This window comes from Petromyzon marinus, unplaced genomic scaffold, assembly GCF_048934315.1.
Source record: "Petromyzon marinus isolate PM22_M1 ecotype Great Lakes invasive population unplaced genomic scaffold, UKy_Petmar_22M1.pri1.0 PM_Scaffold_26, whole genome shotgun sequence".
Lineage (NCBI taxonomy): Eukaryota > Metazoa > Chordata > Hyperoartia > Petromyzontiformes > Petromyzontidae > Petromyzon > Petromyzon marinus.
Window position 1 is genome coordinate 344,082 of NW_027423235.1, and position 72,089 is coordinate 416,170.

The 72,089-nt window shown below is 45.2% G+C and overlaps 2 protein-coding genes across 2 annotated transcripts; both read left to right on the forward strand.

Annotated features, from left to right (window-relative positions):
* Positions 1-22,371: 22,371 nt before the first annotated feature.
* Positions 22,372-23,116, forward strand: LOC142923062 (exosome complex exonuclease RRP44-like). Its single transcript, XM_076064001.1, has 2 exons — positions 22,372-22,477; positions 22,829-23,116. Exons 1-2 carry the CDS (start codon positions 22,388-22,390, stop codon positions 23,114-23,116), a joined length of 378 nt encoding a protein of 125 aa, XP_075920116.1. The 5' UTR covers positions 22,372-22,387.
* Positions 23,117-34,657: 11,541 nt separating this feature from the next.
* Positions 34,658-41,227, forward strand: LOC142923063 (exosome complex exonuclease RRP44-like; the record flags this gene model as incomplete). Its single annotated transcript, XM_076064002.1, has 3 exons — positions 34,658-34,870; positions 36,730-36,852; positions 38,841-41,227. Coding segments are annotated over 3 exons (414 nt in total), but the record flags the coding sequence as incomplete, so codon positions are not given.
* Positions 41,228-72,089: the final 30,862 nt, after the last annotated feature.

Here is a 72,089-nt window from a genome sequence, read left to right on the forward strand (position 1 = left end):
CAGTGGCAATTATCTGAACCATTCCTGGACCTACCCTCGGCCTCAAATGAGTACTTGGTGCATTGTGAAAACATCAGCACTGGCAGAGACAAACCCCATATGCTGTGCTGGCCTGCATAAGTGCTCATAACGGCACTTACCCAACAGTCTGTTACATGGGGGGATCTTAGTCTTGGCGTGTATGTGAGAGTTTGTGGACTTTGCATGTTCTTCCCCTGTTGTAATCTCAGCTCGTTACCTGTATCAAAGACATCTGGGAGCCAGAAATCTTTCTGATTGAGAGGGGGTCAAATACTTATTTCCCTCATTAAAATGCAAATCAATTTAATAACATTTTTGACATGCGTTTTTCTGGATTTTTTTGTTGTTATTCTGTCTCTCACTGTTCAAATAAACCTACCATTAAAATTATAGACTGATCATTTCTTTGTCAGTGGGCAAACGTACAAAATCAGCAGGGGATCGAATTCTTTTTTCCCTCATTGTATGTGAGGAGTCTGTGGGTCGCAACAGCACGTACGGCTGGAAGTAGGACATTCCAGACTAAGAGGGTTCATAATGGCCTTGTCAACGAGACTGAACCAGCCAGCACAACTCACTGCCAATAACACATCACGTAATTCACCCTTAAGCAATTGTTCAATCAATTAATTGAATCACTACAATTAAAATCAAAGAATATCCCAGAACAAACACTTCGCACTCTCCTCCGTCAGCCACCTGCATCCACAATAGAAACGCATCAGTCCAGCAGTGGATAAAACCTGGTGTGGGAGGTATGGGGGGGGGCGGCTTACACTTGCGGTGGACAGCAGGGGGGTGGCTGCATGCAGTAGCCATCGCAGATCAAGCGGTAGAACTTGTCATCGACTGCCATGCGCCAGGGTAAGGGGCCTCTCCTACACCCACACACATCACACACCGAGCGGCACACACGTCACACCAAGGAGCACGCACATCACACACCGAGCAGGTTGCACAGGGCTCCTTTATCAAGACAAACGTGGAGCAGATTACAACTACAACTCTACGCCTGTCACAATGCCCCCCTCTACCCCCCCCCCCCCCAGTTTATGGGCCTCACTCCCCCCTTCGCGTCAGCCCCTACTAATAAATGGTCCGGTTGCATTGTGAATGCACCACTCGAATGACGTGCAGTCCCGTGGCGCACTGTAACGGGCTCGTGATTTACTCACTAAAATTCAACGTAAAAAAATAAAAACGATCCCAAGACATTTAAAATAAAGTATGGCCATCGTGTGTCAGCATCACAGGCGAAAATTGGCATGTAAAAATAAACTTCACTGCGACTCACTCAATTGGGATTGCTCGCAGCAAACAGCACTTGACCTGCTTACAGGTTAGGTGCTGAATAACCGTGTGTCACACAGAGAACAGTTGCCACTGAGGGTGCCCTTTTCAAATGCTTGAGATGTGATTATCGCGTGTAAATGTGCACACTAAAATAACGAAAAAATTCTAAGCGAACTATTATCGTTTCAGGTGGCAGGGTGGTGCAGCGGTGATCTTTGACCCTGGAAACAAGAAGGGCCTTGGTTAATTATCCGACTGGCACTTTGCGGAGTTTTCTATGTTCTCCCCTTTGTTCTCTATGGGTTATCCAGTTTGCTCACATAGCTAGAAAACACACAATCACAATGTAACTGGGTATTGGCCAAGCATCCCAATGCTAAAGTTACCTGGAAATTACTTCATTGGGATGACACTCGGCAGCAGAGCCGGATGATGGCATTGCTGGGGCCCTATGCCATTGTTAAGCTTAAGAGGCCCCTTCTATGAATGCCTGTATATTTTTGTCAGCAGAATGAAAATAACTGCTTTGGAGAGTCTTTTTTTCTCACCGATCTTAATTTTTTTAAACAATTATGTTAAAACTCGAAACATCGTGTCCATTTCTTGTTTCGTATTTAGAGACCCCCCCCTCTCTTAATGCGAGGCCCTAAGCTGTAAGTGTAGCCGGTGTGAGCTCGCCTGTGATGAATCACACGTATAATTGTGCACTCTTATTTTCTATGGGTGGCCAGGAGAATTTATTATTATTTAAGTGAATGCAATGGTGATCAGGGGATTGGATCCAGAGCCCCACGTACACAGTAGAGTACAAGGGAACGCCCACAATACAGATTTGAGCTGACATCCGGATTGAGAAATTGACTGGCGGTGTTGTGACGTACAAGGTGTTTCTGATCGCTATTGCGACCGTCCTGTCCCGACGGGAGGAGAGAGGACAGGGTGGACCGGCTGCATGAGCTTACTCTCCGGCACTGCACAGCACAACATCGCCTCCCTACTGCAAAAATACTCGGCAGGACCCTCCTGAAAATAAAAGTCTTCGGAATCAGTGAGGCCTGTCCTTGGGAGGACAGGCGTAGTCTTGGTCGTCACAAGCGAACATTTGTTTCTCCACATTAATTTGTATCCCCGGGTTACCATCAGGGCTGGGCGCTGCAAGCTTAGCTTCTGAGATCTGATGAGACTGGTAGCCGTTTTGTAAAAGGTAATTTCGGCATCTGGAGCCCAAGCATGCAACAACTCTATGCAACTTCTTGGTTCTTTTGGTAAAGTCACGTAGAATGGAAATAAAATAATAAAAATAAAACATAATAAAAAATTAAATTCTCACGACGTTTCGGCCACAACACAAGTAGCCTTCTTCAGGTGAAGGAACAGAACTCTAGGATGACAGCGCTTCAATAACTGCTGCTAAGATTCGCAGCGTCTTTTAAGCTAGGTGGGAGAGGTAAAGCGCCTTGACAAAGGAGTTTACATATCAAACAGGATAATTTAGCATTGAAATAGCTGTGTTAAAGTGTTGGATCAGCAGGGTGTTAAAGTCAGAAATTAGCATGTAACTGGGAGATTAGCATGATGTTAATGTGAGCGATTAGCATGCGACTGGTCACGGAAATAGCTATGTTAAGTCAAAGTTTCCATCTCAACAGAGGCATTTAGTATATGGACGCTAAAGGACTGCAACTACCCAACTATTATACAATTAACCGATGTGAAAAAAACTAAGTATAAACAACATCAATATAATAAATGTACTCAATATGTTCTTCAATACGTTGAGCTATAAACATAAAGTAACTGAGTATACACTACACTATATAATGAATACCATATAGTAAACGAATTAATAAAACTAAAATATAAACTACATCAATGTTATCAATAAACTCTATATACTCTCCAATCAGCTGAGCTACTAACAATAAGTCATTATACATTACAATGCCCTATGGCGAAAAAATGGGTGGCGGTTTTTTCCTTTCCAACGTTAGCACCACGGAGAGCGACGAGCCTCGTTCAGACGGACGAGTCCATCCATGCTCGGAACGGAGGAGGGGGGAGAAACAGCCACGATGTGCTGCTCTGTCCTGTGTTGCGTTACAACCATGCCATAAACTAGACTACTATACATTGTACCGTTATACCTTCCAATATAAACTACATTGTATAATATCGTATACGCAGCCCAATGTAAGCTCTAACATTATGCATTATATTGATATGTCTTCAACTAAACTTTTTCCTACATTACATTACTATACACCGTAATATACACTACCATAGACAAACCCACCCTTGAATTACACAATGCGTTACTTTACACTACCCTATACTTTAGACTGTAAAATGTTAGACTTGTAATATTACACTATGTATTATTCTACCAACCCTACTGTATACCACACTGCTGTATATTCACAATACAATTACGATACTATATATTGCCTTATGAATTATGTTAAACATTACAATGTTATACTATTTATTATATAACATGCTATAAACCATACCATTGACCGTCGTGTGAAGAGGCAGTGTCAGCGAATGGACTGCAGTCTGAATGTCACCATAAAATACAATCAATTAAAAACTGAAATTGTTTATAACGTCTTTCCAATGAAATTTTGATTTAAAGCTTTCGTGACTGCAGTAATTCATATGCTTAGTTCTTTCGGTAAAGTCACGTTGAAGGGAAACAACAAAATAATAAAATATATGAAACAATAAAAATTCTCACGACGTTTCGACCATAACACAAACCAATTCCTCGACCACATCAATTCCATACACCCAGCCATCAGATTCACCATTGAGGTCGAAAAAGATGGCAAGCTACCCTTTTTGGATGTCCTAATTAAAAGGAGACCTGATGGTTCAATGAGCCACTCTGTTGACAGGAAAGCTACGCATACGAATGCTTACTTAAAACCGGATTCCCACCACCATTCATGCCAGAAGAACTCCCTCATCAAGACTCTATACCATAGAGCCCAATGCATTTCCGACCAGGAAAACATTGCCAGTGAACTTAAGCACGTACACCAAGCTCTCAAGGCTAATGGTTACTCCGACTACACAATCCGCAAAGGCATCACTCCAGCCATGAAGAAGGATCCTCTTGAGGAGCCATTCAAAACCATCACCTTACCCTACATTGCGGGGGTCACAAAAAAGATCTCCAAAATCCTGAATAAACACAAGATCCAGGTCCGATTCAACACAGTACATAAAATCCGTGATCTGGTTCCGTCTGTAAAAGATGTGGTTCCAGACATACAGTACCCGGGCGTCTACAAACTAAGTTGCCTCTGTGGTAGCAGTTACATTGGAGAAACCAAACGACATATCTGGGACCGCATCCGTGAACATAAAGCAGACTTGAAACACGGTAGGACGAGCACCTCAGCCGTGGCAGATCACTTATAATTCAGTGGGCTCACATGACATTGACTTCTCCAAGACGGACGTTCTCTGCAAGCCATCCGGCTACCATGAGAGATTCATTCATGAGGCCATCCACATATACAAACACAGAAACAATTTCAACCGAGAAGATGGATTCTGGCTTAGTAACCATTGGAAAGACGTTATAAACCATTTTGGTACTTAATTGATTGTATTTTATGGTGACTTTCAGATCGCAGTCCATTCGCTGCCACTGCCTCTTAATACCTTTCACACGACTGTCAATGGTATGGTTTATAGCAGGGGTGTCCAAACTTTTTTTCCCGAGGGCCACATACAGAAAAATATACGAAGGATTGGGCCACTCACTAGACGTGAGGTATAATGCCTCACTTCTCATGCACTAATATTGTCAAAATCAATCAAATGCAGGTAAATTACGTTTGATTATTGAACATGTTTGAAGAAAAAAAGCCTCCATCATAGCTCTTCATTAGTAGATATTAATTTTATTTTTTACAAAAAGGTTGGCAGGTAATTCTCTCAGTGACAGCCTCAGATTGGTTCTTAGGGTGCTGATCCCCCTTCATTGTCCATATGAAGGGAGAGACAAGAAGACAAATAGGGGATGTGGATATTTCAGCCTTATTACACAAATAAATTATTGGGCTTGTTAACACATCAACTAACGTTTGTTAAAACAATTGTCATCAACTTTAATTGACTGAATTTATGAAGTAATTGGGCTTATTAACAAATGAAAACGGTGTGTATATTTTTAACTCACCTGTAATGGGAATAATGTTACGCTCAGTGGGAGCAGTGATGCTGCACTTTGGTCTGAAAGATAGCTGGCAGGTCAGGAGTAAGTTTGGTGGTTGAGATGCGAAGGACGTCACGGAGATGGCTGTCGGTCGTTCTGGTTCTCAGCCTGCTTTTGTTCAGCGTTAACAGAGAGAATGTCTGCTCACATATGTATGTTGAGCCGAACAGACTCATCATTCGTTTTGCATGGCGTCTCGTCGGAGGAAACTTGGCCTTTTCCAAACTCCGGTAGAAGTCAGGTAGGGAGAGAAGCTGATGCTGATTCTTCAGAGAATCATCACACTGAATTTCGATCAGTTCTAATTGCAGACTCTCCTCCACTTCTTTTGCATCCATTGAAAACGGAGCCGCAAACAGTGTGATTTCCTTCTCAATGACAGAAAAATCTTGGAAGCGCTGACTGAATTCTGTCATGAGAGATGTGATCACAGACACATATTCTCCCATTTTTGCAGAGAGCTTGGCATTTGGAAATGCGCATTGATTTCGGTCAGCGTGGGGAAGTGCGCTACATTGAAGTTGCGCAGTTGTGACTCGAAGAGACGGAGCTTCGCACGGAATGCTTTCATGTGCACATACAGCTGTGGTACCAGCTGCTCTTTGCCTTGTAGTCTCGTGAGATCAACTAAAAAAGCCAGGCCTGCCAACCATAAAGGGTCACTGATCTCATGGAGAGGTCTGCCCTTTTCTTTCAAAAACTTGTCGATATTTGATCTCAGGGAATAAAACCACTGCAGCACGGAGCCGCGACTGAGCCAGCGCACTTGGGAATGGTAGAGTAGGTCCCCGTATTCAGCATCGACATCAGAGAGGAACGCTTGCAATTCTCTGTGGTAAAGCCCTCGGGCCATAATTTTTTGACATTTTTCACAACTGTGTTCATCACATCGCCAAGCTGGATTATCTTGGCACAGAGGGCTTCTTGGTAGATGATACAGTGCATTTTAACAGTCTCACCTCCGCTCTCCTGCACCTTGGCACTCATCATAGAAGCCATTCCTTTGCGCTCGCCTGTCATTGCTGGAGCCCCATCCATTGTAATTCCACACAGCTTGTCCCATTTAAGTCCAGCCTGGTTAATTGAATCTGACACAGCTTCAAAACATATCCTTCCCAGTTGTTGTCCCCTTTAGACTCCGAAGATCAAGCAGTTCCTCCGTAATGCAAAAATTCTCATCAACTCCCCGCAAAAAAATTAACAGCCGTGCAGTGTCCGTGGCATCTGTGCTCTCATAACATGCAATCGAGTAAAAATCGAAAGCACAAGCTTTATCTGACACTTGCTGTTTTAAGTTAGCCGACAAGTCTTCAATTCGCCGCACAACCTTATTTATGGACATACTAACATCGTTAAAATCCTGTATTTTCTCCAGGCACATTCCCATGACTTTAGTGAGGCACTGTTTGATGAAGTCACCGTCTGAGAAAGGTTTCCCGTGTAGGGCAATGAGTTGAGCTACTTCATTGCTGGCTATTGTTGCATTTTCTTGAGCTTTGTTAGCACGGAAAAAAAACCCTGCTGCTGCGTTAGCAGGCTAGCTTGCCATTTGCTTTACCTTCTCTCTCCGCTCGGCGCCAGTGTAGGACGTGAAGGTCTGATGTTTCGTTTCATAATGCCGTCGTACATTGTACTCTTTCATCACGGCCACACTCTCATTACAAATCAAACAAACACACTTCCCCTTGGTTTCTATGAAAAAACATTCATTTTTCCACCGAGTCTGAAATTTTCTGCACTCGCTTGCAATCTTGCGTCTCTTCGGTTCCGGCATTTCTGGTTACCCTGAGCAAATGTTTTCTTCGATTGCTTGCTTTGTGGAGACGCTGCCTTGTTCAAGACAATAGCGCCATCTAGTGTTTAAATTAAGAAATGCAATACAGTGGGCCATAGTCCATTATATTTTTAAACTTTGATACGGGCCCATTAAAAATGGATGGCGGGCCGCAGTTGGCCCGCGGGCCGTAGTTTGGACATCCCTGGATTATAGCATGTTATATAATAATAAATAGTATAACATTGTAATGTTTAACATAATTCATAAGGCAATATATAGTATTGTAATTTTATAGTGAATATACAGCTGTGTGGTATACAGTAGGGTTGGTAGAATAATACATAGTGTAATATTACAAGTCTAATATTTTACAGTCTAAAGTATAGGGTAGTCTAAAGTAACGCATTGTGTAATTCAAGGGTGGGTTTGTCTATGGTAGTGTATATTACGGTGTATAGTTGTGTAATGTAGGAAAAAGTTTATTTGGAGACATATCAATATAATGCATAATGTTAGAGCTTACATTGGGCTGTGTATACGGTATTATACAATGTAGTTTAGATTGGAAGGTATAACATTACAATGTATAGTAGTCTAGTTTATGGCATGGTTGTAATGCAACACAGGACAGAGCAGCACATCGTGGCTGTTTCTCCCCCCTCCTCCGTTCCGAGCATGGATGGACTCGTCCGTCTGAACGAGGCTCGTCGCTCTCCGTGGTGCTAACGTTGGAAAGAAGGAAAAAACCGCCACCCATTTTTTTCGCCATATGGCATTGTAATGTATAACGACTTATTGTTAATAGCTCAGCTGATGGAGAGTATATAGAGTTTATTGATAACATTGATGTAGTTTGTATTTTAGTTTTTAGTAGTTTACTATATGGTATTCATTAGATAGTGTAGTGTATTCCCAGTTACTTTATGTTTATAGCTCAATTTATTGAAGAATATATTGAGTACATTTATTATATTGATGAAGTTTCTACTTAGTTTTTTTTTCACATCGGTTTATTGTATGATAGTTGGGTAGTTGCAGTCCTTTAGCGTCCATATACTAAATGCCTCTGTTGAGATGGAAACTTTGACTTTAACATAGCTATTTCCGTGACCAGTCACATGCTAATCCCTCACATTAACATCATGCTAATCTCCCAGTTACATGCTAATTTCTGACTTTAACACCCTGCTGATCCAACACTTTAACGCAGCTATTTAAATGCTAAATTATCCTGTTTGATATGTAAACTCCTTTGTCAAGGCACTTTACCTCTCCCACCTAGTTTAAACGACACTGCGAATCTTAGCAGCAGTCATTGAAGTGCTGTCGTCCCGACAGTTCTGTTCCTTCACCTGAAGAAGGCTACTTATGTTGTGGCCGAAACGTCGTGAAAATTTTATTTTTTATTACGTTTTTTTTTTCCATTCTACGTTACTTTACCGAAAGAACCAAGAAGATGAATCCCTGCAGTCACGAAAGCTTTAAATCTGAACTTTACGCAATTAAAAATCATAGTGTAAGATAAGACTACAATCGTTGTCTGCTGTGAGGATCTTCTGTACTCAGGGCCCCGAATGTTTGTGGCAAGTGAAAGTTTGTCTCAGCAAAATATAAGATTTCTCACAGTAGCATACCGTATGACCACACGTCGCTCTGCACCTTGTAGAGCCCATGGAACATGCTTTCTGAAGACATCCACTTTACAGGCAGAGGCACCTAATGGACATGACCGCATGGCCACAAGCACAACAACAATACGTTCAGTAAATTCAGTTCAGGCCGATGCATCGCGATTCGTCATACGTTTTTTGCGTCAGGCCATATTCATCTGGCCAAATTAGCGTCATCTAGCCCTCCACTACCCTGAAGGGTTAAATGTGTAGTGACATCACGGGATGGCACTGTGTAGTGCCGGGCCTAGAGAGGCACGGCATGCGGTGTATTGACATCGCGGATACCACTCTGGTGTGGGTGTAGTACCGGCCCTAGAGGGGCTCGGTCAGCGCTGATTGATCCCGCTGGATGGCATCACGCTTGGCGTGCAGTGCCAGCCAGACAGGATAGGGTGTGGGAGTGCCGGCCGTAGGAAACGGGTTACTAAATGCCATGGCACTCTGGTTGACCCGAGAGGACACGTGACCGGTTAAGTCTACAAAGGGGCCCCAAGTGGGGGCTAGGGGTGGTCACGTGGTCAGGGTCCAGATCCTGCTGCTCGATGATTCTAGAAGGTGGTCGTGGCCAAGGGCGGAGCCAGCCACGCCACAGAGAATATAAGCCGGGTCCCCCACAGGGACCGGCGTTGTTGTTCATCCTGAAGAACCTTTGTCTACGTCTACGTTCTACCGAGTCTCCAACACATGGACTGGGACCCGAGCTGTGGTCCCGTTCTGTCGTAGCTAGTCATGTTGTAATTAGTGTAGTTAGCCTGGTGGTCACCACCACAGGTTGTTATTCTGGGCCAGTTACCCCTTTGTACCACATGGGGGGGGGGAGGAGGAAGGGGATTTGTGAAATTGCCCCATATTTTGAACTGTCGGCAGAGCAGGGAGATTGAATCCAATTGCCGACCTCTGGATTGCAAGTCCAGGGTGGGAGAGCCATTGCACCACCGTGTGTGGCAGCACCCCCCACTCGCTTTTTCTTAGGGGCTGTGCAAAATAAAATAAAAACATTGAGTACAATTAAAGTGATGGGCCTTCCATTCCGATGATGGTGATGACATTGGCGATACTGATAATGATGCTGATGATGCTAAGTAAGGTGAAGGACTCACTTTGCCCTTCACCATGTAGTTGGGGTCAGTCTGGACGTTCCGTGCCAGCCCAAAGTCGCAAATCTTGGCGATGTGTCCATGCGTTACCAGCAAATTCCTCGCAGCCAGGTCGCGGTGGATGCACTAAAAAAAGAAAAAAAATCCCTGTGTGGCCTTCAACAAACTTGGGGCAACTTCTGTGAAGGTCGGCCACGGTACACGACGGGGTGGGTGCCCAGCACCACGCCCGGCCGCCTTTGTCTCCCCAGTGTAGATGTTTACACACCGCACCAGGTACTCATTTGAGACTGAGTCCATCTGGGGAGGCCCAAGACCGGTTCAGATAATTGTCACTGGTGTTGGCCGTGAGCGTGAATCGAACTCTGGCCATTGGGTTCGTAGTGCAGTGAACTAACCACTGAGCGACCACTCGCCACCCAGACAGACATATTAAGGGCAACAAAGACGTGCACCACAGACACAGTCACATACAAAGACACAGTTAAACACGCACAGTCACAGAGATACAGTTAAACATACTCTTTGGTTCTTTCGGTAAAGTAACATAGGTATAAAATAAAACAAATCACGACGTTTCGGGCGCAACACATGTGTCCCTCATCAGGTGGGAAAGCATGATCTGCTGCTGACGCAGACTGTTTTAAAAGGTTTGAAATAGGTGTAGCCCAAGGGTCATAAAGAAGTGGGCGGGGCTAGTGATGTTAATGTGAGAAATTAGCATGTAAATGTAAGATCGGAGAGCAGCCTCCTCGACGAGGGCTTCAAATCAAGACAGTTAAACACGCGCAGTCACACAGATGGTCATGGCCCTGTAGGGATAGAGACAGACAGGCACGGAGATACATACAGAGAGACACAGAGACAGGTTAAAATCATCACGTATTTTCATCATTATGTTCCACCACTCTTTTAACCGAGGAGAGAGGCTCACTGCTGATTCACTCCTCTCGCGACTCACGTTCTTGTGAGCGAGGAAGGCCATACCGCTCGCGACCTGCTCCGAGAAGCTCGGGAGGTTGTCCACCCCGGATGGAGTAGAGTCGCTCACGATCGCTTCTCTCTCCGACGACGACGCGTCCCAGCCTGCGGCGCACAAGGAAGCCCGGACGATTCAGAAATGCCCTAACTATAGAGTATCTATAGTAGATCATCGATTATTCGGCGGCTACGGGGGGGAAGGGGACGCCAATTTTTTTAACAACGCCGGATATTCACTACATAATAATTTTAAAAAGCTAATTTTTTGCACATTCTTGCATAGCATTGTTTTTAAATGTTGTGAATGTTTTGTTGTCTTTTAAATTAGTTTACTATATGAAATTGGTGTGAATAAACATACAAATACACAGAAATAAATATCCTACTGTAAAATGTAACCTATTTACTGTACCGTACTTACCAATCCAATCTCGAAGACTCTGAATGGAGTGATGTATATACGTGCAGTATTGTCATTTTTTAAAGTTGTATTTAGTGTATAATGTACCGTCCGTAATATTTAACACTGAAATGAAGTCGGTGGCCGCTCTGGTTAATACCGCGGTCTACTTCGCAGTAGACACAGTTAGAGCGAACACGTACATGATTAGAAAAAGAGAGTCGGCCAAGTGTTGTGTGGTGTAATTACCCAAATTTGAGAAATTTACTCGCAAATTATACCATCGGGGAAGCTGCCTAATAACATCACAAACCCACTTGGCAGGGTAAAGCCCGCTTGCAAGGCTGTGGCTGCACAGGGGCAGCTGCCCCCAGTCCATGGAAACTGGTACTGATGTAGTTTACGAATCGCCATGGGCGGCATGGTGGCACATTGGTAAGTAACCCTTGCGCCTTGCAGCAAGAAAGCTGGGTTTGATTCCCGACTCGGGCGCGTTTTGGCGTGGAGTTGTCATCTTCTTTCCCCCTGTTCGTCAGAGTGTGTAAGTGCAATGAAGTGTTTGAGTGAGTGTGTGAGCGAGTGAGTTAGCGTGAATGTGTGAGTGTGTGAAGATTGTATGTTCTCCCCCTCTTCTGGGTCTCCTCCGTGTTCTCGAGTTTCCTCCCATAGTAAAAAAAATACCCAATACAACGAGTCTGGCATTGGGCAAAACATCCCAATACTGAAAAATCACCTGCAAATTACTCAATTGGGACTACACAGTGACAGCAAAAACTTCGCAGGACCCTCATGAAGAAGTCTTGAGTTTTTGCACAGTAAACAAATGTAATAATAAATCTTGACTTAAAGCTTTTGTAACTGCAGGAAGACATTCTTTGGGTCTTTCGGCAACGTCACGTAAATAGGTTCAAATGAAATAACCAAAAATAACAAAAAACTACGACGTTTCGATCACAACACAAGCTTTTGTCATCAGGAAGAAAATAAGAGAGGGGGACAGCTGCTGAGGCAGACAGTCTGCCTTATCTCAACCGGTGTTGTCCCTATCCTAGGTAAACTCTGTCTTAAATGAGTACCTGGTGCAGTGTGTAAACATGAGCACTGGGGAGACAGAGGTGGCTGCATGCGCGTAGTGCTGGCCACCCACCTCCTCGTGGGCCACGCCGCCTAACAGCAGCACAGTCTGTTAAGGCTTATTTGGGTGATCTTCATCTTTGTTGTACGCTTGTGCCATCTTGTGTGTCCGCTGTCACAGATTCCAGGCTACAACCCTCCGGAGTCCACCCCATGGGGCTCCCCTTCTCCCCGGCCCAAAAAACCCAGACAGTACTCGTGCATCATGCATGCGGTGTCAGCAAGAGGTAAGAGGTGCATGAGTGGGCACACACTCTGGGTTTTACATCTGCAGAGTTAGTTAAGTGTACAGTGTGCTCGCAAGCAGAGGTGAACAATAAAAAAATCAGTGGCGGTTATGAGAAACGCTACCCTGAAGTAACGGGCGGTTTGCACTCTGAACTTGCAATCCAGAAGTTACTGGTTCGTTTTCCCATCGCAGCGTTTGAAACAGTGGCGCAATTTTCTTAAATTTACAATTTTTACCTTGCCAACCAGTACAAACAGCCAGGTGAGGTGTATAAGCGTCACTATATATGAATAGTTTAGGACATCTTATGCTCACAAACTCACCCGTTCACGCACTCAACCACCAACTCAATCTCACTCAAATCACCAACTCACTCTCACTCAAACCACCAACTCACTCAACCATCAACTCACTCAACCCACCATCTCACTCAAACCACCAACTCACTCAACCATCAACTCACTCAACCCACCATCTCACTCAAACCACCAACTCACTCAAACCACCACCATCTCACTCAAACCACCAACTCACTCAAACCACTATCTCAAACCACCATCTCAAACCACCAACTCACTCAAACCACCATCTCACTCAAACCACCATCTCACTCAAACCACCATCTCACTGAAACCACCAACTCACTCAAACCACCAACTCACTCAAACCACCACCATCTCACTCAAACCACCATCTCACTCAAACCACCACCATCTCACACAAACCACCAACTCACTCAAACCACCATCTCACTCAAACCACCATCTCACTCAAACCACCATCTCACTCTAAAAGGTTGAAGGTTAAGGTGCAGGCAGCCCTGAAAATATATTGGCTCGTGCCACTGCAAGCTCCCTTCTGGAGGATATGTTGTTGAGCCAGACGTTTGGAAGAGGTGGGAGTAACCCACATTTTACCCCACCACACACGACCTGCCGATGGACTACCCATTGACAGTGCTGAGTGGACAACGGCAGGGCCAGTGAGGGGGGATTTAAGAAACGGTTCAATCACCTGCCGCGCTTGGAGGATGAACCGGCGGCATTTGGGTTGCCAAGCCCAGTGTGATAACCGTCACATTATGGCAGCATCATAATCTGAATATTTTTCCTGGATCAATCCGATGAGCTATAAAGCTCTTTTTCACAGGTGTCCAGCACCACTTCATCATATGGATGAGGGGTTCCTGAATCAGGTGAGAGACAGATTTGTCCTCCTCTACCAGGTGAGGTCAGGCAATTTTACTTCTCACTTCACCTTCCTCACCTCAACTGGTAAGGTAGGAAAATCATTGCTCCTGAACTAGGTGAGAGCCCAATCAGGTGTGACCCGTGGTGCATAAGGGGACCACACCAATGATAAAAAAAAATACTAAACTATTTTTTATTTTCTTGGTTCTTTCGGTAAAGTCTCGTAGAAGATAAATAATAAAAATATAAAACAATACAATTCTCACGACGTTTCGACTGCAACACAAGCAATCATCATTCCTTCTACGTGACTTTACCGAAAGAACCAAGAATATGAATGCCTGCAGTCACGAAAGCTTTAAATCAAAATGTATTTTTTATTTATTTACCAAGGTCACATCTATAACAGCAGCCACTATACCTGACCAGTGTTACTCATTTCTACTGTTACCTATTATTATGATTAGTGTGTGGACCCACCACAAAATTTCATACTTAACTTGCAGTTCATCAATCTTTGTAATAGCGTAATCAACCAGACTATGCGTTGTGTTTTGACCGACCGTCTGTGTTGCTTTATATGGTTTCCAAATTTTGCTAAATACTGTTTGTTTGGTATGCTTCTCTCTCTCTGTCCCCTGTTGTATCTGTGTTAGTTTCCCCCTACTTGTGTGTCTGTATATACATATGGGGTTATGTGTTTCCTCTCTCTCGTAAATTTAGCTCTTCTGTACCTGATGATGGCTGCTTGTGTTGCAACCGAAACGTCGTACGCTATTATGTTATTTTATTATTTCTTATTTATACGTGACTTTACCGAAAAAAAACAAAGAGTAATTCCTGCAGTCACGAAAGCTTTGAATCAAGTCTGTAGTGCCTCTTGTTAAACAGTGCTTCAGTTAAACAGGAAAATTAATAAATCCAGCAGGCATGACTTGAAAAGTAACACATTTACATTTTGGGTGGCACTCTAAATCGTCCGGTAAATCGTGTCGCCAATTATAATTTCTGCGTTTATCTGCGCGTGTCTGTGTACCCCCAGTGGAGGAATACGTGCGCAGCTTGCTGGACAACCCTGAGTTGATTGACCGTCTGGCACTGGCCTCGGAGCAGGTGAGACTCCGTATGCGTGCATCAGCTCTGCCCCCCCCCTCATATTTATGGTGCGGGCCTGTACCCTTGTCCGACCCCTCACTTCCGCGCTGCATCCAGCTGCCTCACTGAAGAAAGGGACACTTGCCTTGCGCTGAGTACGACGTTTCGCTGGTTGTAATCGCCAGGGAAACGATATACTCGATTTGTAAGTGTTGTGGGTTTACTCTCCAATACACTGGGGTGCTGCAGTAGTAACTAATTGACACGTTTTGTTTTACGTAACAAACCTTACTAATTGTCTGTGCCGGGTTAACTACGCACATTTACGCGCTCTTACCCAAAAAACCTTTATTATGGATAATATTGGTCGCAAAAGAACACGTGTTAAACAGCTCCCGTTTAGAACGTCTCATCCTCACCATCAATGGTCAATCAATCAAATAAATCCTAGATTTATAACGTGGCATATTTACCAAAAAGCAGAGACGGAAGGGTGAAACTCTAGAGGTAGCTCTATGATATCCGCTTTTGTGGAACGTTCTCTAACACGGATGGCCGTACTGCTCTGAGATAAATCAGACTGGATCCTTCGTCTCGTTACGTGATGGCGGTTGCAAAATTGTTGTTGACGCGTGCATGTGCCGTGCGTGTGCTGTGTACGTGTGCAGGATGTGGTGGAGTCCTGGGTAATCTTCCCCGAACATCTCCCGCTGTCCCAGCTGCAGCAAGGTGTGCGCTCCGGCTGGTTTGTCCAGGGAACCTTCCTTGCGAGTCGTGAGAATTACCTGGAGGGGACTCTGAGGGTGCGAGGGGACGGTGACAGTGATAAAGAGGTACACGTTTCACAAGCCTGCGTCTGGAAGGAACAATGCTGTTCGATCGTATCTGTGTGAGTTTTAAAAACAAATTTATAATGAAGCAGTGGCATAGCCTTCTTGGCATGAGCAGTAGCTCTTAACCTTTACTGCAAGGCTGCAGTAAAGGTTAAGAGCTACTGGGCTAAAATATTTGTATTTTGAACGTCTTTTGCACCCTACGTAGGTGTCGTAGCCTGGCTCCTGCCCCCCCGGCCTGTGGGTCCTGGTGCAGTTGCACTGCCTGCACACTCGATAGCTACGCCACCACAACCACAGTATATACGTTAATTGTGACTACTTTAATAATAGGGTTTTTCCCTTTTTTTCTGGCAACAAAACTGAAACCTTTTACAAGGAATCATGTGTGCATTAACCACAATACTTGTGGTCAAAATGCAAACAAAAAACACTCTATGATAATATATACATTGTCCTTGAGACTGATTGGTCCACACCAGGGACGGCTTTCTTTTGAGCCTCGACCCAATTGGTGCGAGACCAGAGGACGCCAAAAGGCGTACGCATATATTGCAAATATCAGTGTGTTTTTGTTTGCATTTTCACCACAAGTATTGTGGTTAATGCACACATGATTCCTCGTAAAAGGTTTCAGTTTTGTTGCCAGAAAAAAGGGGAAAATCCTATTATATTTTGGTACTGGCAAAGGAGGTCTAATGATGGTTGTGACTACTTTGTTAACAAAATGAATGGTTCTAGATTTAAAGCTTTCGTGACTGCTAGGATCCATACTCTTTGGTTCTATTGGGTAAAGTCACGTAGGTGAAAATAAAATAACAAAAAATCACGACCTTTCGGCCACAACACAAGCGGCCTTCATCACGTGAAGGGACGAGCCTGTCTGGAGAACAGCGCTGGAGTGGAAGAAGCCACGCTTAGATCACGACATTTAAGCTGTGTGAGAAGAAGAAAAAGACCACGCGCTTTGACAAAGGAATTAGCATATAATTTAGCATTGAAATGGCTCATTGAAATAGCTAAGTTAAAGTATACACATCCGCAGAGGTGCCCGTTGACAAAGGAATTAGCATCGAATTTAGCATTGAAATAGCTGAGTGATTAGCTAGTAACTGGTCACAGAAATAGCTATGTTAAAGTTAGAGTATATACATTCACCGAGGCACCTAGTACTCATCAAACAGGAGAATTTAGCGAAACACAACCACGCTCAGACATCGGACCTGTGTGCGAGCCTACAAGGTGTTCTGACAAAGAGATTAGCATAAAAATTAGCATTTGATTGGCGGATTTTAGGAAAGAGGTGGTGTACGTGCCGGTGGACTTGCAGTTTGGCGCGGGGGGGGGAAGGGGGGAGGGGGATGTTCTGTTTGAGAGGAGACCTGATGGCTCATTGGGGCATTCTGTCTACAGGAAACCCACCCACACAGATTCCTACTTGAAACCTGATTCCCACCACCACCCAGCCCAAAAGAATTCTCTCATCAAAACTTTATTCCATAGGGCTCATTGCATTTCGGACCAACACCACCTGACCAATGCATTAAAACATGTACACCTGGCCCTCAAAAGGAATGGTTACTCTGACCGTACCATCCGCCAAGCTGTCTCTCCCTCCATACAGAAACAACCACTTGATACTCCGGTCAAACCATCACACTTCCATATATCGCAGGCGTTACTAAAAAGATTTCCAAAATTCTAAACAAACACAAGATCCAGGTCCGGTTCAATACAGTACACAAAATTCGTGATCTTAATTAATTGTATTTTTATGATGACTTTTTTCGATTTAAAGCTTTCGTGACTGCAATGATTCATCTTCTTTGGTTCTTTCGGTAAAGTCACGTAGAATGATAATAAAATAATAAATTGATAAAATAAAATAACACAATAATATTCTCGAGACTGTCCTGTCTGGTAGGACAGTATCGCCCCCTTCACCTGATGAAGGCCGCTTGTGTTGTGGCCGAAACGTCGTGAGAATATTATTGTGTTATTTTATTTTATCAATTTATTATTTTATTATCATTCTACGTGACTTTACCGAAAGAACCAAAGAAGATTTTACGATGACCTTCAGACCGCAGCTCTTTCGCCAGCATTGCCTCTTAATACCTCTCACACCACGGTTAATGGTATGGTTTTACAACATGGAGTATACTAGGGCCTCGCAGCTGTCTCTCTCCCCCTCCTCTGTTCCGACCATGGACGAACTCGTCCGTCTGAACGGGGCCCGTAGCTATCCGTGGTGCTAAAGTTGAGGGTAAGAATCCACCCATTTTTTCGCCATATAGCATTGTGATATATAACGACTTATTGTTGGTAGCTTAGCTGATTGGAGAATATAGAGTTTATTGATAACATTAAGGTAATTTATATTTTAGTTTTTATTGGTTCACTATATAGTACTGTGAATAGCTCAGATGTGTAGGCCTTGACTTCAACATAGTCATTTCTGTGACCAGTCACTAGCCAATCACTCAGTTATTTCAATGCTAAATTCGCCTAGTTATTTCAATGCTAAATTCTCCTGTTGGATTTGTACTAAGTGCCTCGGTGAATGTGTATGGTCTGACTTTAACGTAGCTATTTCTGTGAGCAGTTACAAGCTAATCACTCAGCTATTTCAATGCTAAATTCTATGCTAATTCCATTGTCAAGGGGTGCCTCTGCGGATGTGTATGCTTTAACTTAGCTATTGCAATGCTAAATTCTATGCTAATTCCATTATCAAGGGGTGCCTCTGCGGATGTGTATGCTTTAACTTTTAACATAACTATTTCTGTGACCAGTCACAAGCTAATCATTCAGCCATTTCAATGCTAAACTATATGCTAATTCCTTTGTCAAGGCGCTTTGTTCCTCTCACACAGCTTAAAGGCCGTGATCTGAACGTGGCTCTTTCACTCCAGCGCTGTCCTACCAGACAGTCTCGTCCCTTCACCTGATGAAGGCCGCTTGTGTTGTGGCCGAAACGTCGTGAGAATATTATTGTGTTATTTTATTTTATCAATTTATTATTTTATTCTCATTCTACGTGACTTTACCGAAAGAACCAAAGAAGCTGATCCCATCCGTGAAGGATGTCATTCCTGATTTACAGTACCCCGGGGTTTACAAATTGAGTTGTACCTGCGGTGATTGCTACATCGGTGAGACAAAGCGACATGTTTCTGACCGAATTCGCGAGCACAAAGCAGATTTGAAACACGGCAAAACGAATTCTTCTGCCGTGGCTGATCACTGTTACAACGCTGTGGGGGATCACGATATATTTTTTTCCGATACCAAGGTTCTTTGCAAACCCACGGGCTTTTATCAGAGATTTGTTCATGAAGCAATTCAGATCTACAAACACAGACACAATTTCAACCGAGAGGATGGTTTCAAAATTAAGCAACCATTGGAAAGATGTTCTAAATCGAACTAAACATTAAACTAATTTCAATGGTACAGTATATTTTTCGAGTAGTGGTACCCCAAACTTTCGCAGCTCTTATAAATTCCCATTTTCACACCATCAATAGGTAAAATCCCCCTCCCCCCTTTCCCCCCCCCCCCCCCCCGCGCCAAACTGCAAGTCCACCGGCACGTACACCACCTCTTTCCTAAAATCCGCCAATCAAATGCTAATTTTTATGCTAATCTCTTTGTCAGAACACCTTGTAGGCTCGCACACAGGTCCGATGTCTGAGCGTGGTTGTGTTTCGCTAAATTCTCCTGTTTGATGAGTACTAGGTGCCTCGGTGAATGTATATACTCTAACTTTAACATAGCTATTTCTGTGACCAGTTACTAGCTAATCACTCAGCTATTTCAATGCTAAATTCGATGCTAATTCCTTTGTCAACGGGCACCTCTGCGGATGTGTATACTTTAACTTAGCTATTTGAATGAGCCATTTCAATGCTAAATTATATGCTAATTCCTTTGTCAAAGCGCGTGGTCTTTTTCTTCTTCTCACACAGCTTAAATGTCGTGATCTAAGCGTGGCTTCTTCCACTCCAGCGCTGTTCTACAGACAGGCTCGTCCCTTCACCTGATGAAGGCCGCTTGTGTTGTGGCCGAAACGTCGTGATTTTTTGTTATTTTATTTTCACCTACGTGACTTTACCGAATAGAACCAAAGAGTATAAAATGAATGGTCTATTTCCACCTCCAAAATGTAACGTTAAATAACAATTAGGTACATTGGCCCTTTGTTGGAAAAAAAACCCAGTCCAAAAATTGCCCTGCTTGAACATATGTTACTGAAAAACATTGGTTTCAGAAGATTCATGGGCTAATAGTCCTACATTTTAAATTGTTTATTCGTGGTATTAAAACTCTCGTACAGTAAAACCTTGGATTGCGAGCATAATTCGTTCTGGAAACGTGTTTGTAATCCAAAGCACTCGTATATCAAAGCACTCGTATATCAGTTGTGATCACGTGACGCTCGGCAGTACAAAGCTGCTCGTATTGCAAGACCCTCGCTCGTTTATCAAATTAATATTTATTATAAATTTTGCTCGTCTTGTAAAACACTCGCAGACCAAGTTATTCGCAATCCAAGGTTTTACTGTATATGCTGCTCTCTAACAGCACTTGGCCCAGCGGTCTGTTAAGGCTATACGGGGGATCTTTTTTGTCTCCGTGCAGGTGTTGATCCAGGGGCTGCAGCATTTAAACCGCGCGATGCACGACGACATCGTGTGCGTGGAGATGTTCCCCGAGGAGCGCTGGGTTGCCCCCTCCTCGCTGGTCCTGCACGATGAGGGCGTCGCAGGGGACGTTGCAGAAGAGAATGAGGAGGATGTGGTGAGTGGAGCGTCAACACTGCCGAACCAAAATCAAACCCTGACACCTGCAGTGTGCGTGTCTCTCTCCCCGTGGTCGCATGGATTTTTCTCCAGGTCCTCCGACTTTTCCCTGCACAGTTACAATCTGACATGCACTTAGAGTATTTGGCTGCTATCAATTTCAAATGTGATAAGATACTTCATTGAACGATCGTTTGTGGCCAGGTCACTTAAAAAGAGCTATATAGCTCTCAGGGTCCTTACCTGGTAAAGTTATTTAGTTTATAGTTTTTAAATAGTTTTAATATAGTTTAAACAAAGAATAACAACAAAGACTCAACCACTTCAAGAGAGACCTTAAACATAATGAACACCGTGTGACCAGACAACAATCCACATTAGAGATGCTGTTAGCTTGATTTTGCGTTTATTAAATGACTTTACATTACATTACTTCAAAATCAAGTCAGGAGTGCTAATCATTTCGTACTATTTTTGTATGTACGTAGGGGTTATTTGACCATACTTCGGTGCGGGTTGGTGAAGGGGGGGGGGCATAGATCAGGAGCATAGAAGGACAGGACAACAGTTCATTTTGCTGTACTGCGCTCTGCTGCCAGCCATTTTGGCGCAGAGCCTATACCACCTGTTATGCATATCCAGGCTCAACACGGCGTCGCTTCCACGGTCTGAGCTGGGTCACAGGGTGGCCTCTATATTGAAAACTAATTTCTTTAGTACTGCTTTTTGTATTTAGATTGTAGTCCTTGCTACGCACCTCTTTTTAGCATGGTTGGCTGTGTACGGTGCGAAATAAGTTTTACATGCATACATACCACAGTGACAAAATGCAAAACATAATAAAGTACAGCAAGAAGTTAATTGAAATTGGCACAAAAACAACCGTGGTTTATGAAAAGTCGACAATATTTCACAAACATAAATAAGTGTTAGATATTAAATCGCATGTAGTGCAAGTTGGCTTGGGCAGATTATTTATAGACTGATCATTGCACGGTTATACTTAGAAAAAACGTTACGTAAACATTAAACACATATAGGGTGACTGATGTGCTAAGCAGGTAAGAGAAAATGTCAATCACAATTGCAAGTGAAATCATAAAGAATCGAGAGATTAAGCATCAAATTGTGAATTAGATGGGAGGGTAACCTTTGTTGTAGATAATATTGGTCGCAAAAGCCTACGCGGTTTTTTTTTAAACATGTGGTGTCTGATGGGCATGTTCCGGTTGATTCTATCAATCGCCAGAACTGTTTTAACTTATCAATATTTACGGAGGACTCCTCACTGTGATCTTTTGTCATTTTAACAAAGCGTCAGTCTCATTATTGCCATTGATGAGACACAGCATGAAACCACATCCGCAGGTTAAGCGCTATTGTTTTGGATTGCTCCTTCCCCTTCAAGCCAAATTGTATTGTGTTATGCAGTGAGCTGGTAAAAAAATAGTTATTTCATTATTTCAGTGTGTGAGAGAGACGCTACTGTGGTGAGTGCTCATTTGAGTTTGCGTTGTCATCTCCCGGTGCTATTCCAGCTGCTGCTGCTGCTGTCGTCGCTCTTGCTTAGATTACGCAACACGATGTTTGTCCTTTGTTTTGGTCTCCAGCTGAAAGCCGAAAGTGGGAAGATGCGTCGGCCCACTGGCAAAGTGGTCGGCATCATCAAGCGGAACTCGAGGCCGCTGTGCGGCATGCTCATGCCCAGCCCAATCAAGGAGGTGGGCTGATCTGCATGTGTGTGTGTACGTGTGGGGAGCGGTGATGTAGCGGTTAGCGCGCTGCGCTACGAATCCTGGGACCCGAGTTGGATTATATTTATCGCTCATAACCAATAAACAGCGGCAAATGTCTGAACCTGTCTTGGGCCCTTCCCTAGGTTGACTCGTCCATAAATGAGTATCTGATGTGGCATGTAAACATCAGCGCTGTGGAGACAAAGGCGGTCGGGCATGGTGCTGGCCATACCCACCCCGTCGTTTGCCGTACCAGCTTGAATAGGTGTGTGCTGACGGCACTCGCCCAAACAGTTTGTTGAATGCCTTACTGGGGGCTCTTTGTGCGTGTTGCAGGCCACCCGCCACCTGTTCACACCCGCGGACCGCCGCATGCCACGAGTGCGGGTGGAGACAAGACAAGCAGCGTCCCTGCAGGCCCACCGCATCGTGGTGGCCATCGATGGCTGGCTGCGACACTCCCGCTACCCGAACGTACGACTGCACCGTGACGCCCCGCACGCCGTGACACCTCACCCGTCCGTCCCGTGGTCGGCATCGTCGGGCTCATCCTTCTGTCACTTGACGCGCGGCCACGCGGCTCTGTATGCAATACAGCCGTCGAACCCAAAACACGAACGGTGACACGGTGAATTGGAAGTCAGGGTGGATGAGCTGGCACCACTGTGATTTTTTTGTTTGAAAGCATGGCAAACTCACCTGTGATTCAACCTAGGTTATTAAGGTGTTGTAAGTTGATAGTCTCAGCCCAGTCACCAATAACTGCACCAAAAACGATATTAAATTTGGTCGTGCAGTTCGATTGTTTAATTTCCATCTCTGAGAAAACTACTGCGTTTGACTGCCATGTGATGAACATTACTTTGATTGGCAGAGTGGTTGGAAAAGCACTGCCCCCCTACAATTTGGACTGCATTTCACTTCAATGGATCTTAGAAGTAGCTCTGTTATGTCTGCTCCTGTGGGTCGTCCTTGACCACGGAGGGTTTGTATAGATTGCTTGTCTTGTGTGATACCATTAACACAATGAGAAACAAAATTGGTGAAAAGTTAAATATATTGTTCAGATGTATTCTTTGGGTTGTATCTTTGTTTAAACAGATGCCGGTTAATATTCTACATAATGTACGTTAGGTACAAGGTTGGCATTGTGGTTGTGCTTTTCATACCTATTTGCCACTGTACAACCGAGCGGCACCATGGCTGGCACGGTTTAGTAGGCTGCAGGTTGTTTATCCACTGCAAAAGCAGATCCATGCCATGGACGGTCAATGCTTTGAACAAGTCTAGGCACATGCAGATGACGCTGTGGTGCCACGTCCCCGTGGTGTACCGACTGCCGTCACACAATTAACGTGTCGCTAGCCCCGCGCCCTGGCCCTGCTCGGCCCTCGGATAGATTTGGATGCCTTGTGGGGCCAGCATATCACGGTTTGGTTCTGGTTCGACACGGCAAAAAGCCAGTGGGTGACCACAGACACCTCAAGAGCTCTGCGCTGTTTGGGTTCCAATGTACCAGTGGAAAAGGGATACCGGTGACGATTGGCCACGTATGTGCATATGCATGTTGAACTTCTTCCGTACCATACGTAGACAACCGTGCTAATTGTCGGTGTGCTTGTGCAGGGCCATTTTGTGCGCTCTCTGGGCGAATGTGGGGATAAGGAGACGGAGACAGAGGTGCTGCTGCTGGAGCACGACGTGCCACACCAGCCCTTCAGCCAGGCCGTACTTGCATGCCTGCCCCCTCCCACATTCAGCATCACAGCAGAGGTACGCATGAGACGTGTGACGATATGTCAATTCATCGATTGAGTTCAATTCTTACGCCTGCGGTGTGTTGGTGTGCTTGGTCGTGCATGTGAGAATCCTTTACTTCAATGTTCTTTATTACAAGGCCCACGGGCCACTGGTGGCCCCTGGGTGGCCTTTGGTGTGGCCCATAACGTGTGGCCCCCGACGTATAGGCCCCCGACAATAGACAAATGCGAAAACAGCCCCCATCATCATCATCGTGCTGTCAAACCTCAATAGTTTCAAGATGTTTGGCCTGCGTAGAATACCTTCTAGAGGACCTCTCTGGAGCTCTCCCTCCAGTCGAGGTCCTTCCGCTGCACTGGCATGAACGAGAAGCCACGGGGCTCTACACCTTTACCGCAGACCGTATATAGAAAAGCCGTCGACCTGAAAGAAAGTCGATGGCTCGGACACATCATCGTAAGAAGAGAGGAAATTCACATCGGAGGAAGGAAGGCGACGGACTTATGGAAGCACCAGGGCGGAGACCCGAGAGGCAGGCCTTGAGAGATGCGGATCAAAGTGGTGAGCCAGGATGTGGAGGACTCTGCAGTAGCCGTGGAGATGGTCCAGTACAGAAATGAATGGAGCAAGGGGACTACAGACTTTTTTCCTATAATGCTGTACTTGCGTTCCTGAAGAACACCGAATTGTGGAAAAATCGCATAATAAATAAGATAGGGTAAAGCACAGTCCGCGATAACACGTGAGATGCGTACGCAGGCTTAACAAAGACTTCGGGTACGTGAGTAGCATCTAGAAGCATCCAGAAGCATCCCACCTTGTGTGATGCTACACCGAGGCAACCGTACAACCGCTTATTCTGCCTCGCACAACGCAGTTCTGTTCACTCGATTGCCTTTTATCCAATTCGCATCCATGTTATGAAAAAAATGTGTTCCCTAATGCATTCATCGCATTATATCTAATTCACGATATGAAAACACGCGGAGTTATAGGAGAATGGACTGTACTTTCAAAATATTCAGTCGCCTATTGAGAAGCTAGAACGCCATTAGAATGAAGTTGGTTTACCCATGTATGGCTCACCCTGTGTTTTGTTTGTTGTAAGGCAGCGTTTTGTTGAACCTGGTGCTGTGTGTGTCCCGTACAAGGACCAGGCTGGCAGGGAGGACCTCCGTGTGTTGTCCATCTGCAGTGTGGATCCTCCAGGCTGCACAGACATCGACGATGCCCAACACTGCAAACCGCTCGACAATGGGAACGCCGAGGTATTCATTTGGTGGTGGTAATCGTGGTCACGGTCGGGGTAATTCGTGCCTATTCCTTTCATGGTTTTGTCAATGCTAGCGGAGGTGACAAGGGGAGTTTAATGACACAATGATAAGTGCACTGCACATTCATCCTGTCAAGCTGGTTTAGTTCCAGTCATGGCTAACACCGGTACAGAGTGATATCTAAAAAAACTGCCCAAGTTCTCCCCTTCACCACCTGCATTGACCATCGTAATAAAGCAAGGTCAAATGACAATCGCGACCCATTACGGCATGGAGAAGCCCTCATCCTGCAGTGGATTGACAAAGGGGTGGACAATATTCCTGTTTTTAAGTTTCCAAACATTGTTGCCTTAGTGCCCGTATTCTTGGTCTCTGCTCGGCTCAGGACTGACTTCAACATGGCTCGGTTCTGGCTTGATCTGCTCCGTTGCCTCCAAAGAAGCATGAGTGGCTCAGCTGTGCCTTGGCTCACGCTCAGCTCACAGAAATTCTGAGCGTGGCTGGGAGCATGCAGGGATATACGAGGAGGCACAAGGGACACAGAGGCTCAGGGCTGGAACCATGCTTAGAGGCAGCTCGGGTTTTAAGCATTGCTTTGATGTGGCTTATTGAGAATTAGAATCAGAATATTTATACTGGAGGAATCCGATGAGCTATAAAGCTATTTTTCACATGTCCAGTAGAGGCGGGTAAGAACGTTACAACAACAAACAGTACAAAAACATAATAGTAGTGCAAAGTACAAGAAAGACAAACAAATAACCCAAACACAAACAAATACAACGAAACCATCCCCATCCTACCAGGCAAAGCCCACTGAGGTATTGATTTATTTTTGATTAGTGACCTGGCCACAAATGAATAGCTGAACAAAGTGGCCCATCATTTGGACATTTATAGCAGCCAAAATAATAGAAATAATATCAATGCATGTTGCGCGAGAGCCAAGCCTGAGCCAAGCCATGGCTAAGACCCCACTGGCCTAAGTGTCCACGTCACTGACCGAATGCCTGGTTCACAATGAATGCACCAGGTGGTAATGGGTGTGCATTTCATTTCACATTATTGTGCTTTGGTTGGAGTGGCTATGGTGGAGGTTATGCATGCATGTGGAGTGAGCAACTTCCGACAGACGTCTAGTAGAAGGCGTCTTATTTATTAAAAGCACACAGGGCGATACACTTCGTAACGCGGCTACACCTAGGCTGTACAAACACGCAGCCCATCTCCGTCCTGCGTAGCTACGCTGGTTGGTTGATGAGCGTAGCGGCGGAGACAGAGCTGCTCTTGCAGAAGAACCAGCCACGTGGTCGAAGACGAAGAGATGACGACGGTAGCGACGCAACCAGGACCCAGACCCCACGCTAACAGCCCCGAAGTTCTGATTCGGTGCTCTTTATATCTGCCTGGAGTGGCCAAGCTCCACCTCTGGCCACGCCCCCATTCTAGAACCTTCTAGGCCCTTCGGGATGGTTCCCGGAGCTTCTCGACTGACTCCGCCGTTGACCTTTACCCCAGATACGCCCCTTCATAATAAGGCATTATGTAATGCAGCTATAACCTTAATTACCCTTACAGGCCGGCAGGTATCACCCTGTCATTACACATCCATGCATGTGAGGGTGGTGACGGTGTATTAATGTGTGTTCTAGGTTGGGGTACACATCGCCGATGTGAGCTACTTTATCCGGCCGGGGAATGCCTTGGATGAGGAGGCATCTCTGCGTGGTACCACAGTTTACCTGTGTGAGAAGGTGAGATGTGGATTTCTTCTTGCCACAATATCAAGTGTTTTACAACCCGCCGATTTCATCCTTTCATTCTTAACTTTACGACATGATGTAAAATATTATGATGTAATGATCATCGCGGTACCAGTTTCCCCACAACTGTAATTGTAGTTGACATTTTCACCACATTTTTTTGTGTGCTTTTCAGTACTTCCCGTATGAATAACAACAATGCTAAATATCTCTCATGATGTTTTAAACGAGGTGATTTTTGTGGATTTCTTATCATATGATGTACCGTCACATCATGAGCGACAGGCTATCGGCGCAGTGTAACACTCGTGCCTTGCAGCAAGGAGACGCTGGGTTTGATTACTCAACTCTTGTGCCTTTTTGCTTGCTGTTTTGTTTGTTCTCCCCCCTGTTAGTGAATGGGTTTCCTCTGGATTAATCAGATTTCCTCTAAATAAAACCCATACAATCTTAACTGGCATTCGCGAAAACATCCCCTTGCTGAACAGTTACATGCAGGTGATTTAATCATGTGTGGGTTTGCTTGCAAAACACTCCTTGAGTTGGTGCATATGTATTTGCCAGATTGTGTTTATTGATAGAGAAGTGGTTGCGTTTATGTGTTTGTGCACCTGCAGAGGATTGATATGGTGCCAGAGTTATTGAGCTCAAACCTGTGTTCCTTGAGATCCAACGTCGACCGGTGAGATGCACCAACAACTGTGAACTCGCGAGTGCGCACATTGCAACCCATACTCAGCAGCTAACGTGCGTTGTTGCCAGGTGCACATGTAATCCCATGATGCGTGGTACTGCAAAGCTTTTGCAGTCGAACAATGGTTGCTACGTATATATTCCAGTTGAGTAATTTGTAACAACCCAAACCGGTATTTGGCCAAACATCCCGCTGCTGAAAGAATGACTCGACTACCAAAAACTTGGCAAGACCCTCCTGAAAAAGAGTCTCGAGACTTTGCGAGGCTTTCCTGAGTGAACACCCTGCACCACTCCAATGTCGACGACTCCGCCACTCGACGGTGAATGGCGACGGTGCATGTGCTGTGCGCGTGCAGGCTGGCGTTCTCGTGCATATGGGAGATGACTCCAAAGGCTGAGATCGTGAGCACACGTTTTACCAAGAGCATCATCAATTCCAAGGTGATTCCCTCCCCCCCCCCCCACAGACGTTCAGTTTTTGTAAAACTCTCGTTTGCTTTCACGTTTATTGTATCAGTGCCTTGCTATGTTAGTGCAGTTGAGGTTTCCGGATGGCTGAGAGGTCAGAGCGTTGAGCTTGCACCTCTGGGTTCACAAGTGGAGCGAGATGAACCGGGTTCACAAGTGGTAGTATGTATGTTGAACTTCTTTTGCACCGTACGTAGCCAACTGTGCTAATCGGAGGTGCGAGGTAGGACATGAAAGTAGTGAGTTGATGGTCTCTGTCCAGTCAACAATCACTGCACAAAACACAGAACATGCCAATTCGTCACGAGTACAGCACACCGGTGTGTTGTACCAGTGACGAATTGGCCACGTTCTGTTTATGTGACAACCCTTACTAGTCGGCTGTGTCGGGTGGTGGCGGGTTTAACGACACATTTATGTATTTACACAATCTAACCCAAAAAACCTGTATTATGGATGATATTGGTCACGAAAGCCTACGTGTTAAACTCACTGCACAAAAGACCACCAAATTACATTGCACTAAATTTGGTTAAATTCCAGCTTTGAGAATTCAAAAAATATAAATTTTACTGTCTTTGGGTGAGCGTAACCCTCAGTGGTCATCGGGCGCCACGTAGACATCTGTTGAGTTCTGGCTTGGGCTTGGATCAGGCGTGGGCATTGTGTAATTGCGAGGACCCCATGGTTCACCCGTGGTGTGTTCATCGTATCCCCGCAGGCGTCTCTGACGTACACAGAGGCTCAGCTAATGATGGACGACGCCGGGCGGAAGGACCCGGTCACCAGCAGCTTGCGTGGCCTCAACTCCCTGGCCAAGATCCTCAAGCAGAGGCGCATTCAAAACGGGTAACTCATTGTCAAGATCCTCATCCCCTCCACCGCCTCTGGAGCGCTGAGCAGTATTAATGGGTGCACCACATTTAGTCGATCGGCAGGTCGCCTGTGGCGCAGTAAAGTGTGGTTACTCCCGTGTCTTCTAAGACATCCGGCCAGCGTGGAAGAGTAGGCTAAAATACATTGAGAGGGACTGTAAAAGGGTGTATCTCTAGAGGGGCCCCCTCTTATGGGAGCCCCCTTCCAGCAGTGGCTTGAGCAAGCAATTGCAAAGCTGCACCTGTAGGTTTTTTTGACCCCATGATACATGAGGCTTGGGTGAATACCATGCACAAACAAGTGTTACAGGATTCATACTCTTTGTTTTTTTTCAGTAAAGTCACGTAGGTAAAACTATAAAATAAAATAACAACTAAATTAAATCACGACATTTCGGGCGCAACACAAGCGTCCTTCTTCAGGTGGGACAACCACAGCCAGAAACAATTGCTGAAGTGGGCAAAAAAGGGCTGTTGTAACAGGCTATATAGGTAAGAGAGTGGGGGGGAGCAAGGGGGGAGAGATAGAGAGGGGGGTGTGGGATAGGGGAAGTGGGGGTGCTGCTAGAGGGATTAAAGGGGCGAGCACGGCAAAATGCCGGGGGGGGGGGGGGGGGAAGTGAGCGGGGCTGGGAGTGGGAGGCTGAAGAAGCTGGAGATGCGGAAATGAAGGCAACAATAAAGAATATTCTTAGTTTTTTCGGTAAAGTCACGTGGAAAAAAAAAAAAACTAAGAATATGAATTACTGCAGTCATGAAAGCTTTAAATCAAAACAATAAAGAAGTTAAGGTTTTACCTGGTTAATAACATCCTTCTAGATTGGAGTGTTACAGGCTGCTGCGGGGCTACATTGTGGGCAATGGAGGACAATGCAGTGACATAAATTGTTTTACTCTACTTAATGCTCCCATGTCTGTGCTCCCCCACCTTTGCCAGCGCGTACTGACCACCACGGTTTAGTACGGTAAAACCACCCCACGACTCGCATGACATGGGGGTGGCCCTCATCCAGCAGTGGATTGACTTAACGAGCTCTGCATGTTCAACTCAAATATCTGAGTTTGTGAAGTGTCTTATATTAAGATTCTGTGTTGTTTTGGCTGGACATGATAATCGCTCATGTCCCTTCTCCACCCGTAGGGCATTGACTCTGGCATCCCCTGAGGTCCGATTCCACATGGACAGCGAAACCCATGACCCGATCGACCTGCAGACCAAGGAACTCAAGTGAGTCTCGTCAAGAAGACACCTCCCATGACTGCAATCCGACTGTTGTGCAGACCTCTCTATCAGAATCAAAATATATATTTCTACTGGAAGAATCCGATGAGCTATAAAGCTCTTTTTTCACAGATGTCCAGTTGGGGCAGGTCACAACGTTACAACAACAAACAATATAAGCACACGTTAGGATTGCAAAGTATTGGAAAGGTAAACAAATAACTTAAACAAATATACAAATAAAACTAAACTATTTTTATCTTTTTAAAAAATCTTACCTGACCACAAATGATAGCTGAACAAAGTGGCTTATCACGTGGGAAATTTATTATCAGCAAAATAATCTAAGATAAAGATTCTTGACCCTTGTGATTGATGTGTTGTGGTGGCAGAAACTGGTGCGTGTACACAGGGAGACCAACTCGATGGTGGAGGAGTTCATGTTGCTCGCCAACATCTCCGTGGCAGAGCGCATCGTAGACGAATTCCCCGAGTGTGCGCTGCTTCGACGCCACCCGGCGCCTCCGCCTTCCAACTACGACATCTTGGTGAAGGCGGCGAAATCAAAGGTAGAGTTAGAACCCCTTTTAACGACCACCCTTGTTAACTAATCGCTTAACAACGGACCTCCATAGAGCTCAATGTATAGGCTTAACCGACCATTTCCCTGTTAACGACGGGCTGTTGTAGGTACAGTAAATATGAATTAATGCCACGTAGAAGGGAAACAATAAAATAATAAGAATATAAAAAATTAAATTCTCACGACGTTTCGACTGCAACACAAGCAATCATCATCAGGTGTGAAAACCACAACAAGAAAATTTGAAAAAAGTGGCAGTTATTTTTAATGTTAGCACCACGGAGAGAGATTTGACAGTTTGTTCAGATGGACGAGTCCATCTATGTTCGGAAAAGAGGAGGGGGGAGACGAAAAATAATGGATGCGGTCTGAAAGCCACCTTGAGCGTGATCAATCAATTAAGACCCGAAATGGTTTATCAAATCTCTCTCCGTGGTGCTAACGTTAAAATAACCGCCACTTTTTTCAAATTTTCTTGTTGTGGTTTTCACACGTGATGATGATTGCTTGTGTTGCAGTCGAAACGTCGTGAGAATTTTATTGTTTTATATTTTTATTATTTTATTGTTTCCCTTCTACGTGAATTTACCGAAAGAACCAAGAATATGAATTCCTGCAGTCACGAAAGCTTTAAATCAAAATGAATTCATGCATTTATTAACAGTGTTTATTTTAATATGATGTGTTTATAATGTTAGTATCTTTATGTATTCATATCCATTGTTTAAATATTATAAAATACGTGTTTTGGGTGAACAAGGGAAACTTTCGATGCTCGTGTTCGTGGAACCAATTACCGTCTTTAAGAGGGGTTCTATCGTCTCTAGATTGCTGTTAACCTTCCTTCAATATCATCCTCCTCGCAAGGAATTCAGAGGTCGCCGGGTGGCTCAAATTTTTGTTTGAGGTCTTTTGGTTTAACCGGGTGAGAACTCAAGAGACCATAATAGTCTCATTTGCAAGGGTCACCTGGGTCACCCTATGACCCAGAGATTACAGCTGGGACCCTGGCTTCAAAATCCAGCAGCCGCATTGAACACACTGTGTTATCAAGTGTAGGGAGTTGAAGGACTCGGCTCGTTTCCCAGCTACTCCACAGAAATAAGCAACAAAAAACCATCACGATAAATGTAGTACTGTATTTAATTTTAGATAAATTCCAGCACTGAAATGTTGAAATATCAGGTCGACTTATTGTGATGAAGATTGTGCTCAAAATGGGTGGGAATGTGCTACCCCCTACTGTGAAGCAGAGGTGCCTTGAAACGATGTCAGTATTGGCCTGAGCGAGCAATTGCAGGGCTGCACCTTTTACCTTTATCTTGAGATGTAGCCGTATAGGTTCCACTCGCCCTTAGAGGCAGAACAACTCAAAAGGTGTGACGAACCACAGACAACGCTGGAAGGCAGCCAGGCACTGTGCCAGATGTAGATTAATCCACTTGCTGTACTGCCTTCTCCTGGCAAGCCAGGTTATGGAAACCTGAATGCCCACAGGAAGTGCGCTGAATAACGTTTTCTTTCCAATACACCACAACCCTTGCTGCTTCCCCAGCACTGAACTACAAGCCACGTGCGGGATAGTCACCTCACAAACGCCGGTGTGCCCGATTTTTTTGCGCAGAACATCGAGATCCAGGTGGACTCGGCTAAGGCGTTGGCCGAGTCCCTGGACCGGGCGGCGGTGCCGGGAGCGCCACCATACCTCAACACTCTGCTGCGCATCCTGGCCACGCGCTGCATGATGCAGGCCATCTACTTCTGCTCCGGCATGGAGCCCGACACCCACCACTACGGGCTCGCCACCGCCATCTACACCCACTTCACGTCGCCCATTCGACGGTGACGTGCTCTGGCGTCAGGCACACGCGTGAAATCGACCTTCGCGATTATTGAGGGGACTATGTTGTTGTCTTGGTGTGGTCTGGGACTGTGTTGCCTTTCCCAAGTTTAGGAATTTATTAATTAATTGATGTACTTATGCAATGTTAATTTGTCATTATGGCACACCTCCGATTAGCACGATTGGCTACGTACTTGTATATCTTTTTTCTATTATTTACTTTTAGTGATTTGTTTACCTTTCCTATTCTTAGCACTCCTATCATCTACCTACTGGACATCTGTCAAAAAGAGCTTTTATCGCGAATCGGATTTCTCCAGGATAAAGATTCAGATTTTGACTTATTTTTCTAAAAGGTCCTTTAAACGGGAAGTTTGGCCAATTCCTTAAATGGTTGTTTGGCTTGTGTTGGAGAAAAACTAGAGGATTCGGAGAACACCGACGCCTACAAGGAGGGTGACAGTGTTCCACGTGCAGAATCAAGAATCCATTGCCGTGTTGCAGCGGCGGCCAAAAGTGAATTGCAATTCTGCCATGGATCGCTAACGATTTTGTTGTGGATCTTAAATAAGAACACAGATATGAGCAGGCAGCAATTTGCGTTACATCTGATGACAAATAAAAAGTCCTCAACAAAGAATTAAATTCATACATTAACAAAGATAATTTCCACCAGCAGATGGTGCTAGAACGTGGTATGGCCAGAGTACAGTATTCTATCAGGGTTAAATCCATCTGAGTCATTGTTTGCGTAGCTTTCTGGTGGATCGTGAAACCCGCTGAGATCCAACAGAATGAATCGCGGTGCTTGGTGGATTAATACCGCTGCTCCGTTGGCATCTCGTGGCCATACCGCAGCCTGTATCTACTGTAAATTTAATCTTCATATTAAATAGAGGCTACAACAAATGTGAATATTGTTGTTGTTGTCTCCCTGTACCGTTACAGATACTCGGATGTGATTGTGCACCGGCTGCTGGCCGTGTGCGTGGGCGTCGACCCCACGTACCCGGTGCTCACCGACAAGCAGAAGCAGCAGCAGCTCTGCAACAACCTCAACTACCGCCACAAGATGGCGCAGTACGCCCAACGCTCGTCTGTAGCTTTCCACACGCAGGTGGGAGGCGGAAGTGTGGGCCACGTGGAGCTTGCACGGCGTGTGCTTAGGCACCTGATAATGCGTCCATTCGTCTCTTGAAAACCATTTTTAAGGTCACGAAAGCAGGCATCGTATTGTGCGTGTAGTAAGAATCAATTGTTTTCTATTCGCACGCTTACGTGTGGTGGTGCCGTGGCTGTACTGGTTGGCTACACTTGACATTGCTTTTCAGCATTCTTCTGTGTTTGCTGAAAAACCTGGTTACTTGGCACATTTGCCCATGATGTGACAACTTTATTTGATTGGCTCTGTCAGGTGATGGAGGATTATAGTCAATACAATTGACATTGTACCTTCACGATTGAACTCAAAATAATCCCCATGACATGATGCCAATAGCACAACTGGAATAAATTAGCGGGGGGATGCAGGAAAATTACCTTAAATTTTGTTAAATAATTATGGGCTTGGTAAGTGATGCGCGTGTGTCTGCTCTTTGCCACGTAGCGGTGATTAACGGCTGTTGTTGTTGTGGTCTCAGTTGTTCTTCAAGACTAAGAGAGTGGTGAGCGAAGAGGGCTTCGTGCTGTTTGCGCGCAAAAACGCCGTGGTGGTGCTCATTGTTGTTGTGGTCTCAGTTGTTCTTCAAGACTAAGAGAGTGGTGAGCGAAGAGGGCTTCGTGCTGTTTGCGCGCAAAAACGCCGTGGTGGTGCTCATTCCCAAGTACGGCTTGGAGGGGACGGTTTTCTTTGACTCCAAAGATCTCAAGCTCAACGTTACCTTCGACGAGGAGGTAGGGCATGTGTTCACTTAACCGGGAGACATTGGCATTTCCTGAACGGCTGAATTCTGCATTTAAACCCAGGACTGGCTTAATGCACTGGGACCCAAGCCCCCTGACCATCTCTCTACGATTAGGTTTCTATCAGACACACAGACACTTGGTTTAAGGTGGAAGAACGCAGTGAGATACGAAGCTCCGTTTTTTTTGCCATTTGGCAGTGTGGACTATTACAGAGGAAGTTACACCGGTGGATACATTAGAGCCGGATGGCTCACAGGGCTATACCAAAATAAACTGAAACTGAATTAAATGATGTAAATGCGTTTCAAATATAAAACTGTCACAAATAAATTTGCTTTGGAAATAACTGCCATGACGGAGCCCGTATTGTCACGGAGAGGACATCACATTGAAAATACAGTAAAATCCTTCAGATCCGGAAGAATTATAGGGAAAATCTAATGCTTTCTGTAAACAATGAGAAACTCGAAGGGCAGAAAAGTACTTGTAGAATAAAAACAAATGAGGGAAATAGTAGTTGATGCAAAAAGTGATCTCTAGATGGCAAAAAGCACATTTGTCATCAGTGGATCCGGTCCTTTCCAGCATGTCTTGCATGCCGCATTACATTGTCACTCTGCGTGGATAATGCACACAGCCTAATTTGGACCAGAAGCTCAAAAGGGTCAACATTTGCAGCCATATTTTAGGTATGTTCTTAACTGCAATTGTACACTCCATATAACCTAAGGGGGGTTGCATCTACTACTTAATGATGGCCAAATAAGGCTTTAAAATTCCTTGGCTGGCCAGCACATCACGATCCCTCGGTTGGTTTGGTCATTGCAGCCATCGGCTTCTCATGCCTGATTTTCAGCTCGCGGTGAGGTGGCCCAAGCGGTATTGCATTCGCTGTGTGTTGTGGAGATTTGTGTTTCAAACTCGGTGGCCACTCCGGTTAATACTGTGGTGTGTCTTCTTTGGTTCTTTCGGTAAAGTCACGTAGAATGAGAATAAAATAATAAATTGATAAAATAAAATAGCACAATAATATTCTCACGACGTTTCGGCCACAACACAAGCGGCCTTCATCAGGTGAAGGGACGAGACTGTGTTGTGGCCGAAACGTCGTGAGAATATTATTGTGTTATTTTATTTTATCAATTTATTATTTTATTCTCATTCTACGTGACTTTACCGAAAGAACCAAAGAAGATGAATCCTTGCAGTCACGAAATCTTTAAATCGAAACTGTGGTGTATTAAGCGTAAAATATTTACAGGCTATCCGCTTTAACAGTGGACGTTAAAAGATCCTGTAACGTTATTCGTGTGCCAGCATCATGGTCCAAGGTTGGCAAATTACATGCAAATTACTTATTTGGGGAGCACATATCAATCGGTCGCCTCCTTTTACAAAGACGTAGCAGTGACCTTGAATGCAAACGTTTTGAGAATCAGTGAGGCTTTTCTGAGTGACCCATGTAATAGTATGAATAATAACGTTGGGTTTACGTCAATCCGTGCTTGTGTGCAGGGCACTTGGCAGAGAGCAGTCAGCGGTAGTGTAGCGGTTAGTGCTCTGCGCTACGATCCCGGCGACTTGGGTTCGATTCCTTCGCACGGTCAACACCAGTGATGATTATCTGAACCGGTCCTGGGCCTCGCCTAGGTTGACTCGGAACTCAATTGAATGCCTGCTGCGGTGTGTAAACATCGCCACTGGGGAGACAAAGGCGGCCGGGCATGGCGCTGGCAACCCACCCCCTTGTGTGCCGTGCCGGCCTTCATCTGTGCTCCTCGCCAACAGCACTTGCCCCAACAGTCTGTTAAGGCTACATTGGAGATATGTCTTTGTGTTTTGTGTAGGGCCCCACGCTGTGCGTGGAGGGCATCGCGCTGAACATGTTCGACCGCGTGTGCGTGCGCGTGTCGCTGGATTCGTCCAACCTGCAGCACCAGCGGATCCGCATGCACCTCGTCCGCCCGGAGGTACTCACCGTGCGGCGCGACGCGCAACCTCGGAATACCACCGATTTGTATTGTGACCATGCTGCTGTTGCTGCTTGCTGCGCCAGCAGTAGTGCACAAAAAACAAACGCTCGCCGCATCGGAACGTCAGCGGGCCGAAAATTAATGGCACAAGCCACAGCATAGCGCTTGTTGCCATGCAACCCAAACTGTGGGACCGTATAGTAAACCCATAGAGACACAGAGATACATAGGAGATACAGAGAGACCCATTATGATTCCGAGAGATTCATAGAGACTCATACAGATACATAGCAGTGCATTAAAAACAAGCTCCTGTACGATTGTGGCCATGCAACCCAAACTATGGACTACATTTTACACCACTGTAGTCTGCGCTCCTTGAATGGAGGGGGTGGCAAGATGACACAAACTCTCTCCTGAGGCTCTCCCGTAGCTATCAGACCCATACATTGGCATTTAGCCCCTGAACGTAATACCCTTATAACACAGGAATAAAATATAAACTCCGGTCTTGGATGGAAAAAATATATGTATAGCTAGCATTTTGAGCTGCAGTCTGTTGTCCTATACCTCCTGTAACTGGCAAATTGGATATAACGCGATGATGAATGTATGAAGGAACGCATTTTTTGTATAACGCGGATCCAAACTGGATATAACTCGGTTGAATGAATGGAACTACGTCGCGCGAGTAGGAATAAGCGGTCGTAACGGCTGCCTCGGCGTAGCATCACACAAGGCGGGATGCTGCTGGATGCTTCTAGATGCTACCCACGTTCCTTAGTCTTTGTTCAGCCTGTGTTACGCATCTCACGCGTTATTGCGGACTGCGCTTTACCCCATATAATATATTATTTATTATAACACGATTTTTCCAAAACGCGGTGTTCTTGAGGTACGCAACTACCGTATTATAGAACAGACTGTATATCCAAAGACTATGGGACACTATCCCTACCTATATCAGTTGTGACTGTCCGTGTGTTTAAATCCAGCTTGAAAACATCGTTATTAATTGGCTTTCCTGGATTCTGATTGGTTATTACTGTGAGAGGAATCATTATGATTAGCTTTTATTGCATTTTGCATGCTGTGTAAAGTGTCAGTATCACTGTCATTATTGTTATTATCGGCTTTTACTTTATTTCTATTGGCTTGTATCTATACTTGAGTAGTTTTTTAATGTCCAGTGCTTTTTTGAGATATTTCGATATGCAAGGTGCTGTATAAAATAGATTTTTATTATGGCCCTAGTTCATTGCACAAGAAGGGCCATTATCTGAAACATGACCTATTTAAATGATGAATGCGAGTTCTCAAGATACCAAGCTAAGTCAGGGTGTGGGAGCCTTGGTAGATATCAGATTTCTTAACAAAACTCCATGAGTCTGTTCTGCATGGGTTTCCTCCGGGTTCTCTGGTTTCCTCCCATATCTAAAAATAAGCATGCGTTGAAACTGGTATTAAGGTAGTTTACGTATCGCCATGGGCGGCAGGGTGGCACATTGGTAAACCCTTGTGTCTTGCAGCAAGAAAACTGGGTTTGATTCCCAACTAGAGTGTGTTACTGTGTGGAGTTGTCATCTTCTCTCCCCGTGTTCCTCAAAAGTCTTCAGACTTGGCGAAGTTTTTCAGTGTTAATAAGTGTAATGATAACGTATCACATTTGTTGGAAATACTCGCATATGTGTGTGTGAGAGCATTGGTGTAGTGGTTAGCACGCTGCGCTATGAACCCGGCAACCCAATTCCCACTCACCGCCAACACCAATGAGGATTATCTGAACTGCTGTTTTGCCTACCCAAGGTCAACTCTTTCTTAAATGAGTACCTGGTGCAGTGTGTAAACATCAGCACTGGGGAGAGGTGTTGGCCACTTACCCCCTCGTGGGCCATGCCGCCTAACAGCAGCACAGTCTGTTAAAGGCTTATTTGGGTGACTATCTTTGTTGTACGTTTGTGCCATTTGTGTGTCCGCTGTCACAGATTCCAGGCTACAACCCTGCGGAGTCCACCCCATGGGGCTCGCCTTCTCCCCGGCCTAAGAAACCCAGACAGCACTAGTGTATCGTGGATGCGGTGTCAACAAGATGTCGGAGGAGGTGCATGAGTGGGCACACACTCTGGGTTTTACATCTGCAGAGTTAATTAAGTGTACATTGTGCTCGCAAGCAGAGGTGAACAATTGAAAAAAAAAAACAGTGGCGGTTATGAGAAATGTTTCCCTGAAGTAACAGACGGTTTGCACTCTGAACTTGCAATCCAGAGTTCACCGGTTCTTCGTTCTCCTGGCGCAGCGGTTCAAATGGTAGCGCATTTTTTTTTTTTTAATTTTTACCTTGCCAACCAGTACAATCAGCCAATTAAGGTGTATACGCGTCAAGATGTATGAAAGGTTTAGGATATCTTATGCCCCACTTCTTTGCCAGCCAAGACACTGACCCCCTTGTGATGAAGGTGATTTCACAAAAATATTGGTTACTGAATCGGTGGTGTGTATTGACTAACGCAGCAGTGTCCAACCCACAAAGCACTGTGATCCATTCTGGTATATCTCAACATGTTCCGTGATCTACCAGCAATATATGACCAACAGTTACCCGGATGGATTTAACCGACTAATAGAACACTGTAGACATGCCAAGTGCTAGTGCGATCTATTGGTTTAAAATATATATTATTAATCCATTAATTCTTAGTCGGGGATTTTGTTTTGCCATCTGCTATAACAAGAATTGCTTTATATTAGAGGTGTTTATTCCTATTTGTCCTGAGATCCACAATCAAAATCTTTTGCGATCATCCACCCATGGATCGCGATTCACATATCGGCTACCACTGATCTAACAGTTGAAAACCAGTTTAACACGTAGGCTTTCGCGACCAATATCCATAACACGGGTTTTTTGGGTTAGATCGCGTAATAAATATTTAAATGTGTCAGTAAACCCGCCACCACCCGACACAGCCAATTCGAAAGGTTTGTCACATTAACAGAACGTGCCAATTCGTTACTAGTAACATCACACCGGTGTCTTGGAGAGCAAAGCCACAACATTTACAATCTGAGTACAATGTTTCACCAGTAATTACAACCAGCTTCATCAGGCGACAGCCAGATTCGTGGAGAATCCTCGTTCCTTAATGCGCATGCATAATGTGTGTTGATTAACATATAAATAACCCAATCGGCAATGGATACCCATAGTCATATGCATTCATTGATTCCCCTCCCAATTCGCGAAAGAAGTGCTCACAAGTGATGGCTGTCGCCTGATGAAGCTAGTTAGTGCTGGCGAAATGTTGTACTTAGATTGTAAATGGTGTGGCTTTGCTCTCCAACACACTGGTGGACTGTACTAGTAACGAATTGACATGTTCTGTTTACGTGACAAACCTTACTAATTGGCTGTCGGGTGGTGGTGGGTTTAACAACACATTTATATATTTAAACGATCTAACACGTAAAACGTGTATTATAGTTAAAAACCTACAATTGTGCCAGGTTTGGCCTGTCGCAGTGGGCCATTAGGGTGGCCACTCGGAGGGCAAAGCTCTGGGGAATCCGAGCAAGAGCTTCGAAGTATGATTGTGCACGGTGACACCCGCAGGGGTCTCGTGATGGATGGCAAATGGAAGATTTTTTATCGCAAGAGGATTCCCTGCAAGGGATGTTAGGTTACTTATTCTTGTGAGGATGCCATTTACTGTATGAAGGGGCAGCGGTCAGCTGCATAGAACAGGGTATAAAATTCCCCGAGCTGTTGCTGTTTAAATCGTCGGTTTAACGGATAATTTCACCTCAGGTTTTTTTACACAGCTGCCCCACCCCTCATTGGACTCTGTGCAATCACACAAGGAATGTTTTTGGAAAAAATGTCGGTGTCAGAAAATTTTAAGGTTTAATCGTTTACAAATGCGCATTTCGTTACAGCTTCTCTTGTCCTTTAGACGTGCAAAGATAATTTCTGACAAAATATTGACACGTTTTCAATTTTTTTCGTAAATGGTCGTAACTTTGCTCACGTATATACAGTACTTGGGCAATAATTCTGAGCTCCTGGAGTAATGGTAAAGATTTAAGCGAGTTGATGTCTTTGCGACTTTGTGTAAATGTGTTTAACATTTTTTAGCTGAATCGTATATTTACAAGCATGTACACATGAGTTATACGCGTTTATATACAAAATTAAACCGATTTATTTTCCATGCATCTTCTGTTATTTTGGTTACTTAAAGTTACGTTTTCCACTGCTGGATGAACATCTCGCCACGTGATGTTGGATGTCAGGTTTAGTTTGACCATACTTCACCATGCTGGTCACTGTTGGATGATAATAATGTCCACTTGCAATGCACCACTGCGCAGTATTCACTTGCCTTCGAATCGAGTCCTGCACCGCCGTTTCACATGCAAATTTGATTCTCAATCCCTGGGCCAACTTGCTCCTGATTAGCATGCGATTTGCCACATTTCGATCTCGGAGGTGATTAAATGCGCCGGCTTCCAGGCTTGTTGAGCCGCTCGGAGCCCAATTAACGAAAATTGTTGCCAAAGCAAAAGCGTGAGCTCGAATGTTTGTCCGTGTTCTTTTCAAACCACCAGTCGAACGCCGGCCTCTGCCCACTCCGACCGTGCGGAGGCCCTGGCCGTCGGGGAGGCCCTCATGGTGCCTCACGGCAAACGTGGGGCCCGGGTGGGCGCGTCGACGGTTGATCGCGTACAGGCGGTGCAACTCCCACAAATGAAACATCACACCTTGCTGATCTCGTGTCCAGGAGCATAAACGATCATCACGCAAACTCCGGTCATCCTCGCAGCAGCAGCTCTTGGCCATCGAACAAAGACGATCACCGCTTCCTTCCGATATTAGAAGCCACGAGCTATGAACGACTCGGAGGTTCGAGCAACCACAGCCGAGTGGGAAGGCAGCAGCAGCCCAGGCGGTGAGCCAGCTCCAAAATCCCCCAAGCACTGAAGTTCTCAATTTAGTACATTGAAAAACACGACGGTAAGTGAAACAACGTAAATCGAAACCAATTTTGCCATTCACTTGAGGGGCCGTCCATGAATGACGTCACGCAATTTTTGACCTCTCGTCACTCGGCGTCACAAAAAGTCAGACCCCCCCCTCAAATATGACGTCACACAGGTCTGCCCCCCCCCCCCCCAAAACCATATTTCCATTTTGAAAATAAAACATGCTTCAACTATTGTCATTGTAGTGCGTGGCGCTGCACTGATGTTGTAGGAGTGTTATAACAATTAGTGTTATAACAATTCGATACTTAAAGTTGCGCATTTTGATGTGACGTCACATTTCTCAAACCCCCCCCCTCCCCCTCGTCACACATCGTCACAAATGTCTGACCCCCCCCCCCCCAGGTGCATGACCGCGTTACCGTGTTCATTCTGTGAAGGGATGAGGAAAAGGAAGAGGGAAAAGCATCCAGCGTCGCCGCACGCAGGCAAGGTGTTTATCACACAGTGGTCAAAATATAAAAATACATATATGTAGTGGGTTCCACGGAGACTGGAGACGTCTTTAGAGGCAACGCAGTTTATTGGTAACTATGAACAGAACTCCCCTTAACTCCCACTATCTAGGGAGGTACAGCCTCCGGGCTAGCGTGCCCTCGCACTGATCAAACCTGGCTCTCAGCCCTCTGGCTATCTGTGCCCTAGGGGAGGATAACTGACCCGACCCAGCCAAGGTACGGGTCCTGACCACTGGTCCGCGCTCGGCCCCGACCCTTATAAGGATGTCGGGTCCTAGGGTCCTAGCTAGGCTGGTCTTCTGTTCTTCCTCTTCGGAACACTGCCCCGAGCTGTCCCAGAGGTGCCCCTTTAATACACCTCTCGGGGGCTCTCCGCCCCCGGTACCGCCCCCTCTCTAGAACCTTCCAGGGGGCTCTGGAAGAACCCCCCAACCCCTCACCTGGGGCCTGCCTCTCTCTGTCCTTCCCCAGCTCAGGGTGGCACCCCCTATGGGCTTGTGCCCGCAACTGCAGGTAAGTATACCGACGGTATAGGATGTGCATTTATTACGCTACATCTATGCGAGAGAGGTTGTGGACAAGAGTCTGCTCTGCGGGAAGCAAGCATTGCCATACGAATGAGATGAGCTCGCGTTCGATGCGGGCAGTCTTGAGGACGACCGTCGACAGGCACGCGTGGAGGCACGCCGTGGTCACAGCGCAGCGCCGACTCGTGTAGGTGGTGATGGCTCAGTTGTAGAGAGGAATGCCGGAGCTTCGAGCAGATGTAGCCGAATGTAGGATAGAGCATCTTGAGGAGCGTTGCCCTCGACCCCCTCCGGGAGGCCGTATGGTTTACTTGGCACTCCCGTCCCTTAGAGTCCAGTCTGATGTAAGCCTCCTCAGGTTCCAGCAGCCTGGCTTCGTAGGTCTTCATTGCACCGCTCTGCTCGTCTAGCATAGTCTGAAGGGTCATATGTGGCTGCCTCCTGAATCTTCACCCTCCTGCAAACCTTACTCGACATCTCGTTGAGGACTCGAAGAAGGGCAGTATTCTCTTTGTTTTTTTTTTTACAAAAGGGCTTGTAAGAGCTCTCGTTCCTCCCACCAGGATCTCTGGTGTCAACTTGAACGGGGGGGGGGGGGGGGGAGACAAAGCTATGGCTTTTTTCCAAGGGGATCTGTCTTCCATGGAGCACAAAGATACAGGCGGAAGGTCCCTTTGGCCTAGCCATGAGGTCAGGCTCGAGTTGCTTACTGAGGACCCTACACCTAAGGAGGCTGTGGATCGCCCTAGTGTTGTATATATAGGTGTTATGAAAATTGATGAAAATAATGAAAATTAAATGAAATTTGAGATTTGCATAATTTATCCGAAATTATGTTAATTAGTGTAATTATGCGCATAAATTATGCTGATTCGAGAGATAATCGTATTAATTTATGCGAGTGGGCGTGGTTATGATAATGCAGGTCGTTATGGATTATCAGGTCGAGCCTCGGTGACAAGGATTGTGTTATGAATTGGAATAACGCAATTAATCGTATGCAGTGACGCAGGCGTTGTGAGCGTGAATGAGAGAGAGACGATTCGGCTCTTTAATTCCGTATTATCGATAAGGATACGATTACTCTCGATTGAACATTACGGATTATGTGTGTTATGGATTATGTGGTGATAGTGTGCTTATGATAGGTCCCCAGGATTCAGATCTCATACGCAGAACAATATTATGCAGAATTTCAGGAAGAATCACACACAAACCTTCTGCTTTAATCAATTTTATTTCTAGCTAACTTTAATTTTTGGATAATATGAAAACTCAATCTCGGGATTTTGGAATTTCAACACAGCGTTAACATGATACCATCACGATTGCGTTGTTTCACCTCGATAGCGGCACCTGTGGTTAATTCCCGACGCGTAACGCAATCGATCGGTTGTTGAGAGAGAGATTAAAAACATGCGAACTATTCTATCAAACCTTAACTTATAATATGCAAACTCGTATGCTTGAATTGTTACACAACACGGCACTTGGTCTTTGATTCGTATCCAATCCTTAATACATTCTGATATGCGAAGTTATTATGCTTGAAATCGTCAGCACAGTACCACGTTGATGTTCGTTCATTGATTCATAACGATTATGAATTTAAAGCGTTCGACTGAAATACTCCGAATTGCCTTATCAACACCACTCGATGGCCACAATGCTTCGTTACTTGAATTGTCACACAACACAGCATTCGGTCATTGATCATGCGCGGCCCTTAATGCCATTATTGTCACGTTGTTCACAATAGGATGACTGATTATTATGCAACGCTACTCGTTGACAGGGCACTACAACCAGTATTATTCTTGGAGGCACAACTATGCGTTTCAATTCGTTATTTCATTCGTGGATACCAGCAAGATTATGCAGAAAGACAAATATTAACGAACGACTCAAGTATTTCTAATCAACTTCTCAACGCGACTCAATGGGTGGCGATGTTTCCTTTTGAGATCCTTATCTCGGGCCAATCTTTAATTAATTGTGGCCAGACCCCTGACAGGGAACCGGTTGAACACGCTCTCTATCCCCGCGAGCGGCGCTCCGTGGTGAGGAGTCAAGAATTAATCCTTGTTAATGGGTCAGTTGGTAATTTATGCGGTTAGAAGTACAGCCCCAGCACAATATTACAGATAAAAATTATGAACACTCTTAAAAACGATGGATTATTCACTCGGTCGTTGCGATGTTTCCACAATCACGGATGGTTCAATGGCTTGAGGTTTTTAGGCTTTGTTAATGACCCGTGTGTGTGTGTTGAATGGTATGAGTGGTGAAAGAGTAGGCCAATGTTCGGAATCGATTCCTTGCGTCAAGCAGACGTCTGGTTTGTCGTGTAGTGGGGGGCAGTGTATCATACGTATCAGTTGATTCTTCTTTCAGTAGTTGGTTCGGACTCGACGGACGTTGGTGAACGAGTAGATGCGTTGTTGTAGCTGAGATGACCGTCTGGTAGACGGCGTTAGAAGCACGCCCGCAGCGACGCGCTGGTGCTCCGTCGTCGGCGGTTGTAGATTGCAGGCTCACGATTCGCTCGTGGTGGCGCTGGCCGCTAACAGCGGCAGCGGGTCGCCAATCGGCGACACTCGCCAATTCGGCGAGTTGTAGAGACGTCTCCGGCGTCGGTGATGGCTGTTCTTCTGCTGAGATGAGTTGAGCGGGTCTTCTGCTGAGATGAGTAGAGATGAGTCTTCTTCTGTTGAGCTGAGTTGAGATGAGTCTTCTTCTGTTGAGCTGCCCCCGAGGGCTGATGAGCTGGCCCCGAGGGCTGATGAGTCTTCTTCTGTTGAGCTGCCCCCGAGGGCTGATGAGTTGGCCCCGAGGGCTGATGAGCTGATTTCAATGCTGAAACGGCTCCTTTTTATGCCAAAAATCTCTCTCCTTCTCGGCTCCCCCTCACGAGGCGGAGCTATCTTTGATTTGATCGTATGTCGGTGGGGGGGGGTTCGTGTGTCGGTGGTGGGGGGGTTCGTGTGTCAGTGTGTATGTTTGTGTGTGTGTCATTTATGACACGGTCCTGTTCGGGTCTTTCCTCAAGCCATAAACATCAAGACAACAGACACCTCGATTCATCTCGGTGGCGTCTGGTTGTCTAATCTCTCCACCCAGAGAGAGGGGCGGGTTCCCCCCCCCCTTTTCCGTACGCGTTCCGACGCACAAAGAAATGGTTAAGATTTTTTTTTAAGTTTAACATTTCACATCACAGTTGGTATCTTATCATACACAGTTATGATCCTGCTTGTGATTCATAGTATTTGATTTATTTCCAAGTGAAGATGCTCTTCCGAGCGTATGCATTTTATCACGTGCTGCAGGGAAAGACAAAGGTGGCCGGGATCTTCCCATCTCTCTATACTTTGCAAATATCATTGCGACTCCACATTCTACCAGCCTAATCCACCCCGTTACCTTGGCTCTTACTTAGTTTATTAATTTTCGTCACTTTGTGCGTTTATAAATGTGTGACAGTTTAACTTAAAGCTCGCTCGCTCTTTTGCTGCCCGTGTGCAGGGTGGGGTGGGGGCTATTACTAAGTTCCGTGTGTGGCAGATGGTCCCCGCGATAACGATCTGGTTGCCCTGGCGTGAAATTCCTCTCTCGCGCTCTTCGGGAGAGACAAAGGTGGTCGGGCGAGACAAAGGTGGTCGGGAGCACCTCTTTATACTTTCGACTTATATTTCTCAAATACCATTTGGTCCCATGTTCGCCAAGACTCGTGTTTGTAACTACGTCCTCCCGACACCTCTCGGTTTTACCGAGGTTCGAATTGTTATGATGGAATTATTAAAAAGAAAAATAATTATCATCCTGAGTTTAAGTGGTCCATTTCTTGATTGTTGGAATCCATATCCCTTGGTTCTATAAGGTTTTATAATGGAATGTCGTGTAAGGTTAACGCGTTGTTATTATTAATATTATTTTGCAATTTTCTTTAAAACTTTCTTTGCCTGGTTGCCGTGTGTGGGGTGGGTGTGTCTCCTCATCAAACCCGGCTGGCTTTTCCAGATGGCCCCTTGTGATAAGGTGTAATTCCTGCTTCTCCGCGCTGTGAGAGAGACAAAGGTGGTCGGGGTTGCTTGGAATATTGTTTAAACTCTTTCGCAAGTTTGCTCGTTGTCTCATTCCTTCTCGATAACCTTTGATGTGACTCGGTATTTTGTCTCCAAGCTTTGTTTTAACAGTAAAAGTATTAAAGGTGAAAATCATTTGATAGCGAATTAATCATTGGATAATAATTCACTGATGTGTCTGGTAGCCTGTTCTTAATTGGAGTGAGCGTTAGGATCGCTACTTTTATCTTATTCTTGTTGTTGCCTTTTAATTTTTTTGTTGTTTTACTGGAAAATAAGGAAAAGAATATGTATTCGATTTACCCTGTTGGCGTCTGGTGTCTGCTCTCTTGGTGTTCTGACCTCGAAGGGACCTTTCCTAAGGGGCCCATCAAACTCTTGTTCATCTGGAGATTTTCGCCGATAGCTGTTACATCCTCGCCTTGAGAGTTTTATTATTTCTTTATCTCTCTATATGGCCTGTTTATGACCGACATCTGGTTTTTCGTGTTTCTGGCTTACGGGATTGATTCATTAAAAAAAAATATTGTTTGTCATGAGAGAAAGGAAAAAGAAATCTAGGTGTATGCATCCGTAAATATTCTTATGGATATTAATTGTGGAAAAAGGGCCGTATACAACACTAGGAAGCTCCAAAGTAGAAAACCAGCTTTCCAAGGCCCCCTATAAAGTGCCTGAGGCCAGGTAGAAAAATAAGAAAACTATCAAACAGGAAAGCGAGTGGTTATGTTGGGTCGAAAAAGGTAATGTTCTAATGTAGGGGTTGGAGCGGTCATTGCTGCTTACTCGGCCATGACGTCACTGCAACTCGTTTGATTTACACTTTTAAAATACAAAAATCACGACGTGTACTGAACATATTATTCCGAATCGGTTTTACCACCACTACCACCATGACACAGTGGCAAGGCTGGCACATCGCAGTGCAGCTGCTAGGCTGAATCATATGAATAAATATAATAAAATCTGTAAATATCCTTTATGTACCCAGGAGAGCCACATTGAGTCTCGAGACTCATTATTAGCTCCGTGCTGCATTAAGATGTTTGGACAATTTCAAGCATCAGGGTTCGGCACGTAGGAGGAAACCGGAGAAACGCGCAGATGTTGTGAAGCTGGCTTGGTGGTAGAATTCAGTCCAGAACATTTGGCCCCACACCTATCACTGTAACGAATCAGTGTTCTACGGGGGCATTCTAAGCGAGGACTGATTGTATTAAAATCTACTTTGATCTACGAATCGTAATGTATCAATAATGTTAACGTGTAACATGCCCCATGGTTTTTCTTAATCTGGAAGGAGGGAACAACGGATGATCTGTGTGCTGATGATGTTGGTGATGATCTCGTAATGGCTGTTCACTTCAAGGAGTGGGAGAGTCTGATGGTGAACCTGGATCGTGCCAATAAGAGGTAGGGCCTTACCATTCGCCCTACCAAATAAATCAAAGCAGTACCTGCCTTGATATTTTGTATTTCTTCAAGGACTCTACCCCCTCAACTCCGCATGATAGGTAGTTGTGGAAAGAGTGGAGGTATTCCCATATCTGGGCAGTTGTTCATGACCAGCTCCAATTTCAGAGCGAAGGTCTTACTCTGAATTAGTTCAATGGCATATCCTTTTTTCAGCTGCATAGCGCTGTATAAAAGTTACATGGCCTATCACTTCATAAAAAGCTCTGGTTCTTTTCTGCCAAACTTGTCCTCTCCCTCCCAGCTATAACCTCCCGAAAGCAACATGTGACCTTTGTTTTGGCGTGACAAACACCAGTGAAAGCAAAACACCGAAAGTGTAATGACTACACGTAATGCAAGAATCTCAGTTGTATTTCTCAACGGGTATTGAATATGAAGTCCCAGGAGGGGGTGTCGATGCATCTCCCAACAGCATCCCTGGTGGTGCTGGGGAATGTTGGTGGGAAAAGCCATTAGGCTGATGTATTTAAACATCGTATTCTGATTTATGTGGAGACACAAAAAGCGAGTTATGCTTCTACAGTATTTGCTTGTGCAAAGCATGGACAATCATTGCCACAGAGAAAGAATCAGCTCGGTGGCTAGGAGATGTTAACTACCTCACCTGGTATGGAGGAGGCCGAGGGTTTGATCCCGACTCTGATGCCTTTATAAGGAATACCTTGGATATCGAGGTGGTTACATTTTTGGAAAGTGCAGCAAAAGCCAAAAGCGTGATATTCAATACTTAAGCTTGACCTAAATAATGAGCTTACATACACGGCAACCAAAAATAGACACATCACAATAGAAATGTGCTGTACTGAATGCCAAATTTACTACTATAATGAGCCAAGAATGTCTGTGTCCCGTGCGTGACGTCACTCCACGTCGAGCAGGCCCCCTCATTAATACTCATGAATAGACTAATCTCTCACAATACAAAGGCCACTGCCACAGCCATTGACATGCTAATCTTACAATACAAAGGCCACTGCCCCAGCCTCTGTGGTTGGACCATCTCTAGCTCCACCCACCTACCTTGATGCACTCATCTCAGGCCTATATAAGACCTTGTCTCAGCAACTTTCGGGTGACGTCACTCCACATGGGGGGGGCGAGGTGCCTCCTCCCCCCTCCTCAGCGTCAACTTATAAACTCACTACAAAGGCAGAACCCTCACGTCACGCGATCTCCCTAACGCTATTGAGACATCGAAGTAAAAAGGACGTCATGATGAACAAGGGATTATAACCTTTAAATGAAATAGGTCTGTCACCGCGGCCTTACAAATTGCACACAAATGGATGCAATGAATATCACTTCGCGGTCTGATTTACTGCAATAGATTTACTGCAATACACCCATCCTTGGACGGGCAAAAGGCTAGTAAACAAATAATCCCCTCGCCCGCTCCCCACAACGATATCACACAATGATACAGTATCTCCTTGTACAGTATACCCGCTAAAGACCAAAACTAATCCCCATGATAGGTAAATTGATATACATAGAGCTTGCCGGCGATAGGTCTAAACCACGAACTATGAATTCGTGATATTCAAGGGTCTCCCGTATTTGGAGTGTGCATGTTCTCCCCATGGTCACGTATCCTTTTCTCCAGGTCCTCTGTTTTTTTTCTCCACATCTAAAAACATGCGTTAAGATAATTACTGCTATAAATATTCACAAAAGCCACTACGTTGAGCAACCATATGTGGCCAGGCTGCTTCTGGAAAAGAGCTATATATCTCAGTGGGCCTTACCTGGTCAAATAAAAATAGGTCGCTTACAGGAGCTGAATGGATTGCCACATCACAGGGACGCAAGGAATCGCAGCATGGAGAGGGCTTCATCCAGCAGTGGATTGATTCTGGTTTATGTTTTGCAAATAGTAAATTTCAGCGTGCACTTCCAAATGAAGGTGTTTAAAGTGTCTGTTTATCTTATTTGATTCTTTCGGTAAAGTCACGTAGAATGAGAATAAAATAATAAAATAAAACTAAGACAATAACATTCTCACAACGTTTCGGCCACAACACAAGCGGCCTTCTTCAGGTGAAAGAACAGAACTGTCGGGACGACAGTGCTTCAATGAATGCTGCTGAGATTCGTGGCGTCTTTTAAACTCGGTGATAGGTGTGAATGACCTAGAAAGCAGGAGAATTTAGCATTGAAATAGCTAGGGATTAGCTTGTGACAAAAAATAGCTGTGTTAAAGTCAAAGTTTACATATCAACAGAGGCATTTAGTATATGGACGCTGAAGGGCCTCCAACTACCCAACTATCATACAGTAAACCAATGTGAGAAAAAAAAGAAGTCTATATTACATCAGTATAATTATTGTACTTGATATGTTCTTCAATAAGCTGAGCTATTAATCACAAAGCAACTGGGTATACACTACACTATATAAACAGGTCCCTGCAGGGTGGGCTGGTAGGAACATTGGAATTTTGTCTATTGCAGGCTGGTACACTCAGTTTACAACTTCGTTCCTTCCAGTATTAATACCATATAGTAAAACCAATGAAAACCCAAATATAAACTACCTCAATGTTATCAATAAACTCTATATGCTCTCCAATCAGCTGAGCCACCAACAATAAGTCGTTATATATCACAATGCCATATTGCGAAAAATGGCGTTTTTTCTTCCCATCAACGACCAGCACCACGGACAACGAACGAGCTTCGTTCAGACGGACGACTCAATCCATGCTCGGGAACGGAAGAGGGAGAGAGACAGCCATAATGCGTTGTTATACTCCATGTTATAACCCATACCATTAACCGTGGTGTGAGAGGTATTAAGAGGCAATATCAGCGAAAGAGCTGCAGTCTGACAGTAACCGTGAAATACAATTAATGAAGAACCATTGGAAAGATGTTTTAAACCATTTTGGAACTTCATTAAATGTATTGGCTGGTTGGGGAGGCCATATTAAGTTTGCGAGGTCTGAAACTCCAGGCCAAACATAAATAAACTTCCGTTATCTCCGAAAAAGTAAGATGGATTGATGACCAAGCTGTGGAGGTCTGCCTAAATTTATAAGATGTCCATTGTTTCACAAGAGATAGCATGAATCGGATAAGAAATACACTATTAATTCTTATACACTGGTCCATTCATACAATTAGTATATTAGTGGGCTACATTAGAGAAGATGAAGGGAGGAGAGGAGAAGAGGAGGGCCGGGGTGCCCGGAGCCCAGAGAGTGCCCAGAGGGGCCAGAGAGCCAGGGGCAACCCTGATGTTTATGTTGGCTGGATAGCATGTGCTCCCGTGCATGTGAGGTTGCTCTCAACAGAAGTCGTTCCTTGCACGAGATTGGCTGAAACGCTGCGTAACCACTCAGAGGTATAGTGGTTAAGCAATGGAGACGGTATAGTGGAAAAACAGTGGAGATTTCTGAAGCAAAGTTTAAGATTTGCAGTTGTCAAATTATATTGAGCCGATCCATATGGCAAGTGAAAGAAAGAAGACTTAAAGTGTGTTGCTAAAAAAATCTTGGAGGAAAGAGAGGATACATGTGTGCCTCTTGGAGAAGGAAAGGCATTGCTCAAAACTGTGCTGCAAGGTCACGTGCCATGAATCACATGAGTTTAAAAAACGTGACTGTAAACCAACAAGCTTCTGAATAATATTCATGGTGAAGACACCTCTATACGTTGGATGCTGCACTTTGTCTTTTCATAAATGTCATATTGTGCACTGGGTTATGCCTTATTAACCTAAATTCTGAATTTAGCTATTCATGTATTTCTATTACAGTATCACATATTCTTTGGACCAAGTGTCAATTGCCAATTTGATGACTGGTACTCTGATTATTTTTTGCAAATAAGGGACTTGTTTTATTTAAAATGTGTCTGTGTGTGTAGTTGAACAGTGTAACAAATCCATGCGTTACATGTGTAGTGTTGCAGCGCCGACCTGGGCAAGGCCTATGATACAATCAGTAGGCCAGGGCTCTGGATTGTTATTCGTGTTTTCAGAGTTCCTTACCCTCTGCTCACAATGATTAAGGACCTTCACGATGGTCGGCAGGCCCGGATAAAGTTGCGTGCCCGGGAGTCAGAGCAATTTCCTGTTTACAGTGGGGTGTGACAGGGATCTAAAGTGAGGGAAAAAAGTATTTGATCCCTTGCTGATTTGTACGTTTGCCCACTGACAAATAAATCATCAGTCTATAATTTTAATGGTACGTTTATTTGAACAGTGAGAGACAGAATAACAACAACATCCAGAAAAACGCATGTCAAAAATGTTATAAATTGATTTGCATTTTAATGAGGGAAGTAAGTATTCGACCCCCTCTCAATAATAAAGATTTCTCGCTCCCAGATGTATTTTATACAGGTAATGAGCTGAGATTTTGAGCACACTCTTAAAGGGAGTGCTCTTAATCTCAGCTTGTTACCTGTATAAAAAACACCTGTCCACAGAAGCAATCAATCAATCAGATTCCAAACTCTCCACCATGGCCAAGACCAAAGAGCTCTCCAAGGATGTCAGGGACAAGATTGTAGACCTACACAAGGCTGGAATGGGCTACAAGACCATTGCCAAGCAGCTTGGTGCGAAGGTGACAACAGTTAGTGTGATTATTCGCAAATGGAAGAAACACAAAAGAACTGTCAATCTCCCTCGGCCTGGGGCTCCATGCAAGATCTCACCTCGTGGAGTTGCAATGATCATGAGAACGGTGAGGAATCAGCCCAGAACTACACGGGAGGACCTTGTCAATGATCTCAAGGCAGCTGGGACCATAGTCACCAAGAAAACAATTGGTAACACACTACGCCGTGAAGGACTGAAATCCTGCAGCGCCCGCAAGGTCCCCTGCTCAAGAAAGCTCATATACATGCCCGCCTGAAGTTTGCCAATGAACATCTGAATGATTCAGAGGACAACTGGGTGAAAGTGTTGTGGTCAGATGAGACCAAAATGGAGCTCTTTGGCATCAACTCAACTCACCGTGTTTGGAGGAGGAGGAGGAATGCTGCCTATGACCCCAAGAACACCATCCCCACCGTCAAACATGGAGGTGGAAACATTATGTTTTGGGGGTGTTTTTCTGCCAAGGGGACAGGACAACTTCACCGCATCAAAAGGACGATGGACGGGGCCATGTACCATCAAATCTTGGGTGAGAACCTCCTTCCCTCAGCCAGGGCATTGAAAATGGGTCGTGGATGGGTATTCCAGCATGACAATGACCCAAAACACACGGCCAAGGCAACAAGGGAGTGGCTCAAGAAGAAGCACATTAAGGTCCTGGAGTGGCCTAGCCAATCTCCAGACCTTAATCCCATAGAAAATCTGTGGAGGGAGCTGAAGGTTCGAGTTGCCAAACGTCAGCCTCGAAACCTTAATGACTTGGAGAAGATCTGCAAAGAGGAGTGAGACAAAATCCCTCCTGAGATGTGTGCAAACCTGGTGGTCCAACTACAAGAAACGTCTGACCTCTGTGATTGCCAACAAGGCTTTTGCCACCAAGTACTAAGTCATGTTTTGCAGAGGGATCAAATACTTATTTCCCTGATTAAAATGCAACTCAATTTATAACATTTTTGACATGCGTTTTTCTGGATTTTGTTCTTATTCTGTCTCTCACTGTTCAAATAAACCTACCATTAAAATTATAGATTGATCATTTCTTCGTCAGTGGGCAAACGTACAAAATCAGCAGGGGATCAAATACTTTTTTCCCTCACTGTATGTGAGAAGTCTGTGGGTCGCAACATCACGTACGGCTGGAAGTAGGACATTCCAGACTAAGAGGGTTCATGATGGCAATGTCAACGACACTGAACCAGCCAGCACAACTCACTGCCAATAACACATATCCACATAATTCACTCTTAAGCAATTGTTCAATCAATTAATTGAATCACTACAATTAAAACCAAAGAATCTCCCAGAACAAACACTTCGCACTCTCCTCCGTCAGCCACCTGCATCGACAATAGAAACGCATCAGTCCAGCAGTGGATAAAACCTGGCGTTGGAGGTATGGGGGGGGGGGCGGCTTACACTTGCGGTGGACAGCAGGGGGGTGGCTGGATGCAGTAGCCATCGCAGATCAAGCAGTAGAACTTGTCATCGACTGCCATTCGCCAGGGTAATGGGCCTCTCCTACACCCACACACATCACACTGAGCGGCACACACGTCACACCGAGGAGCACACACGTCAAACCAAGGAGCACGCACATCACACATCCAGCGGCACGCACGTCACACACCGAGGAGCACGCATGTCACACACCGAGCAGGTTGCACAGGTCTCCTTTATCAAGACAAACGTGGAGCAGATTACAACTACAACTCTACGCCTGTCACAATGCCCCCCTCTCCCCCCCCCCCCAGTTTATGGGGGGCCGCGGGCCTCACTCCCCCCCTTCGCGTCAGCCCCCCCTAATAAATGGTCCGGTTGCATTGTGAATACACCACTCGAATGACGTGCAGTCCTGTGGCGCACTGTAACGGGCTCGTGATTTACTCACTAAAATTCAATGTAAAAAAATAAAAACGATCCCAAGACATTATTTAAAATAAAGTATGGCCATCGTGTGTCAGCATCACAGGCGAAAATTGGCATGTAAAAAAAAACTTCACTCCAAATCACTCAATTGGGATTGCTCGCAGCAAACAGCACCTGACCTGCTTGCAGGTTAGGTGCTGAATAACCGTGTGTCACACAGAGAACAGTTGCCACTGAGGGTGCCCTTTTCAAATGCTTGAGATGAGATTTGATTATCGCGTGTAACTATGCACACTTAAATTTTTTTATAAACGAACTATTATCGTTTCAGGTGGCAGGGTGGTGCAGCGGTGATCTTTGACCCTCGCAACAAGAAGGGCCTTGGTTTATTATCCGACTGGCACTTTAAGGAGTTTTCTACGTTCTCCCCTTTATTCTGTATAGGTTATCCAGTTTGCTCACGTAGCTAGAAAACACACTATCACAATGTAACTGGGTATTGGCCAAGCATCCCAATGCTAAAGTTACCTGCAAATTACTTCACTGGGATGACACTCGGCAGCAGAGCCGGATGATGGCATTGCTGGGGCCCTATGCCATTGTCAAGCTTAAGAGGCCCCTTCTATGAATGCCTGGATATTTTTGTCAGCAGAATGAAAATAACTGCTTTGGAGAGTCTTTTTTTCTCACCGATCTTAATTTTTTTAAACAATTATGTTAAAACTCGAAACCTCGTGTCCATTTCTTGTTTCGTATTTAGAGCCCCCCCCCCCTCTCTTAATGCGAGGCCCTAAGCTGTAAGTGTAGCCGGTGTGAGCTCGCCTGTGATGAATCACACGTATAATTGTGCACTCTTATTTTCTATGGGTGGCCAGGAGAATTTATTATTATTCAAGTGAATGCAATGGTGATCAGGGGATTGGACCCAGAGCCCCACGTACACAGTAGAGTACAAGGGAACGCCCACAGTACAGATTTGAGCTGACCTCCAGATTGAGAAATTGAACTGTGTTATGACTTGGAGGGTGTTTCTGAACGCGATTGTGACCGACCCGTCCCGAAGGGAGGAGAGGGGACAGGGTGGACCGGCTGCATGAGCTTACTCTTTGGCACTGCACAGCACAACATCGCCTCCCTACTGCAAAAAACTCGGCAGGACCCTCCTGAAAATAAAAGTCTTCGGAATCAGTGAGGCCTGTCCTTGGGAGGACAGGCGTAGTCTTGGTCGTCACAAGCGAACATTTGTTTCTCCACATTAATTTGTAACCCCGGGTTACCATCAGGGCTGGGCGCTGCAAGCTTAGCTTCTGAGATCTGATGAGACTGGTAGCCGTTTTTTAAAAGGTAATTTCGGCATCTGGAGCCCAAGCATGCAACAACTTTATGCAACTTCTTGGTTCTTTCGGTAAAGTCACGTAGAATGGAAATAAAATAATAAAAATAAAACATAATTAAAAATAAAATTCTCACGACGTTTCGGCCACAACACAAGTAGCCTTCTTCAGGTGAAGGAACAGAACTGTCGGGACGACAGCGCTTCAATAACTGCTGCTAAAATTCGCAGCGTCTTTTAAGCTAGGTGGGAGAGGTAAAGCGCCTTGACAAAGGAGTTTACATATCAAACAGGATAATTTAGCATTGAAATAGCTGCGTTAAAGTGTTGGATCAGCAGGGTGGTAAAGTCAGAAATTAGCATGTAACTGGGAGATTAGCATGATGTTAATGGGAGGGATTAGCATGCGACTGGTCACGGAAATAGCTATGTTAAAGTCAAAGTTTACATATCAACAGAGGCATTTAGTATATGGACGCTAATGGACTGCAACAACCCAACTATTATACAATGAAACCGATGTGAAAAAAAAACTAAGTATAAACTACATCAATATAATAAATGTACTCAATATATTCTTCAATAAGTTGAGCTATAAACATAAACTGGGTATACACTACACTATATAATTAATACCATATAGTAAACGAATTAATACAACTAAAATATAAACTACATCAATGTTATCAATAAACTCTATATACTCTCCAATCAGCTGAGCTACTAACAATAAGTCATTATACATTACAATGCCATATGGCGAAAAAATGGGTGGCGGTTTTTTCCTTCTTTCCAACGTTAGCACCACGGAGAGCGACGAGCCTCGTTCAGACGGACGAGTCCATCCATGCTCGGGACGGAGGACGGGGGAGAAACTGCCACGATGCGCTGCTCTGTCCTGTGTTGCGTTACAACCATGCCATAAACTAGACTACTATACATTGTAACGTTATACCTTCCAATCTAAACTACATTGTATTATATCGTATACACAGCCCAATGTAAGCTCTAACATTATGCATGATATTGATATGTCTCCAACTAAAATTTTCCAACATTACACGACTATTCACCATAATATACACTACCATAGATAAACCCACCCTTGAATTATAAAATGCGTTACTTTACACTACCCTATACTTTAGACTGTAAAATGTTAGACTTGTAATATTACACTATGTATTATTCTACCAACCCTACTGTATACCACACTGCTGTATATTCACTATACAATTACGATACTATATATTGCCTTATGAATTATGTTAAACATTACAATGATATACTATTTATTATTATATAACATGCTATAAACCATACCATTGACCGTCGTGTGAAAGGCATTAAGAGGCAGTGCCAGTGAATGGACTGCGGTCTGAAAGTCACCATAAAATACAATCAATAAAGAACCGAAATGGTTTATAACATCTTTCCAATGGTTACTAAGCCAGAATCCATCTTCTCAGTTGAAATTGTCTCTATGTTTGTATATGTGGATGGCCTCATGAACGAATCTCTCATGGTAGCCGGATGGCTTGCAGAGAACGTCCGTCTTGGAGAAGTCAATGTCATGTGAGCCCACTGAATTATAACAGTGATCTGCCACGGCTGAGGTGTTCGTCCTACCATGTTTCAAGTCTGCTTTATGTTCACGGATGCGGTCCGAGATATGTCGTTTGTTTTCTCCAATGTAACTGCTACCACAGAGGCAACTTAGTTTGTAGAGGCCCGGTTACTGTATGTCTGGAACCACATCTTCTACAGACGGAACCAGATCACGGATTTTAAGTACTGTGTTGAATCGGACCTGGATCTAGTGTTTATTCAGGATTTTGGAGATCTTTTTTGTGACCCCCGCAATGTATGGTAAGGTGATGGTTTTGAATGGCTCCTCAAGAGGATTCTTCTTCATGGCTGGAGTGATGGCTTTGCGGATTGTGTAGTCGGAGTAACCATTAGCCTTGAGAGCTTGGTGTACGTGCTTGAGTTCACTGGCAATGTGTTCCTGGTCGGAAATGCATTGGGCACAATGGTATAGAGTCTTGATGAGGGAGTTCTTCTGGGATGGATGGTGGTGGGAATCCGGTTTTAAGTAAGCATCCGTATGGGTAGCTTTCCTGTAGACAGAGTGGCTCATTGAACCATCAGGTCTCCTTTTAATAAGGACATACACAAAGGGTAGCTTGCCATCTTTTTCGACTTCCATGGTAAATCTGATGGCTGGGTGTATGGAATTGATGTGGTCGAGGAATTGGTCTAGAGCAGGCCGGCCATGTGGCCAGATGATAAAAGTGTCATCCACGTACCTCTTCCATAACGTCGGGCGTAGAGTGGCAGTCTGGATGGCATCAGTTTCAAATTTCTCCATGAAAACGTTGGCCCCCGTGGTGCCTCACCACAAACGTGGGGCCCGGTCAGCCGCGTCGACTGTCGTGATCGCGTACAGGTGGTGAAACTGCCACACATGAACCATTATACCTTGCTGATCTCGTGTCAAGGAGAATAAATCAGCAGCCCGTCGTTAGCAATGGGAATGATCGGTAAGGGAACACATTGGGCTCTACAGAGGCACTCCACTATTATACACCACTACTATACAGTAAACATTGGGCTCTATGGAGGCCTGTCATTAAGGGATTACTCGTTAACATGGGGTGGTCGTTAAGAGGGGTTCTATTGTATAATAAGTTTAAATATTTAATAAGTTAATAGAGAGTACTCAACTGAGATGGCGGAGGAGTTTGCTAAACTCACAATACAAAGGCCACTGTCCCAGCCTCTGTGGTTGGACCATCTCTAGCTCCACCCACCTACCTTGATGCACCTATCTCAGGCCTATATAAGACCTTGTCTCAGCAACTTTCTCTCTCACCTGACCTGAAGACGATTGCTTGTGTTGCGATCGAAACGTCGTGATATTTTTATTATTTTTTATTTACGTGGCTTTACCAAAGGACCCATAGAATATAATCATAAACAGGTTACGTCCTCTACATGGACCCCCCCCTCATTATTAATCATGAGCAGGTGACGTCCTCCAAATGGGCACCCCCCTCCATTGATAATAATTAGCGGGTGACATCACTCCACATGGGGGGGGGGGGGGGGGCGAGGTGCCTCCTCTCCTCTCCTAAGCGTCAACTTACAAACTCACTACAAAGGCAGAACCCTCACGTAACGCGATCTCCATAACGCTATTGAGACATCTAAGTAAAAAGAACGTCATGATGAACAAGGGATTATAACCTTTAAATGAAATAGGTCTGTCACCGCGGCCTTACAAATTGCATACAAATGGATGCAATGAATATCACTTCGCGGTCTGCTTTGCGCTTGCAAGTTTCAGATTTACTGCAATACACCCATGCTTGGACGGGCAAAAGGCTAGTAAACAAATAATCCCCTCGCCCGCTCCCCACCACGATATCACACAATGATATAGTACTTCCTTGTACAGTATACCCAATAAAGACCAAATCTAATCCCCATGATAGGTAAATTGATATACATAGAGCTTGCCGGCGATAGGTCTAAACCACGAACTATGAACTCGTGATATTCAAGGGTCTCCCGTATTTGGAGTTTGCATGTTCTCCCCATGGTCACGTTGAGATAATGACTGCTATGAATTTTCACATAAGCCACCTCGTTGAGCAATCATATGTGGCCAGGCTGCTTCTGGAAAAGAGCTATATATCTCAGTGGGCCTTACCTGGTCAAATAAAAATAGGTTGCTCACAGGAGTTTAATGGATTGCCACATCACAGGGATGTGAGGAATCGCAGAATGGAGAGGGCTTCATCCAGCAGTGGATTGAGTGTTCTTGTTGAAACGTGTGTATTTAATATTTCTCTGATGTTCTTTTAGTCTCGTGCTGATCATTCGTCCTGTTTGCCCAACATAACATTTGCCACAAGTGCAGTTAATCCTGTACAAACCTTCTGTTGATAGCTTAGGTAATACATATTTTATACCAGAAGTCGAGTTCAAGAAACATAAGTACGTTTTTATTTCAACTGAAATGTATATATACATATATAAATATACATGTCCATACAACCACGTCTCAATGTCTATGTATGGGAGAACACGCTAGTTTCTCCCTCTGTGGAGTCTCCACCACTTTTCTTTCTTTTTGTTTCCCAGCTCCTCGTCTTGGTGCTCCTTCCCTCTGTCTCCTCCTCGTTCATTCTCCTCTTCATCTTTCTCCAGCTGCCGTGTGCAGCACATGAAGCTCCAAATTGCCCAACGCCAGAAACTGTTCTTTCTCTCTCCCTTAGAAGATGGGATGTGCTTAATCTCTTTCTTCTCTTCCTGAACACTCTCTGCCCTCCAAGGTTGCTCACATCTTCCTTCCTCATTCAACACTTCCTGCTTTGTATCATCTTCAATCGTGTCGACCTCCTTCAGCTCTACCTCATTTGCCTCTAACTCAATAGCTCCTACTTCTTTTGCGTCTACCTCTATTGCCTCTACATCATTCGCCTCTACCAAAATCGCCTCACTCTCCTCCACCTCAATATCCCCCACCTCCACTTCTACCTCAATCACCTCTACGTCATTCGCCTCTAACTCATTCGGCTCTAACTCCATAACCACCTCCTGCTTGGCCTCTCCCTCAATCTCCTCTACCTCTTTTGCCACTTCCTGGATGGCATCTACTTCATATGCCTCAACCTCATTTGCCCCTTCCTGCTTTATCTCCTCCACCACGTTCTCAACTTTTTTTGCCATTTCCTGTTTGGCCTTTAGCTCATTCGTGTCTACCTCATTGATCAAGACCTGCATGGCCTTTTCTTTGATCATGTCAACCTGAATTGCCCCGACCTGTTTCACCAATTCCTGCTTTGTATCTCTCTCAATCCCTTCTACGACATTGGCCACAACCTCTTTCACCACTTCCTGCTTGGCCACTGCATCTACCTCAATCACCGCTACCTCTACCTCACTTGCCACTTCCTTCTTGGGCTCTACATCATTCCCCTCTCCCTCAATCTCGTTTACCTTCATCTCTTCTACTTCCCGAAATTTCATCTCAGTCCTTCGTAGCTTCCTATTCCTACGTTTCCTCTGAACACCATCCTCTCCTTCTTTCTTTGTCTCCACAACATTATCAACTTTCTTAGCCACTTCCTGTTTGGCTATTCCCTCATTCCCATCTACCTCACTTGCCTCTACCTCTTTCCCTAAGTCCTCCTTGGCATCTCTCTCAATCCCTTCTACGACATTGGCCTCTACCTCTTTCACAAATTCCTGTGTGGCCACTGCATCTACCTCAATCACCGGTACCTCTACCAAATTTGCCTCTACCTCACCCGCCACTTCCTTCTTGGGTTCTCCATCATTCCCCTCTCTCTCAATCTCGTTTTCCTTCATCTCTTCTACTTCCCGAACTTTCATCTCAATCCTTCGTAGCTTCCTATTCCTACGTTTCCTCTGAACACAATCCTCTCCCTCTTTCTTTGTCTCCACAATATTCTCAACTTTCTCCGCCACTTCCTGTTTGGCCATTCCCTCAATCCGATCGACCTCATTTGGCTCTACCTCTTCTGCTAATACCTGTTTTGCATCTCTCTCAATCCCCTCTATGACATTGGCTGCTATATCTTTCACCACTTCCTGCTTGGCCACTGCTTCTACCTCAATCACCGCTACCTCTGCCTCATTCGCTAATTCCCGCTTGTCATCTCCTTCTAATACCTCTACCTTATTCAACTCTACCTCATTCATCACATCCTCCAAAGCCACTGCCTCAATCATCTCTACCTCAATCGTCCCAACCTCCACCACTTCCTGCATGGGCTCTCCCTCACTCCCCTCTCTCTCAGCCACCTCTTCTTTCACTGTCTCCAGAACTTTCTTCTTGTTCTTGTGTTTCTTCCTATTACTACGTTTCCTCTGAACACCATCCTCTCCCTCTTTCTTTGTCTCCACAACATTATCAACTTTCTTAGCCACTTCCTGTTTGGCTATTCCCTTATTCCCATTTACCTCACTTGCCTCTACCTCTTCACCTAAGTTCTCCTTGGCATCTCTCTCAATCACTTCTACGACATTGGCCACTACCTCTTTCACAAATTCCTGTGTGGCCACTGCATCTACCTCAATCACCGCTACCTCTACCTCACTCGCCACTTCCTTCTTGGGCTCTCCATCATTCCCCTCTCCCTCAATCTCGTTTTCCTTCATCTCTTCTACTTCCCGCACTTTCATCTCAGTCCTTCGTAGCTTCCTATTCCTACGTTTCCTCTGAACACCATCCTCTCCCTCTTTCTTTGTCTCCACAACATCAACTTTCTTAGCCACTTCCTGTTTGGCCATTCCCTCATTCCCATCTACCTCACTTGCCTCTACCTCTTTCCCTAAGTCCTCCTTGGCATCTCTCTCAATCCCTTCTATGACATTGGCCACTACCTCTTTCACAAATTCCTGTGTGGCTACTGCATCTACCTCAATCACCGCTACCTCTACCTCATTCGCCTCTACCTCACTCGCCACTTCCTTCTTGAGCTCTACATCATTCCGCTCTCTCTCAATCTCGTTTACCTTCATCTCTCCTACTTCCCGAACTTTCATCTCAATCCTTCGTAGCTTCCTATTCCTATGTTTCCTCTGAACACAATCCTCTCCCTCTTTCTTTGTCTCCAAAACATTCTCAACTTTCTCCGCCACTTCCTGTTTGGCCATTCCCTCATTTCCATCGACCTCATTTGGCTCTATCTCTTCTGCTAATACCTGTTTTGAATCTCTCTCAATCCCCTCTATGACATTGGCTGCTATATCTTTCACCACTTCCTGCTTGGCCACTGCTTCTACCTCAATCACCGCTACCTCTGCCTCATTCGCTAATTCCCGCTTGTCATCTCCTTCTAATACCTCTACCTTATTCAACTCTACCTCATTCATCACATCCTCCAAAGCCACTGCCTCAATCATCTCTACCTCAATCGTCCCAACCTCCACCACTTCCTGCATGGGCTCTCCCTCACTCCCCTCTCTCTCAGCCACCTCTTCTTTCACTGTCTCCAGAACTTTCTTCTTGTTCTTGTGTTTCTTCCTATTACTACGTTTCCTCTGAACACCATCCTCTCCCTCTTTCTTTGTCTCCACAACATTATCAACTTTCTTAGCCACTTCCTGTTTGGCTATTCCCTTATTCCCATTTACCTCACTTGCCTCTACCTCTTCACCTAAGTTCTCCTTGGCATCTCTCTCAATCACTTCTACGACATTGGCCACTACCTCTTTCACAAATTCCTGTGTGGCCACTGCATCTACCTCAATCACCGCTACCTCTACCTCACTCGCCACTTCCTTCTTGGGCTCTCCATCATTCCCCTCTCCCTCAATCTCGTTTTCCTTCATCTCTTCTACTTCCCGCACTTTCATCTCAGTCCTTCGTAGCTTCCTATTCCTACGTTTCCTCTGAACACCATCCTCTCCCTCTTTCTTTGTCTCCACAACATTATCAACTTTCTTAGCCACTTCCTGTTTGGCCATTCCCTCATTCCCATCTACCTCACTTGCCTCTACCTCTTTCCCTAAGTCCTCCTTGGCATCTCTCTCAATCCCTTCTATGACATTGGCCACTACCTCTTTCACAAATTCCTGTGTGGCTACTGCATCTACCTCAATCACCGCTACCTCTACCTCATTCGCCTCTACCTCACTCGCCACTTCCTTCTTGAGCTCTACATCATTCCGCTCTCTCTCAATCTCGTTTACCTTCATCTCTCCTACTTCCCGAACTTTCATCTCAATCCTTCGTAGCTTCCTATTCCTATGTTTCCTCTGAACACAATCCTCTCCCTCTTTCTTTGTCTCCAAAACATTCTCAACTTTCTCCGCCACTTCCTGTTTGGCCATTCCCTCATTCCCATCGACCTCATTTGGCTCTATCTCTTCTGCTAATACCTGTTTTGAATCTCTCTCAATCCCCTCTATGACATTGGCCGCTATATCTTTCACCACTTCCTGCTTGGCCACTGCTTCTACCTCAATCACCGCTACCTCTGCCTCATTCGCTAATTCCTGCTTGCCATCTCCTTCTAACACCTCTACCTTATTCAACTCTACCTCATTCATCACATCCTCCAAAGCCACTGCCTCAATCATCTCTACCTCAATCGTCCCAACCTCCACCACTTCCTGCATGGGCTCTCCCTCACTCCCCTCTCTCTCAGCCACCTCTTCTTTCACTGTCTCCTCCAGAATTTTCTTCTTGTTCTTTTGTTTCTTCCTATTACTACGTTTCCTCTGAACACCATCCTCTCCCTCTTTCTTTGTCTCCACAACATTATCAACTTTCTTAGCCACTTCCTGTTTGGCTATTCCCTCATTCCCATCTACCTCACTTGCCTCTACCTCTTTCCCTAAGTCCTCCTTGGCATCTCTCTCAATCCCTTCTACAACATTGGCCACTATCTCTTTCACATATTCCTGTGTGACTACTGCATCTACCTCAATCACCGCTACCTCTACCTCATTCGCCTCTAGCTCACTCGCCACTCCCTTCTTGGGCTCTCCATCATTCCCCTCTCTCTCAATCTCGTTAACCTTCATCTCTTCTACTTCCCGAACTTTCATCTCAATCCTTCGTAGCTTCCTATTCCTACGTTTCCTCTGAACACAATCCTCTCTCTTTGTCTCCACAATATTCTCAACTTTCTCCGCCACTTCCTGTTTGGCCATTCCCTCATTCCGATCGACCTCATTTGGCTCTACCTCTTCTGCTAATACCTGTTTTGCATCTCTCTCAATCCCCTCTACGACATTGGCTGCTATATCTTTTACCACTTCCTGCTTGGCCACTGCTTCTACCTCAATCCGCGCTACCTCTGCCTCATTCGCTAATTCTCGCTTGCCATCTCCTTCTAATACCTCTACCTTATTCAACTCTACCTCATTCATCACATCCTCCAAAGCCACTGCCTCAATCATCTCTACCTCAATCGTCCCAACCTCCACCACTTCCTGCATGGGCTCTCCCTCACTCCCCTCTCTCTCAGCCACCTCTTCTTTCACTGTCTCCAGAACTTTCTTCTTGTTCTTGTGTTTCTTCCTATTCCTATGTTTCCTCTGAACACCATCCTCTCCCTCTTTCTTTGTCTCCACAACATTATCAACTTTCTTAGCCACTTCCTGTTTGGCTATTCCCTCATTCCCATTTACCTCACTTGCCTCTACCTCTTTCCCTAAGTTCTTCTTGGCATCTCTCTCAATCCTTTCTACGACATTGGCCACTACCTCTTTCACAAATTCCTGTGTGGCCACTGCATCTACCTCAATCACCGCTACCTCTACCTCACTCGCCACTTCCTTCTTGGGCTCTCCATCATTCCCCTCTCCCTCAATCTCGTTTTCCTTCATCTCTTCTACTTCCCGCACTTTCATCTCAGTCCTTCGTAGCTTCCTATTCCTACGTTTCCTCTGAACACCATCCTCTCCCTCTTTCTTTGTCTCCACAACATTCTCAACTTTCTCCGCCACTTCCTGTTTGGCCATTCCCTCATTCCCATCGACCTCATTTGGCTCTATCTCTTCTGCTAATACCTGTTTTGAATCTCTCTCAATCCCCTCTATGACATTGGCCGCTATATCTTTCACCACTTCCTGCTTGGCCACTGCTTCTACCTCAATCACCGCTACCTCTGCCTCATTCGCTAATTCCTGCTTGCCATCTCCTTCTAACACCTCTACCTTATTCAACTTTACCTCATTCATCACATCCTCCAAAGCCACTGCCTCAATCATCTCTACCTCAATCGTCCCAACCTCCACCACTTCCTGCATGGGCTCTCCCTCACTCCCCTCTCTCTCAGCCACCTCTTCTTTCACTGTCTCCTCCAGAATTTTCTTCTTGTTCTTTTGTTTCTTCCTATTACTACGTTTCCTCTGAACACCATCCTCTCCCTCTTTCTTTGTCTCCACAACATTATCAACTTTCTTAGCCACTTCCTGTTTGGCTATTCCCTCATTCCCATCTACCTCACTTGCCTCTACCTCTTTCCCTAAGTCCTCCTTGGCATCTCTCTCAATCCCTTCTACAACATTGGCCACTATCTCTTTCACATATTCCTGTGTGATTACTGCATCTACCTCAATCACCGCTACCTCTACCTCATTCGCCTCTAGCTCACTCGCCACTCCCTTCTTGGGCTCTCCATCATTCCCCTCTCTCTCAATCTCATTAACCTTCATCTCTTCTACTTCCCGAACTTTCATCTCAATCCTTCGTAGCTTCCTATTCCTACGTTTCCTCTGAACACAATCCTCTCTCTTTGTCTCCACAATATTCTCAACTTTCTCCGCCACTTCCTGTTTGGCCATTCCCTCATTCCGATCGACCTCATTTGGCTCTACCTCTTCTGCTAATACCTGTTTTGCATCTCTCTCAATCCCCTCTACGACATTGGCTGCTATATCTTTTACCACTTCCTGCTTGGCCACTGCTTCTACCTCAATCCGCGCTACCTCTGCCTCATTCGCTAATTCTCGCTTGCCATCTCCTTCTAATACCTCTACCTTATTCAACTCTACCTCATTCATCACATCCTCCAAAGCCACTGCCTCAATCATCTCTACCTCAATCGTCCCAACCTCCACCACTTCCTGCATGGGCTCTCCCTCACTCCCCTCTCTCTCAGCCACCTCTTCTTTCACTGTCTCCAGAACTTTCTTCTTGTTCTTGTGTTTCTTCCTATTCCTATGTTTCCTCTGAACACCATCCTCTCCCTCTTTCTTTGTCTCCACAACATTATCAACTTTCTTAGCCACTTCCTGTTTGGCTATTCCCTCATTCCCATTTACCTCACTTGCCTCTACCTCTTTCCCTAAGTTCTTCTTGGCATCTCTCTCAATCCTTTCTACGACATTGGCCACTACCTCTTTCACAAATTCCTGTGTGGCCACTGCATCTACCTCAATCACCGCTACCTCTACCTCACTCGCCACTTCCTTCTTGGGCTCTCCATCATTCCCCTCTCCCTCAATCTCGTTTTCCTTCATCTCTTCTACTTCCCGCACTTTCATCTCAGTCCTTCGTAGCTTCCTATTCCTACGTTTCCTCTGAACACCATCCTCTCCCTCTTTCTTTGTCTCCACAACATTCTCAACTTTCTCCGCCACTTCCTGTTTGGCCATTCCCTCATTCCGATCGACCTCATTTGGCTCTACCTCTTCTGCTAATACCTGTTTTGCATCTCTCTCAATCCCCTCTACGACATTGGCTGCTATATCTTTTACCACTTCCTGCTTGGCCACTGCTTCTACCTCAATCCGCGCTACCTCTGCCTCATTCGCTAATTCTCGCTTGCCATCTCCTTCTAATACCTCTACCTTATTCAACTCTACCTCATTCATCACATCCTCCAAAGCCACTGCCTCAATCATCTCTACCTCAATCGTCCCAACCTCCACCACTTCCTGCATGTGCTCTCCCTCACTCCCCTCTCTCCCAGCCACCTCTTCTTTCACTGTCTCCAGAACTTTCTTCTTGTTCTTGTGTTTCTTCCTATTCCTATGTTTCCTCTGAACACCATCCTCTCCCTCTTTCTTTGTCTCCACAACATTATCAACTTTCTTAGCCACTTCCTGTTTGGCTATTCCCTCATTCCCATTTACCTCACTTGCCTCTACCTCTTTCCCTAAGTCCTCCTTGGCATCTCTCTCAATCCCTTCTACGACATTGGCCACTATCTCTTTCACATATTCCTGTGTGACTACTGCATCTACCTCAATCACCGCTACCTCTACCTCATTCGCCTCTAGCTCACTCGCCACTCCCTTCTTGGGCTCTCCATCATTCCCCTCTCTCTCAATCTCGTTAACCTTCATCTCTTCTACTTCCCGAACTTTCATCTCAATCCTTCGTAGCTTCCTATTCCTACGTTTCCTCTGAACACAATCCTCTCTCTTTGTCTCCACAATATTCTCAACTTTCTCCGCCACTTCCTGTTTGGCCATTCCCTCATTCCGATCGACCTCATTTGGCTCTACATCTTCTGCTAATACCTGTTTTGCATCTCTCTCAATCCCCTCTACGACATTGGCCACTATATCTTTCACCACTTCCTGCTTGGCCACTGCTTCTACCTCAATCACCGCTACCTCTGCCTCATTCGCTAATTCCCGCTTGCCATCTCCTTCTAACACCTCTACCTTATTCAACTCTACCTCATTCATCATATCCTCCAAAGCCACTGCCTCAATCATCTCTACCTCAATCGTCCCAACCTCCACCACTTCCTGCATGGGCTCTCCCTCACTCCCCTCTCTCTCAGCCACCTCTTCTTTCACTGTCTCCTCCAGAACTTTCTTCTTGTTCTTATGTTTCTTTCTACTCCCACGTTTTCTCTTCATACCATTTCTCTCCCCCACTTTCTCCATCTCTTCAATCTCGTTCTCAACCTTCTTGCTATTCTGACATGTCTGCTTCACATCCTCATTATTGGTGATGACTTCCACCTGCTGCTGCTCTTTTGCCTTTTGCTGCTGCTGCTGGTGGATGATGAAGCTCTTCAGCTCGGTGCTGTTCTGGAATTCCAGCAGCTCCCGCTGATATTTGGCCTGCTGCTGTGCACAATGATCCAGCAGGATCATCTCAAGCTCCAGAATCTGGCGCTTAGCTTCTAGTCTTGTGTCAACGAGGAACCTCTTTCGCTGCCCCTTCGAGCGACGGTCTGGGGAGTCACATGGGGAGGAGAGAGCAGCACCACAATTGATTCGTTAATGGGTATTTGAGTATTTCCTGTATGATAATAGGTTTTTCCCGTTTTTACTGGCAACAAAACAGGTGTTAAGATGTTAAAACACCAAACTGAAACCTTTTACAAGGAATCATGTCTGCATTAACCATGATGCTTGTGGTCAGAATGCAAACAAAAAACATACTCTGATAATATATGCATTGTACGCCAAAAGGCGTATTTCCTGTATGTTATTTTGGTAAAGAAACTTGGCACCATTGACAGGAATCTAACTTAACTTGAGACCGATGTAACAATGATAACACTGTAGGGAGGTCTGGAGGTTGACTCATGTGCCGGAGACACCTCCTCCTCCAAATAACTTCATTAGGATTATGGGCTGGTTGTGGAGGCCATATTAAGTTTGCGAGGTCTGGAAACTCCAGGCCAAACATAGATAAACTTCCGTTATCTCAGAAAAAGTAAGATGGATTGATGGGCAAACTGTGGAGGTCTGGCTAAATTTATAAGATGTCCATTGTTTCACAAGAGAGAACATGAATTGGATAAGAAATACACTATTAATTCTTATACACTGGTCCATTCATACAATTAGTATATTAGTGGGCTACGTTAGAGAAGATAAAGGGAGGAGAGGAGAAGAGGAGGGTGCCCAAAGGGGCCAAAGAGCCAGGGGCAACCCTAATGTTTATGTTGGCTGGATAGCATGTGCTCCCGTGCATGTGAGGTTGCTCTCAACAGAAGTCATTCCTTGCACGAGAATGGCTGAAACGATGAGTAACCACTCAGAGGTATAGTGGTTAAGCAGTGGAGACGGTATAGTGGTAAAACAGTGGAGATTTTAAAAGCAAAGTTTAAGATTTGCATTTGTCAATTTATATTGAGCCGATACATATGGCAAGTGAAATTAAGAAGACTTAAAGTGAGTTTTGCAGAAAGAGAGAATACATGTGTGTCTCTTGGAGAAGGAAAGGCATTGCTCAAAATTGTGCTGCAAGGTCATGTGCCATGAATCACATGAGTTTAGAAAAAACGTGACTGTAAACCAACAAGCCTGTGAATAATTATCATGGTGAAGACACCTCTATACGTTGGATACTGAAGGAAATCCATCGTGCTACACATCGTCAAAGCCCGACAACACCTGACATTCGAGAAAGAAGTACAATTGCATCGTTCTACACATCGTCAATACCCTACAACACCTGGAAAGTCACCAGCTGCATCAAGCATCTGACTGTTGTATTGTTCGAAAGACACTGTGTGTAACGACTTTACATCCGCCGGCACTGCGGGTTTCTAAACGCCTGCCATGTCACCTTCTCAACACTAGCGTCTGAGACCGTCTGATACAGACTGAAAGCTTATTTCCTTTGTTGCACTGTTTGTCTTTTCATGAATGTCATATTGTGCACTGGGTTATGCCTTATCAACCTAAATTCTGAATTTAGCTATTCATGTATTTCTATTACAGTATCACATATTCTTTGGACCAAGTGTCAATTGCCTATTTGATGACTGGTACTCTGATTCTTTTTTTTACAAATCAGGGACTTGTTTTAATTAAAATGTGTCTGTGTGTGTGGTTGAACGGTGTAACAAATCCATGCGTTACATGTGTAGTGTTGCAGCGCCGACCTGGTCAAGGCCTATGATACAATGAGTAGGCCAGGGCTCTGGATTGTTACTCGTATTTCCGGAATCCCTAACCCTCTGCTCACAATCATTAAGGACCTTCACGATGGTGGGCAGGCCCGGATAAAGTTGCGTGCCCGGGAGTCAGAGCAATTTCCTGTTTACAGTGGGGTGCGACAGGGATCTACTCTGGCTGACAGATTATTTAGCATCATCTTCGACCACATAGTTCGAGAAGTTTTTTTTATGGCTGTACCGGTGGATTTTTTAATATTTGCTACAGATACAATGGGAGGCTAATTGATGCCTGGGTGAGGTCAAGGGATGGCTCCCTACTGGTCAACCATGTTATGTACACTGATCATTTGAAAGTTGATGCTCACACTGAAAAATAGTTGGAGGTTCTGCTGCTAAGCCTGGAGCGTGTGACAAAGAGGTGGTGCCTTACCATCAGCCCCACCAAAACTAAGCACCCGCCTGAGTATTTTGTGTAATTTAATACTCCGCCCCCTCAACTACTCTTGAGTGATGGGGTAATTGTAGAGAGAAGTTTACGTACCTGGATAGTGTGCTTATGCAAAAATTCTGGTTTGGCAGCAGAGGTCTCACTCCGAATCGGTCAAGTGGCATATTTTCATCAGCTTCGCAACACTTTGGGGTATCTACCTGGTCTGTCACTCGACACAAAACGCTGGGTCTTCTTGGCCAATGTAAGAATAAATTAAAAATCTGAACCAGCTTTACACTTTCAGACTGGCCTGCCTACGATCCACCCTGGGTTTAACTAGGCTGGAATGTGTGAAGAGCTCACAGTGAGCTCCACTGGTAGGCAGGGCTGCATTGCCTGGGTCATGTAGCCTGCTTGCTCAGCCACCGCATGCCCAAGCAGCCTCTGTTTTTCCAGATAGAGGGGGCTAAATGGGCGTGGCACGGCCTGGAGAAGAGATGGACTGATGCAGTACAGGAGGATACGGAACTAAGTGGACTTGCCAAAGACTGGTACCACTGGTGTCAAGATCTGCCTCTATGGAGGAAGCTCGTGAAGGATGCTTATGGGAAGTTGGTGGCAGTTGCCCTCAAGCAAAAAAGGAGGGTGAGAGGAGCGACGCTCACAACAACAGACGGTGCACTGGATGACTAAAACGCAGCAAGTTGGCACAGTAGGATGCAAAGGTGGTGCGTCTGCCAGTCATCTCAGTCAGTCAACCCATCGCACTGGGGTCTGTCCCCTGATCTCCTGTCGGCAAGCCTTCGACACTTCAAGTGGCCTCGGAGTGCACCAGGCCTGGCACAAGCGCCATGGTGACGTCTCCGTCACTTAGTGGCGAATGAGGGCTGTTGTTATCTGAGTCGGTTAGGGGCCTCCCCTAGGTCCACTCAGCCTCAAATAAGTATCTGATACGGTGTGTAAACATCGCCACTTGGGAGACAAAGACGGACAAGTGTGGTGCTGGCAACCCACCCCTCGTGTGCGGTGCCGGCCGTCATAGGTGCTCACTAAC

Excerpts from the sequence above, each read along its gene's own strand:
- LOC142923062 (XM_076064001.1), top strand. The coding sequence starts at position 22,388 with ATGCGTCGGCCCACTGGCAAAGTGGTCGGCATCATCAAGCGGAACTCG. Across the intron at positions 22,478-22,828 it reads TGCCCAGCCCAATCAAGGAG|GCCACCCGCCACCTGTTCAC; the intron begins GTGGGCTGATCT and ends TGCGTGTTGCAG.